The 72,089-nt window shown below is 28.4% G+C and overlaps 2 protein-coding genes across 3 annotated transcripts in view; one reads left to right on the forward strand and one right to left on the reverse strand.

The window, feature by feature from the left end:
- Positions 1 to 1,901: 1,901 nt before the first annotated feature.
- LOC142321810 (putative cytochrome P450 6a13) lies at positions 1,902 to 36,357 on the forward strand. Of its 2 annotated transcripts, none has more exons than XM_075360216.1 (4): positions 1,902 to 2,943; positions 29,414 to 29,635; positions 31,987 to 32,235; positions 36,099 to 36,357. In XM_075360216.1, exons 1-4 carry the CDS (start codon positions 1,929 to 1,931, stop codon positions 36,278 to 36,280), a joined length of 1,668 nt encoding a protein of 555 aa, XP_075216331.1. In that variant the 5' UTR covers positions 1,902 to 1,928; the 3' UTR covers positions 36,281 to 36,357. The 2 variants fall into 2 exon arrangements, with proteins under 2 accessions (XP_075216331.1, XP_075216332.1); XM_075360217.1 differs by lacking the exon at positions 1,902 to 2,943 and adding an exon at positions 25,835 to 25,988.
- A 21,745-nt stretch (positions 36,358 to 58,102) lies between these two features.
- The window catches only part of LOC142321811 (uncharacterized), a 15,553-nt gene continuing 1,566 nt past the window's right edge, over positions 58,103 to 72,089 (reverse strand). Inside the window, exon 2 of the mRNA XM_075360218.1 lies at positions 58,103 to 58,732. Within this exon, the coding sequence (XP_075216333.1) occupies positions 58,382 to 58,732 (351 nt within the window). The 3' untranslated portion in view covers positions 58,103 to 58,381. The remainder of the gene's footprint in view (positions 58,733 to 72,089) is intronic.

The raw sequence follows: 72,089 nt of genomic DNA on the forward strand, positions 1-72,089 counted from the left end.
CGGATGTGGACAGACGGAACACTTTTTTCGGCCAAAAACTCGCGAATGAGAAGCGAGGTGTGACACGGCGCGTTGTCGTGGTGAAGAATGAAGCCATTGGTCCATTTTTCTGGTCGCTTTCTTCTTACGTCGTTTCGCAAACGTTGCAGTACACCCTTATAAAATTCAGAGTTTACAGTTGTTCCCCTTGGAACGAACTCTGATCGCACTTTGCCCTCACTATCGAAAAAAACAACGAGCATGACCTTGATGTTGGATTTTGACTGACGTGCCTTTTTAGGGCGAGGAGATGAACTGGTTTTCCATTGGGAACTCTGCATTTTGGTCTCAGGGTCATAGCCATAGACCCAACTTTCATCTCCAGTTACAATTTTGACCATGAAGTCCGGATCTGCATGAAGATGACCCTTCAACTCCGTTCAAATTGACACACGATTTTGCTTCTGTTCATCACTCAAAAGTCTGGGAACAAATTTTGCACTCACTCGTCTCATTTGCAATTCATTAGTTAAAATGCTTTGAACGGATCCGTACGAGATGTTAAGGTCTTCCGATAGCTCTCGAATAGTCATTCGCCTGTTTCAACGAACCATTGTTTCCACATTTTCAACTGTTTTTGAGGTTACTGGACGTCCCGCACGCTGCTCGTCTTCAACAGACTCATTTCCGTTTTTAAATCGGTTATACCATTTGTACACAGTCTTTAAAGTTACCACATTATCGCCGTACACCGATTCTAACATTTCGTGAGCTTCTTTGGCACTCTTTTGCAACTTAAAACAAAATTTAATGTTAATGCGTTGTTCAAAATCCATGTTGCGTGACAGACACGATAAACACAACTTCACTCTAGCGGCTCTGGCAGCTGACTGGCAAGCTCGAACGTGTTAAACTTGTCCCTGCCTGTCTCAGTTGATCACGCTATTGGACAAATTACAGCATATGGATGTAGCGTCAGCAGTTGCCGCTATAAAAATTCATTTACCGTATTTTTTGATCACACCTCGTATATAAATACAAAAAAAAATATTTTCAAAACATCAACCCCTACCTCTTTATATGAATATTTTTAGATCTTTTCTTAAAATTTATTCCCCACCTCTAAAACCTATATATTCAGTTTTTTGTTTTTTCTCAAACGCTTAATTTTTATTATTACTAGCTGGGAAAGTCATACGATACTTTCCTAGGGTTTTAAATTTATTTTCAGTTTTACCTGTACATTTACTTCTATTATTTTTTATCTTTATATTTCAACTTTATTTTTATCTGATTACAACTTTAGTACTACGAAAGGAATTGATTTATTTTATACATTTTTTATATTTTATATGTAATAATTTTACATACATTAATTAATAAAAATTCTTAATTAATTGTTTAAATATTTTATTCTTATATAATTTGGTATGAGTGGTTGTCTGATATGAAATATTGTTTCATATTAGAAGAAAACTAAAAATGTACATGATAAATGTTCTAAATTAGTAATCTGATTTTCACATTTATCGAGGTAATTTTTTTATGATAAAAAAAATCTCTTGTAATATAATGAGATTAAACTTTTTTTTTTTTACATGCCTCTAAATTAAAATATCGCAATAAATAAAATAAATCAACTCTTTATGTGATGATTTCAATGCCCAGCATTGAGCCATATTGTAAGCTTAACTTGGCTGAATATGTATATATCAGGATAGTAAGTTTAAATGAAATGAAATGTTACGTATTCTAATTATTATTATGGTCACTGGTTATGATAGCTGCTTCACTGTATTTAAGAGATAAGTATAGTGGTGGTAATGGTGACGTATGCGTTCTTGCGACAAGTGACCTGATCGTCAGTCTTTTACTTCATCAGAAATAATTCTTGCAGTTACACTACTTGTTTATCGGTTAGTGAACGTAGTACAATAATCATTGATATAATGAATTTTTCGTTTTATACAACTTTTTTTAATCGACTTTTATTAAGTAACGATTTATTGATACCTTTTGTCATATTATTATTAGTATTATTTTGGTATTCGGGAACAAAAAATTATAATTATTGGCAAAAATGTGGTGTGTATTGTAATAAACCTTACATACCGTTTTTCGGTAACGTAAAATTAAATTATTTATTTAAATCAAATTTAGAAGTAATCGATAGACTTTATAAAGATTTATCCGGAAAACCGTACGGTGGTATTTATTTATTTACATCGCCAGCGATTATAGTTCGCGATCCTGAATCGATTAAAAAAATATTAGTAACAGATTTCAGTCATTTTATAAGCCGCGGTTTTCATACTAATGAAAATTCGGATCCTTTATCAAAAAATTTAATACATATAAACGGTCAAAATTGGAAATCCGTGAGACCAAAATTACAAACCGCTTTCGGTATAAATAAATTGAAAAGTATGGTACCGGAAATGGATAATTTAGCTAAAAAAATGTTAAATAAAATCGAAAATGATAACGAAGTTAAAATTAAAGGGAAGGAAGACAGAACATTTGATGCGATTAACATTAGCGAAAGGTATATGATCGACGTGGTTTGTTCATGCGCTTTCGGTATTAAATCTAATGCCATCGATTACGATGAAAAATCAGAATTCTTCAAAGTCGCCAGAAAGGTATTCAGCGGTTATCATTTTCTTGTACACGTTTTTGTGGGTTTTCTTTATCCCGAGTTCCATAAATTATTCAATTTGACCGTGGCCCGTAGAATTGTAACAGATTTTTTCGCTACCGTTTCCAAACAATTGATTTTTATGAAGAAGACAATGAAAGAAGATCGGAAGAATTTTCTTGATACGTTAATTTTTATGACTTCAGAGAAGGAAGAGAGTGAGTTTAAAGGAAAAAACATAAGCAAGTCCCTTGACACACATCCGACACTGGGTGACCGTGGTCAGAAACAAAACGAGGACTTACCTTCCTCTTCATCGTCGATAAGTGAGTAGTGATTCTTATTTAATTTTTCTGTTACAAGTATGTTATTGACGTTATTGCCTTGATAAACACACACAAATGGTTATTTATAAAATATTATATTTTTCAAAAATAATAAGATTAAAGAGTGTTGTCCTTCAGAATAAAGAAACCTTATATTTACGTAAATAGTAATTTATGAATATTTACGTAAGATTACAATATACTAATAGTAAAATTCAATGATACTGTTTTTATTTTGAAAATTACCTAACGATCTATAATAATTTACAGATTTATTTAAATTAATGATATATTTTTCGAAACAATATTACTTTCTGCTAAATTAGTATTAATATTTAGATAACATCGAATTATCTCTATACTCAATTAAAACGTTCTTAAATATACTCAAATATTTATCAATTAACATTTTCAAAATTACTTTATTCTAAATCAATTTTATTTATTTTTGTTTACATCTTTGCATCAGTATTGTTTCCTATAATAATTATTTTTATGTATTAATTTGAACTATAAATATTTCTCTTTCTTCCATTAATTTTGTACTTAGTAAGTTTTTACTATGGTTTTGTGGGTTCTTTCAAGGGAAATAGGAATAGCGAAGTAGGTTTTTATCGATATTTTTTTTGCTTTTTTCGGTGTTAATTGTGTTGTATTCTATTACGGGAAAGTTTGAACGGTGTTAAAAATTTAGAAAAATAATTTCTTAGTTGTTTAAAAACTATATTACTTAAATTTTTGTTTCTTTAAATATTTTATTAAAATCTTATTTTGAACTCGTAAAAATTTTTTCTTACGGTAGAAGCAATGGACCAAGTTTATTAAAAAATTACTGCTAAGTTGTAATTTGATTATTTTATCGGATATTATTGTTTTTATATATAATATTCATCCTGAGTTAGATATGCTACAACATTATTTAGCAGGATTTCAGAAACATTGTTTCCGAACTTGGCTAGCATTAAATAATAATAATTTGAAAATTATTATCATTTGTGTTTTACTTATTTTTTCATTTACCCATTAACAAATTTTCTTATCTAAAAAAAACAGCAAAAACATTACAGTACGATTCATTAAATAAGTAAACAATTATAAAAAATTACACCCTCACCATTGCAGATCAAAAAGATGATTGTCCTCCACCCAGCTACTTGAAATTTAAGTCTTAAGACTTGAATATCAACAGCTTAAAACACTGCAAACAGCTTAAAATTTATATTATTATTTTTTTTTTTGCTTAAGAGGGAAGTTAAGAAAAGCTAAAATTCTTTTTACAATTCTTCAAATAACTAAAATTTTTCCATTAAACTTTTCCCTGGATCGTACCTCGGCCAAGTCAGTAGATGCGTGTCTGAAAAGTGACACACACTTTTTTGTTTTATTCTCTAGTTGATTTTGAGATTAGGGAATATTATTTCTTATAAAATTCATATTAATGTGAAAGTATTTTAGTGAATAAATATAAAAGAAATATTAAGAATTGAAGACAATTTAACTTAATTCAATTAGTACAACCCAAAAAGTATCTACAGTGTAAAAAAAGGAAATTGGTAGAAGTTGATAAAACTTGTCTTTTTTGAAACAAATATAAAAATAATATTAATCTGTCAGAAGTGTACTTGGATAAAAAATAGTAATATCGTAGCAATATGCCAGTATTAATTGAAAACATAAACTATTGAATATTAAATTAATGCTAATTATCACCAATTATTATGTTTTAATTCTCCTTTCAGTTAAAAAGTGCATTTGAAGGTTATATTTATAAATAAATGCAATCTGATGAAAAGTTTACGTCAGTATCTGCTAATTTAAAGTACCTTGTGGTCTTGGGTTATTAAAAATGAATTAATAAAAAATTAAAAATAATAAAAGAGGTATAATTCATTATAATATTTAATCTAAGAATTAATAACCTATTAACAAAGTTAATTATTTCTTTAAAACGTTTATAAAAAAGTATGCAACCAATTTGTGTAAATCGATTTTACATCATAGTGGTTTGTGACAAGATTATATTTTCACATATTATATACAAAAAATAGAATCAAAATTAACTTAACATACTTCGTCAGTATAAGTTGTTTATCTTCAATTTTTCTTGGCTTTGTATTGCGCCTCCATATATTAGTGCTCTGAAAAAATTTGGAAAAATAAAGCATCACTACATTCCAATGCATGTGACTGATTGAAGGGTAAGAGGTTATATATGTAATTAATATTTTATTAATTTAGCTAAATATTTATAAACAAGTTTTTTAAACTTGTAAAATAGGATGAACCATGTTGAACTTATTATGATGACACATTTATGTAATTGCAGTTTAACTGAAGTATATCTAATGATAGACAAAATTTTGTCTAAATTTGTATAAATTTTCCAATTTATACAACATTTTTTATTGATTTTTTTTTGTTATTTTTTATTGATTTAAATGCTAACAGAACTAGTAATATAAAAAGGAAATACAAAATTCCTTTTATATTGTTTCACCCTTTTATTTTATTTTCTAATTAGTACATGGCAATCTGTAATAAGCAATTCCTCTCCCAGATTAATGAGATGAGGATATGTATGACATGTAAATGAGGTGTAGTCTTGTACAGACTCAGGGCGACATTTCTGAGACATGTGGTTAATTGAACCCCAATCAGTACAGTATCCACTGTACAGTGTTCAAATCCATATAAAATCAATTAACTTTTATAAGGATTTAAACCTCAGTACCTTTGACTTTGAAAATTATCTGTTAAACAACTGATTTGCGACAAGTTACCAGCAATGTGGTAGACTAACTCAGTCATCCTTTTGAAGTCTTATGAACAAAGGGAATTTCTGAAATTCCCTGAAAAGTTTAACCTGATCTAATATTTAGTATTTTATTTAATAACATGTGTTATTAGATGAAATTCTAAGTATTAAATTAAATACTAACAGTTGGATAGCTTTTATTCAACATGTTAGAAATATCCATGAAAAATAGAGGATTTGTATTCTTATCATGATCCACCATTCTAGGGATGCTTAAAACGAAAGCTCCAACTTTATTTTTAGATGATTGGGATTCATTTCAAAGTAGAATTTGTACTTTTATTAATTTTGCATTTATTGATCGAAAAATAAAGAGGGCTATTGTAATAAGGGGAAGATAAGGCTTGAAAGATTTCTGCTCTAAAACTGGTTACATCTTCGATAATCTGGGATAACTACAAGGGTTGAAACATCAGTACTAATCTATAATGGAGCTCAGAAGCTTTGATATATTAGTTTGGTATACTAATATATTAGCTTTGATAGAATAAAATGCTAGTGATCCTATAATACCTTGAATTTTGAACCCTGCATTCTTATAATTGAAATATAGTACTCTAGTAATAGAGGGGGTTTTGTTTTGTTACCTATAAAAGTAAGTAGATTTATTAAAGATGCTCACTTTTAAACGATGAGCAATCTTTTAAAAGATACTCTTTTTAAATGGTACTTGAATTTTTATTATTACTGGATGCAAGGGTTAGTTCTTTTGTTGTTGAGTATCAGGGACATTCCAATGAAAAAGATGAAGTCAAAATTAAAAAGCAATATAAATTTTAACTTATATTTAAAGTAAAAAAACTTATATTTTAACTAAAAAACGTAAGAATAACTTGATTTTTAACTAATTAATTTTTTAAATATTTAAAAAAAGTTAATTTTGACCAAAGAAAACTTAAGTTTTTTTACCTTATTATAATATAAATATTATAATAATTGTGGACTGGTACGAAAGATAAACTTTATATATAAAATAAATAAATAATAAAAGACTTTACATTATTGTCATCTCTGATTTAATAAAATAAAGTTTAACATTTATTTATTTATAAATAAAAATAAATTTTTATTATTATATTTTTCTTTTAATTTATATTGTTATAATTTTGCTTTTGTGTGCTATGAATTTTATATATCCTTCAACAATTCACTTATTATTTAACCATTTATAAAAATAATTATACTTACTTTTTTTAGACTACTCATAATAATAAATAAAAAAGTTCAAACAGAAATCTATGAATTCATCCACCTACACAAAAAATTTCACTTGATCAACATAAAGAGATTCCTTCAAGAAAGTTGAGATATGCAGTCATCCCGGGAGGTGCTGGCCAAAATTTAAGGGATTGATTTAGGACATCAAAATAAACTAAACAATTCTATGTGAACATATGTCCTGCCTTGCTTTATCTTCCATCTGTTTGCTATTTTGTGTTTTTTCAATAAAAAAAAAAAAAAAACTACTGTCTACTTAACAGGAAAATTGAGGTGGAATACATGCAACATTTTATTTGGCTATAACTCTGGAACCAATGAAAATAAGTACCACTTACAATATATCGTTGAAAAGCTCTCAGTGAGGGCTTATTACTGCAGTTAAGAGAAAATCCAAAATCCAAATTTGTTTGGATTTTAGGCGTTTTTTAGACACTTTTGGTCCAGTCGATTGCAATCAAAACGGGAGGTGCACGACTAGATGTTGTAACAGACCTAAATCCAAAATTTCAACATCCTACGACTAATCGTTTTTCAGTTATGCGAGATACGTACAGACGTCACGTAACTAGTCAAAATGGATTCAGGGATGGTCAAAAATGGATATTTCTGTTGAAATCTGAAAACCCAAATTTTTCGAGATTACAATACTTCCTTTACTTTGTACAAGGAAGTAAAAAGGATGGATTTAAAAAAAAATTAGGTCAATTTTTCCTAACGAATTGATTTGTTCATTTTTAATAATCCTAGGATCTGGCCGAGGCACTTTTCAGCAACAAAAAAGGACTAAAGTTAGGAAGCCAGAAAAAAAATCACATAAAGAAGATGCTGTTTTACTTCTTTCTCCCAAATTACCATTCTGTAAAAAAAAAGTACAGGAGTGAAAGGAAAAGCTAGTGAGAAAGAAAACGAGTGATTGAACAAATTATTGAAAATTGAAAGGAGTAGAGGTAGAAGAAGACGGGGGTTGAAAACCAATGAATTCAAGGTAACTTGAATTTTTAAAAATCTAAAAAAAAATACACTGGCTGATGAAAATTAAAGGTTAAAGAAAAGGTTGAGAAACAAGCAAGATAGAAAGTGGTTTCTTAGAAAAAAACTGCGACGAAAGAGATAATCAAATTACAAAAAAAAAAATTAAGGAAAAGATTAAACGCATGAAATCACTGATTATGACAAAGGAAAAAGCCATAGGAAGAAAGCTTAAAGAGATATTTATTCCTGGTTCAAATAAAGATGTATTTAGGAAATAAAAAAACAAATAGATGGAAAAATGAAGATATTATAGCAGCACTAGTTTTATGATCGCTGCCTCGCAGATCGTTCAAATTTTTAGAAGAAACGTAAAATTCCTAGAAATTTTAAGGTCATGTAAATGAACTATTAATTTTAACTTTTTGCCTGGATTCCAATAAAATTCGTTATCAGCAATGATAACAGAAGGAGAATCAATGATATTTTCAGACAAAAATAAAGATTCTTTTTTTCGATGAGGTAAGTTTGGATAGTCGAAGGTCATACGATCAAAAGTATGAAGTACTTAATTTATATTCTAATACACAAGTTTAATGTCATTAAAACTGAACTGAAAGTAGCCTGCGTAGTATGATTTCGATCAGAAAATGACAAAAGGTATTCTTTTTGAAATTATTTATAAATTATCTAAATCTGGATTCTGTTGTTGCAGTCTTCAGCGATGGCTGGTAGAAATCAGAGAGCTTATAGGTGTCTAGACATTTCAACGACGAAAACATCAGTATTTTCGGGGAGCCCATTAAAAGATTTGGGTATTCGTTGAAATGTCACATATGATTAAAGTTTTATGAAACCACTTATTAAATGATACTCTCATTTTTACCACAAGATATTTTCGTGTGGAAATACATAAATGTGAAGTTATAGAAGAAGAACTGAAGTTAGCATCAAACTTGCAAAAGAGGCCCCGCAAAAAATATATTAAAGGGAGCTTACAGAAAAGTGCTCATTTGTTTTAACTTCTTGGGTATCAAAGGAAGTAAAAATATTGATTCATCAACAAATTTTTTCAAGGTGAATGGCTTTGTTTGGACTGGTGTAATTATTATTATTATTATCTGAAATACTAGAAAACATTATTAATTTTCTCTACTGCATAATGAGATAATGAATAATATGTGGTAAATGGGAATGATATAACGGAAGTTAAATACTTTATATTTTTGCTTCAGTCCAAATCCGTTTTACCTTATGATAATTCTCTACGTAGTATTAGATTTATTGTTTGAATTAGATATTAAATTATCAAAATATAATCTTTTAGCATTACGAACAACTTTTGGAAAATTAGATTTGTAATTTTTCAAATAATTATATTTAGATATTTCTAGGAGATATTTTAGCGTAGAGCTAATATTATTAATAATCATTTATTACTAAAGGAGTTCTTCTTTTTATATTAATTTTTTTTTTTTTTAATAAAAGACAAGTTTGTAAGAAGACCTGAAAAAGTTACGAAAATTGTTAAATTTTTCATCAAAGCTAATTTTATTTCTCAGAATAAGGTTCTCAAATTACTGAGTTTCTTTTTGATTATCTTTTTATAAGAAAAAAGTTTTAAATATCTTTCATTCATAAATAACCGTACCGAAATTTGACAACTGTGATCTGAAACACCGTAATCTGTGTAGAAGAATCGAACATTTTCTTTAAATTTATAAAAATTGTCACTACAGCTGGCCGAGGTATTTCTAATTCTAGATGGTTGAGAGATAGAAATACTCAGTCCTGCTAACGCAAAATAAGTTAATAAAATTAGTAAATTGTGTATTCGTCACATAGAGTAATTGTTCAAAGAGTAACATTAAAACATAGTATGGACTGAATTTATTAGAAATTTTTAAAAAGCTTCCAATAGTATTTTATGTAGAAAGGTTTCAGAGGAACAAAAGGAGATATATAAATTACCATCAATACTTACATTTTAACTGACTTGTTGCGAAGAATTCAAAATTAATTTCTTTCACGAATATATGTTAATTTTCAGCTTTTAATCAAATCATTCATCATTTTTATAAGATTAAACTGATAAACATAATTTTTGTTTCCTAACATGCAATACATGATTTTAATCTAGTTTTTGATGCTGAAAACGAATATAAACTCAGAATATTTCTATCACTCACCATTTTTGAAAAAAAAATTAAATTTTAATTTAAGAAATTTTTCATTTTTCAACGTATAGTTAGCATTTTAAGCTCCTATATTGTATTTTGTTAGCCCATTTTTTATTGTTTAACTTTGTTAACATAAATTGTAAGCTATAAATAAACAATACTAGACAAAGAATTAAATCACATCATAGTAAAAAATTATGACATCATATCTAATATTGAAGAGTGAGCCTTCATGGACAAGATTAATCGTGTCTGCACAGGTCAAAACATGTAGCTAAACACACATCTGTGTTGTTTGTATTAAGCACTGGACTTAGGAATGAATTAATTTTGTTCATTCTTACTGCCGTCTTAAGTTTGTTCACAGTGCAGTGTCATAATACACATACATAACAAAAGGCGGTGGATGCCTTTTGTTATGTATGTGGTGAGTTTACCGTAAAATCAGATAGAAAAAAATTAACCCACCGGGTTGGTCTAGTGGTGAACGCGTCTTCCCAAATCAACTGATTTGAAGTCGAGAGTTCCAGCGCTCACGTCCTAGTAAAGTCAGTTATTTTTACACGGATTTGAATACTAGATCGTGGATACCGGTGTTCTTTGGTGGTTGGGTTTGAATTAACCACACATCTCAGGAATGGTCGCATTAAGACTGTACAAGACTACACTTCATTTGCACTCATACGTATCATCCTCATCCATCCTCTGAAGTATTGTCTGAACGATAATTACAGGAGGCTAAAAACAGGAAAAAGAAAGAAGATAGAAAAAGCATTACACCTTTAATTAAAAAAAGCATATCATTTGTACTTTCAGTGTAAAATTGGTGATAAGGATAAGAAATGGGCTCCTCATATAGTATGCATTAATTGTTCTGTATATTTAAGAGGATGGCTGAAAGGTACACGGAAGGCTTTGCCATTTGGTGTACCAATGATTTGGCGTGAACCAAAGGATCATGTAACAGATTGTTACTTTTGTTTAACAAGTGTATCTGGAATTTCTAAAAAAATCTAAACATATAAAATATCTTTCATTGCAATCTGAAATCAGATCTGTATTTCACAGTGAAATTATTCCATTTCCTAGCCACCTGTGAATGTATGTTTCGAAAGCAACGATGAAGAATCAGGCAGTACTGAAGAAGACAACAATGATTTTGATTTATCTTCCAATAAGTCACATCTTGTATCACAAGGTGAATTTAATGACTTAATTAAGGATTTAAATCTATCAAAAAATCAGGCTGAACTTTTAGGATCGAATTTACTTAAAATAAAAAATACAAAATTTTCGGACTTTTGAAGCCGACAAAAAGAACTTTCTCAGTACTTTATTGATGAAAATAATTTGCTTTATTGCAAAAATATTGATGAGCTTATGTTGCACTTAGGAAAGTTCATAAACCTGAGGACTAGCGCCTTTTCATAGATTCGTCCAAGTATAGTTTAAAAGTGGTTTTACTACTCAAGGGTAACAAATATCCTTCGACACCAATCGCTTATGATATTAATTTGAAATAGACAAATGGTGTGATGAAAAACGTCCTTGAAAAAAAAATTATAAAGAGCATAGCTGGAACATTTGTGGTGATCTGAAATTCATAGCTAGCTATTTTATTAGACATGCAGTTAGGCTACACTAAGTGTATGTGTTTTCTTTGCGAATGGGACAGCCGAGCTACGGATAAACATTATGTTACCAAAGAATGAAAGAAACGAGACAACTTAACTCCAAATGGGACAAATATTATTCACGAGCCCTTAGTTGAACCCAAAAAAATATTTTTACCCCGTCACTATATCAAACTAGGACTAATGAAACATTTTGTAAAAGCAATGACGAAGGATATTCCCGGATTTTTATACATCAAGCAGAAATTTCCGAATGTAAGTGAAGGAAAAATTAAAGGAATATTTGTTGGTTCTCAAATAAGAGAGTTGGTCAAAGATGATGTATTTAACTCGATATTAAATAATGTAGAAATTGCAGCTTGGGCTTCATTTAAAGACGTTTGCAAAACTTTTCTCGGCAAACAAAAATCCGACAATTACCACGATATCGTTAAGCAACTTCGTACTTCAACAGAGCTATGGGATGTAGTATGTCTTTGAAAATACATTTCCTCCACTCACATCTGGATTTTTCCCGGACAACCTCGGAGACGTAAGCGATGAACACGGTGAACGTTTCCACCAAGACATTTCGGTGATGGAAAGTCGCTGTAAAGAGAAATGGAATACTGACAATGCTAGCCGATTACTGTTGGACATTAATTCGAGATGTGCCTGAGGCTATTTATAAAAGAAACGCATCAGCGAAATCATTCTAACACAGGTATGGCCATGCAAAATTAAAATTTTACAAGTTTAAACTTTATTTTCCCTTAATTTTTTTGAATCATAATTTAAAACTAAGGGTGGTAGAAAAATTGTATTTACAGATCTGTAATGTATGCAAAAAAGCAATTCAAGAAATGGTATCACACTTAGAGAAGCATAAAAAACCTCTTTGTTTATCGGTGTCATTAAAGTGTTTTTAAAATAGCTTTGTTCTAGATTTGTTTAAATTAATAATTAATTAATCAGTCATTATCATTTATTTAAAATTAACAATAAAAAGTAATTATATTGTGTGTTATAAAGTATCTTATCAAAACTGCGCAATATTTTTATGTTATAAGTTTAGTAAGTAATTAATTATTTAATTTTTAAAAAAATATTTTTTTCACTGGCAATTTTCCAAAGTACAATATTAAATAACATATCGATGCTCCGAAAAATGAGGATTTGTATACTTTTTTCCTCACTCATACGTTTCTATTGTATAATTGTAGAAAATTATTAATGACGTAACTAATAATAAAATTTCAAACCACATAGTTTGAACAATCACGTAAAGTGTACTCATTTTTCCTCTTTATGAGATAAGCCAATATTTACAACATTCCAGCATAAATTAAATAAAGGATAAATAATTTATATTTTCTTATTTTTAAATGTTTATGATAATTGTATGTAAAAATAAAATATTCTTATACTTACTTCCTGTATAGGATAGCTTAATAAATATATATAGCAGGCGTACCGTGAATATCATTCACTAAATATATGATAATACCTTATTATCATCATTAATCTAAGGGTTCAAATTCTTGTAAGTTTGGCTTTTTTTCATTCACTATAAAAATTCATTCTCGCCGCCATTAGTAACTATAATTGAATCAAGTAACTATTTTTATTTAAAAAAAAGTGAAATGTTATTACTTTAACGATAAATAAATAAAATAATTATTACTTTTAATTATTACTTTTTGTAATTGTCGAAAAGTAAATGCTGTAATATTTATGAATTTAATGGAAAGAAACAGGTGAAATTATTATAGAATTCATTTGATGTATAATTTTCATCCGTATAGAGGTTGCTAGTAAGTATCTTTAACAACCGATTAACGTCAAGATCTGACATGGGTCTGACATGACGTCCATCTGACATAGGTCAACCCATCAGAAATCAGGAATGTTTTATAAATTTATGTTTTAGATAATATTAGTACCCGTTTTTCTGTTTTTATGTGAGGCAAAAATAGAAAAAAGACAAAAAATCATAACAGCCGTTTAATATTTCATCTATATTGATTTTGGATTTGGTATCGAAAATATCATTCTTATTTAAGAATTTCGTATTTAATTTCACAAAAAATGTAAGTAAATTCATAACTCATTCTGTAAAAATGAAAAAATTACACTGATTTTATGTAATTAAGTGAAACAGTAAAATAAAAAATAATTTATAAAACTAAAAAAAAACAGTGTAGATATAATAAAGATTATACAGCGTAGTAAAATGTTATATTTAAAATTATATATGTGCTGGTGGAGCATGCGATTTAAAAATTTTATCAATAAACTAAATGTAATACCAGCCTTTTATTCAGTGTCTTAAAGGTATGGTAGAAGATAAACAGTTGAACGGAAAAAATTCAATATTTTTAGTATTTACCGCATGATAATATAAGTTATGAAAGGATTTTCTAAGTAAAACTAGTGTTTATGAACGCAAGTGTGAGAAAATAAAACACAAAATAACAACCGATTAAAGATAAACGTAAAATAATGGCAACATCTACCTCATTGTATAAATATTGAACAACTAGGAAGATGTCCATCTCAAATTAATAGAAAAAAATAGTCAAACTGAAATTCCAAGGTTCTGTTATAAATATTTCTCAAGTATAGTAGATAGATTGGGAAATGAGCAAGTTCGGGCAGATCTTGAAGTACTCTGAAGTACGTTTCACAACGACGTACGTTTTTCCTTCACTTAGATTCGAAAATTTTTGCTTGATTTACAAAAATCCGGGACCATCCTTCGTCATTGCTTTTACAAAATGTTTCATTAGTCCTAGCTTGATATGAGGAGGGGGTAAAAATTTTTTTTGGGTTCAACTAAGGGCTCATATCAAGGATATTAGCTTGCAATCTTCTAGGTAACACCAAAGATGAAATGGTGGAAAAAGTTCTAGGACCTTATTTTGGATGTAGGTACTAATTAATATACGGAGACTAGAGGAAATATGAAAAAAAAATTAATCCTTCTGATAGCAATCGGTGGGTGTTGTATACAGTACATATATTTTCTGTTTTTCATGATTTAAAAAAGTGATTATTATTATATATATTTATTATTTTGTTAGTTTGTTAATAGTTTAAAAACCATGATAATTAAGCATTGTTACACTTATAAATTGATATTTAACTGAATTTTTTAGTACGTAGTAGAAAATTTACCAGTCCTGGAATATTTAAAATTTTTAATTTACCGTTATAATTCGCTATGCATTATACCAAGATTTATAAGCCTAGTTTTAGTAAATAAGGTAAGCTGTATTGACGATTCGTTAGACTGATTCATACAATTCATAATAATTTTTATACCGGTCTACATTCCTTGATGTTTGCTATTTTCCTAAAAACCGGTTTCTACTGAAGTAAGGATATATAACAAACATACTTTCATTCAAAACGTAGAATTAACTCATCGTGGTGCATTTAAATATACGATGTATAACAAAAAAACAAAATAGATCTAAACGAATTATATATTTATTTCTTGTTACTATAAAACTTGGCGTCTATATATACTATGTTGATGCGCATAATTTTTCCTACACACAATGAAATTTTCAACATGTAATTTAATTGCTCTTAAAAAACTTAGATTAAACATTTTCATTTTTAAATTATATTTCATTACCATTATATAATAAAATATAGCTTTATTTATAAAGAGGGATTTATTTACAAAAAGTACTCTAATCTTATTTCGAACAGTACAGTAGCGTTATAAATTAGCAGGTAATTTAAAGATTGTTTAATTAAGGAACTAACGAATTTAGTAATTTACATTTACTTTAATACATAACTAAATTAAGCATCTTTAAAATTTTCTGAATCGTCTCGTTCTTCATCTGAATTGTTCTCTGCGAGACAAATTAATGTGAGAGTTGGTCAATTAAGTCGTCCAATATTCATTGATTTTTGAAGTTTTTTTCTATAAACTTTTCCGTATGACTTCTATAGCAATTTTATTTAGAACTTCATAATTTATTTTTCCCGCCTCAACAATTTTAAATGTGTTATTTGCCAGCCTCCTTCACTTGCGCAGATATAATTTCTATTGGGTTATAATGTAAATAACAGGATATAAACAAATAACTTCATGTCCCATTTCAAACGCCAATTGATCTAATTTGATTTAACTCATGGTGCATTTTTAATTTCATCCTGTAAAATAACTCTGCTCTTGTTTCTGTAGTACAAAATCGTAACCTTTTTGTTAGAATCTGTTATCTGCTTACAAAATTTAAAGTTTTTCCTATTGTTGATGCTTATAAAACTACAAAATAAGAAAAAAATTATGAAAACTATGAAGTAGTGGAAAATAAAAACAAATTTAATGAATACAATGTGAAAGTATATAAAATTACTACAGCTCACATTACTGACGAGGCCAAAAGCAAGTAATATCTTCTACTGCTTTTTTGAAAGGATTGTCCCCCTGAAGTTGTTTCCGTCACATAAATTCACACAGGTGGTTGTCCAATATTGTCAAAACGACGCCTAAAAGATGATTTCGTTCCCCCCCCCCAGGTCCACTACTGTATTTCTATGAGCACCTGTGATCGGATCAATGAAATTGCGACTATGGTTAACGGTATTGTAACTGTAGCTTAGCACCTTATGCTGTTTTATGCACCCATTAATGAGAAATTATAAGAAATCCTGGAAAAATATTAACAACAATGACAGGCAATATGTAGCAATTGATCCTTCTTCAACGACGAATAAAAAGCATTATCTAGTCTCGCGACAAACGTCACTAAATCACCCACTGCTTTTTAGGTACACGGTCAACATTGTACTTTCGTTTAGTGAACATGGAGTCATCGATTTCAAGCCCTCCTATAACTTGAGAAGAAACTAAGAATTTTTCTGCAAAAACTCTCGTAAATAGTTTTCTCATTCAACACACGGTACAGTAGTGATTAATCACCAAATCTTGTTTGCAAAATTCTCCTAAAGTTAACTTAAAACTCCTTTACTAAATTAAAACACCCAATTAAAACAGTGGGTTTTATAACAATTCAAATTGTTATAAAACCCAATTTGAATTGACCAACAACCTATATTAACAAGCAACTGAAAAGTTTTTGTAACATTTTTAGAGCAACGCCTCCTTTCTCTAGTGTCCATAATATTAAAACCATGTCGTGGTCATTTTTACACCTTTTCTCTTTCGGCACTTTGTTGTAACTTAATGCTTCTTTAGATTTACACAATTCATAACCTCGAAACTATTATTAGGAGGTTCTATAACAGACTAAACACATACAATTGCTGAACACTGACATGCACAAACTACATTTGTGTGGCCAGTCAGAACTTGCTTTGTCGCTTTTAGGTAATGGGCAATGTACACGAGATAAGATCTCGCGGCAAAGCAGCTTATTATTACTTTAAAAACATGTTCCAGTGTATTTAAATATGTTGTTAAAACTGTACACTGCTATACAGAAAGGTTTAAGTTTTACGGGCGGGTGACAGATTCTGACCCTTTTTTGTCATATCAAGAGCTGAATGTCGGCCTTTATCTAGTAGGAACGAGGTACACGTTTTGCTCTAACAGAACTGTGGCTGGCATTATCCATAACAGAAAACGATCGTTTTTTTAACAAGCATAAAATATTTTTAAACAACTCTGTAAACAATTGAACATTAATTTCCGAATAATAGCAAGCATTCACAGATTTAATTTTGAACTAAATACTATAAATAGTTTTACTTTTTTAGAAATCTAGTTTTTGTTGAACCAACATGCAGTAATGTTTACCTACCGCCATTTCAGGACGTATTTATTTCTCTGTTTTTAAATTCACGGTCTGGAATGATTATTGTTTAACCACGTGTTGTTTAAATAAATAGATCTTCCTATATGAAAATTCTCTGTTGCATTTTCTCAGAAATCTTTTTTGTACAGATATATGTCTGGCTGTTCAGTTAAGAATTTCCTTTCAATTCACTTTCTATATTAAAACCTATTTTCTTTAAGAATATGCTAAACCGATAGTTTAGAGCTGTTAAAATTTAGTTTTTTTTTCACATTTGCTCAAGTTTTTAAGCAGTTATATATTCACCGCGGTCGTTTTAAAAGCTTAAAACTATACCTCATTAGGAACATTCATCAAAATAGTTTAGTTCCGTAACTTTATTTTCTTTTATTAGAGTTTTGTTGGACTATCAAAAGATGGGATATTTGTATTTGATATTCATTTTTTTTTTACTTTGCACTTACATCACGAACTTCAGCAATCGGTTTTTGCAATTGTGAGAAGTTTGTTATATCAGTCAAATTTTGAAAAACTTATATCCATCAGCATTGTGGTTTTTTTAGTTTGTTTTCTAAGGTCTTTATTTTTATAAGAAGCTTTTAATTTGAGTCGGTGTATATGGCTATTCATCAGAATAATCACACCCATCCATTTTAAACAATTAAAATAATACTCAATGAAATTTTAAAACAAATTAAACAATAATCCAATTATCTTTAATCATAATTTTAAAATAATTTCCTAAACAAAACTAAAAAGAATCACCAAAGTACACTTTTAAAAATTAATCACTCTGTTTTCAAGTAGAAAATGTTTTGACAAATATCCATAATCGGTTTGCTTAAGGGCTACAATTAAACAAAAATCACAAGTAGGAACTGATAATGTTGTGAGGCAAGACAGGTGGAAGGTAAATGTAATGGTTCGACTGTTGAAGCCGATATTATACTTGTATAACTTAACACTATAGATTCTTTACAATTTTTTTCATAAATTCAGTAAAAATAGTTTTAGCTTATCTTCCTTTGTTTCATACAAGTTAAGCTTTTGTTATGAAATCTTTTGTATCTTACAAAAACAATATTTTTATAACCAATAAAAACAATAATCAGTTTTGTATCTCATCAAAACTTTAATATATTATTGAAATTTTCACTTTTCGTACCGATTAAATAAAGCCTTACAAACAGTACAAAAATTTCTCTTTTTATCTAATTTTTAATATACCTACCTCTATTTCCTTTAGTTCAACTCCCTGTTTTTCTTTGGGTTCTACAATCGTTACGTCTCAAAATCTCATTTTGAAACTTTAATCGTCGCTTTCATAAAAATTTGAATTTGAAACTAGAGCACTCCTTTGTTTAAAGTCACTATCACAGCCTAATTTGAATGTTCACTTAATTCAACTCACTACTAAAATACGATTTTCTTCATTAGGATGTAATTACTTAAAAAATTCATGCAGATCTATAAAACTATGTAAAACAATAAAAATGTAATAAAAAAATATGCGTAACAAATTTATTAAAAACAAACATCAGTTAAATTAAGAGAAAATGAATATTTTGATAAATACTTAAGCATTCAGATCTAATAGGGGATACGAGTAGTAGAATATTTCCAAGTTGTATTAAGATACTGTTTATTCCATTTTTAAGAAAAGAAATTTCTAGATGGCTGATACAGAATTAATGGACATAAAAAAGTTCAGTGAGAAGGAAGTAAAAATATGGAAGCTTATATGCCAGCATCCATGTAATATCAAAATAAATGTACGTTGTTTAGTCTAGTTTCTGAGCATGCCTGTTTAAAGGTCAATTTAAAAAAAAAAAAAAAAAAAAATATATATATATATATAATGAAACTAGAGAAGTATAATTTTTATATAGATTTTCTTTTTAATAGTATTATTTGTGTCTTAAAAATGTAAGCTAAGATTGTACAATTAATGTTCTTCTGAAGAATCATCCTCCTATTAGCACTTAACAAATCTAAATATTTACATTTCTTAATATATATTTTGAATTATTGAAGATTATTTTTATTCATTAGTCAAGAAAATTTATGGCAATGAAACCCTTCAAATTTCAAAATCTGGAAGTAAAATTTATGTAATAACAAAACTCAAAGTTAATAAAGATATTAAAGTGTATTTAAGCACTTTTAATTATGCTTCCCTGATCAAGGATAACAAAATAATCAATAACAAATATGGATTTCATTATTTCTGGGTTGTAGTAAGAACAAAGATGTACTTCATAAAAAAAGTCGACTTCATAAAAAAAAGAATACTTCATAAAAAAAGTCGACAACGTAACTATGTTGTCGTCTTTTTTTATGAAGTTATGGCATTAGTTTTTATGTTATGGCATTAGTTATTTATTCTTACATAGTGGATAAATAATGATACATGAAAAAAGCTTAAAAAATTATTATTTTTTCTTTTTCTGCTCCCTCACCACCAAAAAAGTATTTTCATTTGTCTAAGTTTGTTATGTTAAATGGAAGAATCTAAAAAAAAATCCCCCTGAAAATGTACACAAATTGAAAGTTATGTAAGATTTCTTTTTTATGGTTGGGGGTGAATTATGATGAAATTTCATTGTAATATTTTTATTAAAGGTTTAAATAAACAAAAAAGTTTAAAATATTCCAAAAATTGATATTTTTTAACTTTGATTGGCTCCCTTACTCGCAATATTGATTCTAATTTTTAGGGCCACTACTACTATGATTAAGAAAACATAAAAAGATATGCAATAAGTAAAAAGATAGCTTTTTCGATTTTGGGGAAAGGAAGATAATTTTGGGGAATTTTTTTTATAAAAATTGTAAGATAAGCATGTACGCATATACTGAGCTTAAAGTGGGGTTGTCTTCGCAAAATTTTGTGAAAATTGACTTCCAAAGAAACTATCTACTCTATCCGCTGGAGATACAGACCCAAATTTTTACCAACAAATTGCCCCATATACACAAGTTTTTGTGCCAAATTTCATCAAAATTGGTTTATCAAGTTAAAAGTTATTAAGCTTCAAACCCGCCAACACACGCTTACAACTCCATTTGTTTTACATGCTTTTCTTTAACTCTCCTTCGTGCCTCGGTTCACGCTTCCAAGGTTTCAGTTTTGCATATGTTTAGTTATATTTTAATATATTAATTATATTTACTTTTTTTTCATAGACTATATTAGTCATTTATATTCACTATAAATAAATTCAATGACAGGTAGACTAAATTATATTAAAAACATTGTGATTATATAATATGTAAAATTTAAATAGAATTAATTAAATAAAAAAATAAAATAAAATTTTAAAAGCATATGTTTTTTAAAAAAACCAACACCAGTGACAATTGCAGTTTTATGTCACCATAATGTATTTATGTTTGTACAATATCTATATATTTTACGTTTATTCATTTACAAGATCACTGACAATTTTAGAGTGCAGTTTTTAGTGCAATGTGATTAATTAGTTGGTATTTAAATATGTAATAGAAATTTACTGTAAAACATGGTTTTCTATATTTAACATCATACTAAAAAGTTAAAAATAATATTTTCAAAAGTAAAGGACTGTTGAAAAACTAAGTTTAGTGTACAAAATAATACAATTCAAGGAAAAAAATGATCCTAACAATGGATTACCCAGTAAACATAAATAGAAGATAATCTTGTTTTCAACAAAATAATTTGTATAAAGTTGTCTTATTTTCACAAGACCAAAATGAAAAGCATGAGGTGTGCTTTCATATTCAATATCTACATAAAGTTTTTAAATATGACAAAGGTTTTTAAAAGTGGCTTATTTCACTACCACCTGGTGGTATGATAAGAAAATAGAGTAAACTGTTTCTTATTATTGAGACTACATAATAACATTATATTTGTATTTTCTTTTTGCAATTTTATTGGATAAAAAGAATAATTTTTAGTAGTAGCTGATGTTCTTACACACAGCAGATTTTTTCTTAGAACATGCTTTCCATGACTGTATAGAATTAAGTAAAAAATATACTGCTTTCATAAAAATGTTTGCTTATTATTTTTAATTACAAATTATTAATATAAATTTTTTTTATTCTTAATTATCTATGAAATTACATAAGTTGTTCATTAAAATTATTTTTGTAAATGTTGTGTGCACTGTGTATATATATATATATATATATATATATATATATATATGTGTGTGTATACATATCAGGTTCAAGATAATTTCAAATATCCTTTATTTTTATAGATATGTAGTAAATAAGTTAGTTGTTTTCATGTTTTATCCATTAATTATATTTTTTGCGGTTAATTATAATGTATTAAAAAGATTGATAATGTGATAACCTAACAATGATTAATTAATTTATATTTTAGTTTTCTCTTGAACCAGAAAAATCAATTTTTTTAAATTTATACAAGTTTTGAAAGAAAAAATGTAGGTTAGACTGGAGTTTATCAAAGATGTGTGATATTCTAATAACTATTGAAAATAAGTTTTTTAACCAATTAAGCTTTTATTTATGAAATTATTCAAAAAAATATTTTTAGAAATAATCCCCTATTTAATTTTTTTTACATATAGTTTATAACAAAATTAAAATGTTGCTACTGATAAAAAGTAATGTTCCTGAATGGTTGTACTGTTTCATGTTCCAAAGACTCATAAATACAAAATTAGAGAAATATCAGTTACAAAATTCACTGTTTGGATGTATGTGTGTGTTTTTGCCTTCTTAAGAACTATCTGCAGTCATAAATTTTGCTGTGATACTTGTTAGTATACCAAAGTATTTTGTGATATAGATTAATAATTCTGATGGTATTATTATTCCATTAGAAGAAATAGCATTGAAATCTTTTGAAACCATAAACACCAAAAAAAATCTGCACTCCTAAAAATTGGAGTATATTATTATTTTTATTACTTTTGATTATTTTCAGCATGATTTTTTTTTTCTAAATGAGATATCACAATGAACTCTAAATGAGGTGTGAACAAAATTGCCCATATGCCAGTTTTAATAACACTGATCTATAAAAAAAAATATAAAATAAAATCTTTACTAGCACATTTAAACAGATAATTGATTGACTGATACGGTAAAAATATAAAATGTTAATACGAATAACTGAATATAAAATTTGATCAACAGCCTAGGATACTGAGAAAAATCTGCTCTACCTTTGAAAAATAAGATTCTAGACAAGATGTGAAACCAAACTGTATTAATGATGTTCAGTGTTCATTGTTATTCAACTATAAGGGATGTTAAGCAAAGCTAATCTTTCCTTCCTTTTAAAGCGGTTTTGAAACAAAGATTTGTCTATGTTCTATGTTTGTAAATTACGGTATAAATATATCATAATGTTCAAAAAATTACGGAGTTTGCTTATATTTAAAATAGTAGTGATTACTGAAGAAATTAATTATTAAATATGATGTCAACAGCTTCTACAATATGAAAGGATTAAAATTTATTTTTCTAAACTACAGCAATGACAAGTTTAAAGAGGTTACATTACAAAACTAATGAGTTTTGTCAAAATTTAAAAAATCAAACTTATTTTAGAGTAGGTTTTTTCAATCAAAAAACCTTATTGTTATTTTAGAATAGGTTATTTTAACTCAGTATTACTGAAGTAATACTAGCATCTTGAAGAGTCATAGAAAAAAAACCAATGATTTTTAATCACTGGCATTAATCTTGGCAGTGGGAGCTTATTGTTCTTCACTGTAGGTTCTGAGTTCAAAATTTAGTAAACACTTGACATTTTTAACATTTAAACAATTCCATATGTCATATTTTTCCACACACAACTTCTTCATCCCATTTTTTAGTTATTTTTTTTTTTAATTTGTATATATTGTACATAAATATATACCATTGTCTATTTAAAAACATTTTTTATTATATTACATTTATAAGTTAACACTAACTTTGTTAGCAATATAAATATCACTTTTTTCAGAAGTCAGTCAGTGTAAGTCAGTAAATTAAGAATCTTAACTATTTTATTCCAAACTCTTCCATTTCTTTGTACTATTTTTTCAGAAGCATAAACCATCAAGTTAAAAATTGCATTAATTTCTTGCAGGATAGCATCTCTTTATTTTTTTGTTGATATAATTTTACAATAATTTCAGTAGCCATTGCATGTGAGTCAGTTGATCAGTGATTAACAACATTATAGGGTCTTTAAAAAAAATGCATGATAATCGTATTACAAACCTGCTAACTGACAATGGATGTGAGTATTTACCAATGTAGGTGATGAGATGATAACAATTCAAGTTCAGGTAAGATAATATTTATTAAACTTTATTTATTCAGTTGTATTATTCACCAAACAAGACTGTTTTCAGAAAAAGTTTGTTTGTTTTAATTACATAATAAAATTCATAACAATCTCACAATAAAAATGAAGGTATGCAATTGATTTGCGCTAACTTTTTGGTCAATTTTAATTAGCATCATTCATTTCATTTGAAAATTACTATAAAATCAAAACCAATTGACATAAAATTTTTCTATTTTTGGAGGTAGGTTAAACGATTGTTCTCAATAATTAAAATAAAAATTTACTCCAAAACTACTACTATTTAAGCGTGCAGAGCGTTTTTTACAATACAATGTTATCTTTAGTTTCAATGAATATTTTATGGGAAAAAACACATTGTTGTAATCTGTGAAATAATTTGGATAAGATGACGATATTTTGAAAATAGAAGTATTTAATATTAAGCTCTTGATTGTGGTGGGAAAGGAATAAAACATTCAAAATTACATTCACAGCTATTATTTGAGCTTGTATCCTGTACCTTGCTGTAGAGACCAGCAACACAAGGTCATGGTTTAATACTGCTTTTCAACAGTTTTATCAAATGACTTTATATTTTGTTAATATTACAAATTATAATCTAATTTATATAAATCCTATTACAAATTTAAATAATTTTTTTTTTGAGGTTTTAAAGGCATAGACTATTTTGATCATAGCTCCTTTTCCCATTAAAAAAACGAAAAATAAAGAGAATATTTATCTCTCCCTGAAAAAAAAACTACTGACATAGTCAGTAGACTAGTCTTGTCAATACAGATTATCTAATAAACAGACTCGTCATAGGATTAAAACCCCAGAAGAAACACAATATGGCAAGGGTGTAAGGGGTCCTTGCCACTTAAAACTTACACACTAAAACACTTAAAACATATAAACCATTTCCAATGAAACATTGATGGATTTCAAATGCTACAACAATATTACACGAATATAAAAAATCATATTTTTCTATCAAAGACTCAATTTATAAAACAATAACAAATTACAAAAACAATATTTATAAAACTGAAATTTAAAAAATATGTTACTAATTACTCATCATTTAAAATTTTATTCCAGTAGTGAAAACTCTTTCATAGCCCGAATAAATAAAGTTAGGAGCCTCAGTTTAAATAAAATCATATAAATATTTGTAAAAATTGTTTGTAATGGTTACTTACAGTACTCAATCTGAAAGTCGTTTCGCCATGCCTTCATCCTCCCTTCTTCGTTGTTGTCTGAAGTATCAAAATCATTTTCGTCAGAGTCTGATTCCTGATATGTTTGTGATGATTTTTTCTAATACATCATCTCGCTTATCTTCATTGCAGAAATCCTCTTCGATATTTTTTTCTGTATGCAAAACCCATTTTTCCAGTCCTCTGCCGTAACGTTTTCTAATTCCTCATTAATTAATTTCTCAAAGGCTGTCAACTTGAAAGTTTGATTTCGATCAGCAACTTTCTTTTTCACTTGCGCCCATATAAACTCTATCGCATTATATTGACAATGATATGGCGGTAGGCGAATAACAGAATGTGCTTTCTCGTTAGCTGTAACATCAATTTCATACAGTTTATGTTCATTCTTATACAGAAGTATTTTTTGCAACAGCTCTTGTTTAGTTTCACTGTCATTGCAAGCAACCACTTTTTCTTGAAGTCACTGTTGGATTTCAGCTTTCCTCCAGCAGTTGGTGGAAATTTATTCATCGCAATAGAGTGATAACTTGCATTATCCATTATATTATTATTATTATCCCTTCGTGAAAGTAATTCCAAAATTAAAACCAATCTTTTAAACTGTCACTGTTCATTTCTTAATGATAATCTGAACCGGCTTCTGATTTACTGCAGAAAACACATTTACTTTCTTTAATGAATCCTGTTTTAGGTGAACCTGCTTGACAACGAGGGCGATTAATGAATGAGTAAAGTATCGCTGTCGGCGGGTGACTGCACTGTGACTGCACTGCCGAGGGCATGGATTCCACAGGAAGTCGTGTGGTGTAGCACCATCTCGACGATGGTAGTTTATGTGATAAAGTAAATGTCACGCGGGACTCTACGATGGAGCTAAGTGGGAGTAAGAGATCTGTCCTCTTCTCCTTGGTAGACCAGACCGGAGACCGTAGTTATAATTTAAGTAAGGATTTAAACTCAAGTTGAGAGTCTCACTAAGGGAAGTAGCTATAAAGTTTGTTGTTGCGAACAACATTTTCTTGTGGTATGTTAATTTTATTGTGTAATTATTGAATTTGCCTCAAATTAAGAGATATTTACTCACTAATAGCTTACTTAAAATTAAGAACTAGGAGCGGGGTCGTGCTTCCGCAAATTCTGTTAGCTAGTTCAGAGGGCAACGAAGTAGGACAGTCAACATGTCCGAAAGAAACCTACAGCGAAGGCGAAGGCTGAGTCAAAAATTCACTGATGTAAATGTCTATCGAGGCATTTACATCGATGGTATCCCAACTGAGGCCTGGCTAATTACTGTGAGTTGTAATCAGTTAGAGGGCCAAAAGACAATCTCCGGTAAAGCCCATCAGGGCTAGGAACGGGAGGGCGGGTGGTGTAGCGACCGGAATCTTCACAAGGCGGGTGTCTTGCGCCCTACAAGGATTGGGGTGAACCTGCATGACATACTATTAAATGACTGCCTTTCCCGATGGGTATTAATCCCTCTATTTTTCTTAAAATCTTGCCATATGTGTTTATGGCAAGACTCATATCATTTCTGTGTATTTCTTTCAGGTGGTGGAAAACAATCAGTTGAAGGAGCGTTATTCTCTTCATTATCATTATTTTCTTTATTTCAGTTTCCAGACCGATATCAAGAATAGGAAAACCATTTAACTGAGAAATTATTGTATTAGTTGTATTTTCAGGAATGATGATGACAAGCTGATCTTCTAGTAACGCTTTGGAAATTTTCTCATCTGGTTGTCAAATTTGGACATTTCCATCTAATTGTGAATACTTTTGTGTACTTGTAAAATCATACAATATATATATATATATTGGTTGGAATATGGGGAGATGATGCTTGCTTAGTATGAAGACTGGTCTGATATTTTCGGTAATATCCTGTGGTTAAATGAAGCCATGTTTCATGTTGGGTGGTTTGTTAACCAGCACAGTTGTTATTATTGGGCAACAGAAGATCCAAGGGTGGTTGTTGAAAACAATTTATATATAACCAACATTGTTCAAAACTTACAGTGTGGTGCAGCATGACATCCACAAAAGTTGTTGGTCCATATCTCATTCAGGACACACAATAAATGCAGAATGATACCTTGATATGCTTGAAGATTATGTTCACAGTATTGCAGCCACATGGGACAATTACAATGACCTAACCTTTATGCAAGATGGGGCTCTGCCTCACTTCGCAATCCTGTCTGTGCGTGGCTTGACACCCATTTTCCAGGACACTGGTTGGGACATTGTGGCATTAATACAAAGTTAAACAAATACTGTTTTGTATTATTTTTACATATTAAAATGGAATCTTTTTTCTGATTTTGTCCATGGCAGTTGAAAAACTTGAAGAATGAAATATTTTGAATTTTTGTATCAAAAATATATTTTACCTAAAACATAGTGCAACTGTTTTGAACCTTAACATGCCTTCTATAACCATATGCTTTGTATGATAATACTATATATGAACACTGAAAGTATGAACATTCATGGCAGATTTTTATTCAAACTACTATATTTACCTTTATTAATTTTAGTCAAGTAGAAAATATAAAAATATTACTATTTTGTGTGTTTTTAGATGTAAATAGAGGTACAACATTCAATCAAGATGAAAAAGGTTCAATCAAACAGACAGCTACCACTGAATGACAACCAAGATGTTCATAAAACATGAGGAAAAAAGAGGAATGTAGAAAACTAGAAAATGGTAAAAAACAAACAATGAAGTTATTATGGATAAGCTTACATCAATAGAAGTGGAAAAGAAAAACCAGGAAAAGATATTTAATAATATTCTGGGTAACTGTAAATGGAAATGTATATCTTCATTTCTCTTAATGAAAAGAGAATACAATTTGGCTTCAAAATAAGAAGTGAAACATTTACATTTACTGTCTCACTGAGAATGGTGAAGTCAAACAGCGATGTTTCAGGGATTTATCTGAGAAATGTAAATCCTTGAAATACTTTTTGCCTGCTTGGAATAAAACTACACAAAACATTTTTCTTAGACACATTTTATGAAAAATGATAGGTCTATTATATAAATGCATACAAAAATAAAAAGCTGGGGCTGTTATTGATGGAAATTGCAAACTACCTTCAAGTAATAAAATTGATACTTCTGAAGTTAAAAGGTGTATCAAGTATTTCCAGTTCATAAAATTCATTGTACTCTATCAACTATTTTTTTTTTTTATCTCCAGGATCACTATTAGGCATTGCTTCAGAGGATGAGATGAATGATAATTTTGTATTGTGTGAAAATGCCATGCCTGAACAGGATTCAAACATGGGACTTCAAGTTGAAAGGCCGAGACGCTACCACTTGTGCCACAGAGGCCAGCTCTATCAACTATCCTAACAGATTTTATATTAATCTGGACCTCAGTATACACAAAATATGCCAGATCTATCAAGGGAATGCTCCATAATTAATAAGCTGGTCAATCAAAGAAAAGATATATTACTACTTTTTCTTTTACTAAATTTAACCTTCGATTTCAAACATCAATTAAAAGACATATCTCAGTTGTATAATGTAGAAGTAAAGCAGATACTATAAAAAAATCATTATTATTTGGTATACAAACTCAGACAGGAAAACAAACAATGATTTCATATAAAATATTATGGTTAGAAATAAAAAAGTACCTACATGCATTACTGGGAATTATTCTTTTTTTTTTTTTTGTAAAAAAGAAGCCTTCAAATCATTTCATTAAATTTCATAATGTATTATGTTTATATCATGCCATCCATCTACTTCTATTTTGTTTATGTATTGTGTAAGTTGTATGCAAATGTTTAACCGCTTAATCTTCAGTGAAGAAAACATGTGTCAGAATTTTTTAACACACTGCAAAAAATGACTTGTCAAAGTTTTTTTTATGTAACATTATTTGTAATAATAATCTAAACATTTATAAAGTAAATTAATAAATAAAATATTACTAATCTAATTAATACATTCTTTATAGCACTGTTAGTAAAATCCTACATACTCATAAACATATGATCACTGATGTTCATTGACTGACTTCTGAACACCTCCTTTATACAGGCCTAATTTAAATTTTGTTGTTTTTTTTATTTCTTATTGGTAATTGCTACTGGTAATCATTGTGAAATAATTTATTTAAAGCTGTAGTTTTTTCAAACCTACAAAAACAAGTAATAGAAATTTATAATAAAAAAAAATGTTATCTGTAAAATTTACTTTTACTCTAAAAAATGTTTTTGTTTATATTATATATACTAAATTGTTTTAGTCTGGAATCAATAAATTTTTAAGGTGCTATAACTTGTAATTATATAAATAATTTTGTTTAAATTTTTAACTATATATTTTTTCTTTTTCAGTCTGTGATGAAGATTTTGTGGCTGCAAACATTTTCATGTTCTTTAGTGCTGGATATGATTCATCAGCAAAGGTATGCACATTCTGTCTGTTTGAACTAGCTGCAAATGAAACAATACAGAATAAGGCAAGAGAAGAAGTTATTGATGTTCTTAAAATGTATGATGGTAACTTAACATTAGATGCCATACAAAAAATGACTTATTTAGAACAAGTTGTAGCTGGTAAGAAAAATGTTTACTAAGTGATAAATAAAATTCAGTAATTATTATATTCTTAATATATCTTTCTATTACTATTACTATTTCTATTATACTATTATTAAGAAAAAGTACCCATTAGTAGAACTTGATACCACATTATTAGAACTATAGATAGGAATTTTTCACATTTATATTTTTACAGTATTCTAAAAAAATAATTTAGAAGTCACTGCACAAGCTGTCAAACAACTAGACACAGTATGAATGAAATAATTTTTAAGCTGCATACTTTTCCTTGTCTTTTCTGAGTGAGCTTGAGCATTCAAAGAGTTGTTATATCCTGTGCCATTATTGATGTTTTTCATTGAAGTCATCATCTTACAAAACATAGTGGTTTGTTAATTTTCTGCTATTAAATTTAGAAAAATTATAATTTTACTTTTAATATTAATATTATTTTCTTTTGAATTTAATATTATTTTCCATTGTGATAAAATTTATGTCTAGATATAAAAAATTGATCAATGTGCAGAAAAGATTTAAAATAATCAAAACTTACTATCAGCTACATATCTTGTAATAAAACATCATGCAATCAACTAAGTAGATATTATCACAGATTAAGAAGAGAGTAGATGTTAAGAATTAACATGTTAGGTTAAGAATTAATGTTATACTTTTTGGGTGTTAGGAAGAAATACTGCTAATTTTAGATGACCATTGTTGCTAGCTCTTTTTTGTTATTGAACACTTATGGATTATGTGTTATAGATGATTAATTACGAGGCTGGCCAACTGCAAACCTGCATTTATAGTGGTCCATATGTTATTTGTGCTTAACAAAAAGCAAGATCTTTTGTAATGTTATAATCTATATGTTAATATAGATTATCATTACAATTTTTCATGTTTTAAGATGTATATTAGTAGACTGTGTTGCATGAATATTGTACTGGCTAATAGCACCTTCCAGGAGTCACACAACACAAGAAGACAGCATCGTTCCTGTTTAATTAGAACCAAAGAGCTAAATAAATAAGACTTAGTATTCTTACTTTATCGACCAGACAAAATATATGGTATATTGTAAGAAAATTCCTGAATTTCAGAAAAAAATAGTATACTTACCATCTCTATGCTTACAAGAAAATTAGGTAAAATAGTTTGATTCCTGTTGTGACAGTTGGCTTAAATCAACTGATTACAAAAATAATATCCAAAATTAAAAGGAAAAATAAAATATATCAATATTTAAGAATTATTTAATATTTAATGTACTATTTAATATTTAATTTACTACACCTACTTATAAAGCATTTAAAAACATGGGTAATATGTAGCTAAATATTAATGTAGAATAATTGCTCTAATAATTTTTAAAATGAAAATCATTTGACAGAATAATTTTCAAAAGTGAAAATTGTTTAATAGAACAAAATTTAACTATTTTACTTAATTTGAGGCTTTTTTCATAATACAGTAACTAATTAAAATAAAAATATTTAGTAAAATAAATATCTGCTTCAAAAACTTATCTCCACTTATGTATAATATAATTTTGTAGAAAATTGAAAAGTAAATTTAAAAAAGATTAAATAATTATAATAATTTATTTTTGAACAGAAATCTGTAGGAAAAAATTTTATACTGTTATAATGTATAACTAAGTATAATTGTAAATATCTAAGTCATATTGACTTAGCAAAAAAAAAGTCTTAGACTTAGTTATATCTAAGTCATACAATCTTGCTCTATTTATCTAATCTGAAATTTTGTTTAGCAATACAAATAATAAAATAAAAAGAAAGTTGAAGAAATTATAAATAATTAAATTTTATGAATTTGAAGCTACTTTTTAAAATTCATTTTATCTAGGATTAAATTAAATATTATATAGATTTTAACAACAAATTTGATTTACTAATAAATTACTGAATCAAACCCCTTCTTAAAATATCTATTTTTAAAAACTCTGATTCCAGTAGCAACTAATGAAAAAAAAAATTAAAGACAATCAAATAATGGCCAACACAATTTTTTGTAATGTTTATCCTTGTTGCCAGATTGAACTTACCTTGACACTGATTGAAATATGACTCGGATATTTATTAACTTAAATACCCCTAAACTATTTTTTCATAAATTGAGTGAAGATAATAAATAATAATTTGATATAGAAGTATTATTGCAGATAAAAGTTGCATGTCCTTCAACTGCAGTCAAGGCTATAATTTTCATAATAAATTGCAAATGGAATAATAAGCATTTTCAGTGATGTCCAGTAAAAATTCTATATCATTAAGAGAATCATTCATTTTAAATAACTTTTTTTTAATATCATTAACTATTTTGTGTTATTAATTGTTTTTCAGAGACCAACAGGAAATATCCAATATTAAGTGTTATATTTCGTAAATGTGATAAACGTTACCAGATGCCAGATGGTGGGATCATAGAATCTGGTGTACCTATAATAATTCCATCTTCTGCAATACATTTTGATCCAAATTATTATCCAAATCCTGATAAATTTGATCCTGAAAGATTTAATGAAGAGAATAAACAAAACATTCATCCATCAACATATCTTCCTTTTGGTATGGGTCCTAGGATTTGTGTAGGTACGTGATTCAATATTTATAGTCATTTTTTAACATTATAAAAATTTCCCCTGCTGAGTTAAGCAGCATTGCTTCACAGTAGAAAGAAGTAAATTAATCTGCTGCTTACACTATCTGTTAGATTTTTTTTACAGTGGTGATGCATATAAAGCACAATTGAGATACAAGAGTTATCATTTAGAGTTGGTGTTTTGATATGATGTCAACTAAACAGTTAGTTCCTGTGGTGAAAGAGCAATGGTATCATTTGTAGGGCTGAATACCATCTGCATTTTGGCTGGCTTTGTCAGTTGTATGCAACAAAATATTTTGTCTAATAAAGAAGGCAAGAGAAATCACTTTACCATTTTACTTTCCTCAATAAGCTTAGAATAATTGTTATTCTTGAGAATGACTGTAATTTTCAGGAATGATGTTAACTGTCAGGTCATCTATGACCAATTATGGTCTTGGCATTTAACATTCACATATAAAAATATTGACTTAAAAATTTAATTTGCTAATTTCTGCCTTTCACATTTTATATTTGTTTGAAACTCCTTTTTGGTTTAGCAGTGTAAAGGCTTGTTAACAAACTATAATTTTATGACTTCTTCTTTATTACTTTTATGACTTTTTCTATCGCATTGACAAGTGGGGTATTCTGGCTATCCCAGGTTGATTTCTTCCCTATAATAATTTTATCTGAAGAGGTACATACTTGTGATTTCATGACTTTGTCCTAAAATGATTGAAATTGTATTCACATTCATAACTGACCCAGTTTTTTGTTTTTATAGTTATTATTGACGTGATATATTGCTGGGTTGTGAGACTACTCACATACCAACATTTTATACCACTTGGTATGAAATGACATCTTCTTATTTGTCAATAATGAAGGTTTTACAAAATATTTCTCTCATTAATCTTTATTATTTAATTTTTCCACTGGTTGGTACCCTGCATTTCAAAAAAAGAAATTCCAAAGGAATTTTTACCCAACAGAAAGAAGTTCATTCTTCAATGTTTGGTTTCACAAATACCTTGACTGTAGTTTCCTATGTTCCAAAAAGGAGCAAGTTGGTAATCTTATTCTCTACTCAATACCATGAGAGGCAAGTGACTGGTAAAAAAATGAATACAAACCTGAAATAATACTCCATTACAACAAAACTAAAGGTGCCATAGATAATGGAGACAAAATGACAATACAGCTGTGTTAGAGGAACCAGGTGGTGGCCACTAAGACTTTTCATGGAGATGGGTAGATGTTGCAGCACTGAATGCATTTATTCTGTACACACAAAGATTTACTGAATGGCAGGAGAATAATCGGAGCTGATGGAAACTCTTCATGACTAAGCTGGCATTTGGACTCAGCAAAGGCAACATGTAGGAAAGAGCTAGAAATATCAACGGTCTTATAAGGATGTAAAATGTGCACTGAAAACATGTGATATTCAAATTCCGACAGCAATGATCCAACCCCAGAGTTCTAAGTTACCAACACCACAGCGATGTCAGGCTTGCAAGAGGAACGAAGCAAAAAACCTTTTTGCAATAAACACAGAAAAGAAACTGTTATTGTGAAGTGCATGTTGTGCAAAAATGTACCTGAATGAACACTTCAAAAATGATATTTGTTATTTTGAGGCCAAGTACTAGTTTACTGCAATGACAGCCAAAATGTAAACATTATTAATTTTACAGGTGTTCAATATTGAATTTTTCTTGTAAACTATATAAAATTTATTGTACTTTGCATCTATGTTCAGTTTAAATACTTTTATAATTTGAAAAAACTGTATTTCAATACTAAGTAAAGCTATTTATTGAAAATAATAGAATCCAAAAACAAATATTACGCTAAATCACAAAATTGTATTGGGGTAGTCAAAATACCCCGCTTGGTAAAATAAAGGTTTTTGAAAAGCTTGGCAACGGGAGGGTTATTTATTTTAGTCTTGTAATATAGAATTATTTTCTTATCAAGTTCATTAAAATATAAAAATTTACGCACAACACTAAATATACAGATTCACATTTTTCTTATAACTTGGAAATGGATCATATATTAAATAAGGAAACTAGGAAAGTGATGAGGAAAGTATGGGTTTATCTATCATATCGATGAAATGATAGACCTACCTGATAACAAAAGATAGTACTTTTATGTTTAGTATAACTATAATTTTGTAAAACCTGAAACAATATTTTTTTAAAAAAAGAACATACTATATGATTTTTATAAAATTTTAATCATTTATTTTTATGTAGAATGAACATCTTTGTCCGTAATTTTTAGTATTTCAGTAACTCTTCCGCAGGCAATTTTTACAAATTGTTGAATGAATTATCAATTTTTTCAATTTACAGTAGTTCAAATTACTGCCAATAATATGAAATGTATGTAATATGGTATTGTAACAGTGGAGGAGCATCTTGTTGATTTGTTGTTGAGTTCATAGAACAACTATCAATTAAACAAATTTGAAGATAGTTTGATATGTAAGGAAAATGAAAATTAAATCAACAATTATTTAAATTGAGTTATAGTAAATTTCAATATAACATTCTTACAGAGCAATTAGTCCAATGATAATGTTCAAGGATCAATATATCATTTTTATGGAATGATTTATCCAACTCTTCAAAGTAATCAGTTTTCATCAGAAAATTTCTTTCCTGTGAGCTATTTCTTTAATTTTAGAAGTTGATGTAAATCACAGGGAGCCAGCCCTAGCACATTTAAACTTAACAATCCACGTGTAAATGGTTTTAAATGACTGTACAGACATGCCAAGAACTGTATCTAACTTGACTTTTATTTGGGTATCAAAAAATAAAATAGTATGGCTATATGAACTTTCTTTTTCCCATTTTACCAGAATCATTGATAGCATCTTCTTAGGCAAACTATCAAAACAAAATAAGTAACAAACTCAATCAATATTAAAATTTGAACATTACAACAATGGAGTGTTGTTAAATAGTACTATTATCAGTCAGTCATTTACCTTATTTATCAAACTGGATTTGCATTAAATAAAATTTATGTGATAGAATTACTGTAACAATTGTACTGATTTTTATTACCATTTCTTCATCTGATTTTCAGTCACTTGAAACAATTTTTTTTTCTTATAACTTGATAATTTTCACAGAAATTATTTGAACAGTAATCAAAAGGTTTCAAGTACTCCTTATGGTTGTACCAAATAGCATTAATGTAGGATAATTAAATTCCCATTCTGGGATATTAAAAATATTTTTCTATTTTAACTATAAAAATAAGTTTCTAGAACTTTATTCAGTTGTAGAAACAACTTTTTTTTATAATTACGATTGTAACATTTAAAGCCTGGATTTATGCACCAAAGAAATTATTATGGTTTTGTTAAAATGTTTAAGTAGGAAATTTATTTCTGAACATGTTTTTATGAACTACAAACAATTGTTATAAAGTTACTAATTTTTTATATTTATAATAAAAATACAAAATTTCAAAAGTGAATCAAAATTTTTTTTATAGCGCAGTTAATAAAATATTAATTAATTTATTATTGTATGGAATAATAAATCTTTTATATTACATTCTTAATATAAATATATATATATATATATATATATATATATATATATATTTAATATAATACCTAGTTATTTCTTTTAAAAATTAGTCTTTATTGAAATAAAAAATCAAAAATCACCGATTTACCATATCAAATATTTAAAAAATATAGTAAGAAAGCAGTTTTCTTAATTAAACTTTCTCAATAAATGCTTATAATACAAATTGATTAACTTATTTAATAAAATTTAATTTGTAGAAATTACTTCGGCAAGCTTTTTACAAATACATTTATCTTTTTTTGTTTCAGCATGGCAGTTTGCAGTTATTGAAATAAAGGTTATTGTTGCAAGAATATTGTCACAGTACAAAATAAGTTTACATCAATCTAATAACGAATATCCATTAAAACTGCAACCTAAAGCATTTTTATTAACTTCACAGAATGACATCCATATAAATGCTAAAAAGAATGAAGAAACTGTGGAATAGATTTTAATTAAATAATCTATTAATTATTACTATCATTTTAATCTCTCACTTTTATTTATTAAATCACTTTTAACTAATTTGTTTATTGCTATTTCTTAAATCATTCATTTGGTCGATAAGCATTTGTTGTTATTTAGTCAAAGGGTGCACTAATTTTGTTTTTTGTAATTTTGCCAAGCTGATTTTTATCAGCCTTTTCTAACAGTATGTCTAGAATGTAGAAGAATATACAGAGTGTTTAAAAAATGGTGGGCTGGCTATACTTTTTCGGATTCTGCTTGTAAAATTAAACAAAAAATTTCCTTAGAAAAAATTGAGATTTCTCCTTCGTTCGCTATTTTGTTATTTTTATATACAAATTTATATCTCAAGTTCGGATAGACGAATCACATTAATGTGGTAAGCGTCTTGGTAATAAAGTTTTAAAATTAGAAAAAAATCAGGAATTAAATACCTTCGCAAATTACAAAATGGAGGCCATGTTTATTTTTCAATCCGTAAAGTGATACATAAGTTGTATTTCGAACGTAAAGTGGTGAACGTGAAAACAAACACAAAATTACATCAATTTTCTGCCATAACTCGTCTATTTGTTAACCAAATAAAAGGTTTAATATTTTAGCAAATAAAATAAATTTTGATAAAACTAATATTTCTGGAGATATAACGGATTGAAAAATAAATATGGCCGCCATTTTGTAATTTACGAAGGTATTAAGCCCTGACTTTTAGCTAATTTTAAAACTTTATCGCAGAGACGCTTACCAAATATTAATGTGATTCTTGCATCTAAACTTGAGATATAAATTTTTGTATAAAAATAACAAAATGGCGGACAGTGGTAGAACGAAGGAGAAATCGCCATTTTTCCTAAGGATATTTTTTGTTTAGTTTTACAGTTACAATCCGAAAAAGTATAGCCAGTCCACCATTTTAGAAACACTCTGTATATCTTACATATGCACACGTACTCCATTGCCTTATATTTAGTAGATGTTACAATATTTATTTATTTCCTTTCATTACTATAAGTATTGCTCGATTATGGCTGCTTATAAAATATGAATGCTATAGAATGCATTGCAATGACTGATAGTTACATTATTGATGTTCAAACTAGCATTCTGTCGAATATAAATATTTTTAATTTGAAAGTAATTTTATAGTCCAGCTTAAGGAAGAAAATCACAAAATGTAGTTTTGCAATGTTGAATACAACTTTATTTTAAATGTTTAAAGATGTTATTAAAAAGGAGTTTCAAGCCCTTATTGATTTTCATTTTTGATCATTGAAATCTGTTTACAAAGAATGTCCATATTGTAAAAAGAAAATAACTACTTCTATAAGGGGAGAGTTTCAAAAAATTCCTGAAATTTTCATTGGCTTTTATTTTTATTTTTTAGTAAGTTATCTAATGAGATAACTAAGATGATGATCTGTGGACTAACATAAATCATCCTGTGAATTTTGTTGATATTCATCCAGATGTTTTTGGATTATGTGAACTCAAGCAAACACAAATTATGCTAACAATTTCTCTGCCTGGAATAATCTTTGTTCTTTCAAGATTGTAAAATTTCAATTGATGCAAGTATATTTTTATTAAATATACTATATAATTTTGAATGTTGGCTACTATACTCACCTACATTATTTATTCATGAATGGTTTTTGCACCAAAACCATCTGCTACATTCCATTAATGATCTATAAATGTTAACTGTATTCCAATAACAATAACTGAATTTGATGTTTATTTCACTAATAAGTGCATGTAATTTACATCCAGAGGTGGAAACATAAGAGTTTCATTACAATTAACAGAAAGAAATGTTAGTATTAATTTCATGTGGCTCTGATGATCATATTATGGATGAAATTGAGCTACATCTAAGTTAATAAACAAATTTATTTTATGACAGGTTTTGTTATCAGTGATGTTATAAAAATTTTTTCTCCTTATTCTCGCATATTTTATTTATTAATTAATTTTGTTTTAGTTTCTATCATTTACTGTATCAATGTTTTTCTTGTTTAGATAAATCAACCAAACACACTAAAATTTTTATTATTTATTTTTAATAACATTATTTCAAACGTTTAGTCCAGCGGTATTTATCATGAAAATTTCTAGTTCATTCTTTTATTTCTCATTTCATAAATCATTTAAAATATTTATTTCATAAATATTATTATATAATAGTAATTTATAAAGACAATAATATTTATTTATTAGTTGAGTTTTCATGCAATCAACTTTTATTTTTTTTCAAAAACAGTGGGTGATACTGGGCATTCTTATTAAATATTTGATCTAAATCAAGGGGAAAGTAACACATCGGATAAAAAGACATTTTTTTAACAAGATAAGTTTCATAACTTTATTTTCCTTAGTTACTTAACAGAAAATTCTGGAAAGTTATCCAGTATTTCACAGAATGTTTAGATTTTTTTTCTATTATCAAAGTGCTAATTTTTGTTTTTTAGTAATTTCAAATTAAGTTTTTTAAACACTGTGATGATATTACTTGCTAAAATCTTGTATAACTCCTACGTCAAGAAGTTAACATAGCATGCGACTTAACTTTAAATCATGCTTGTTAAGGAAATAAGAACTGATCACACTAAATATCTACATTGATATCTCTGTTGCTAAGTTCTAGGCTAAAACAGTTCACTACAATGTTTGTACTGCATACATGAGTAACATAGATATATAATACTCTTTAATAATTTTTGTTATATATGACATTTCTGTTTCTTCTTGGCTTGTCCTTTGATTCCAGATTCATTTAATTTAAGTGAACCCAGAATAAATGACCCCTATGAAAATTTCAGTTTTAGCAATAAAACTAAAATTTAAAAAAAATCATATTTTATTACTTAATCCTAATATTTTTTATCTTACGAACCACACACAGACTTCAGTCAGTGTTATATACTGTTTGTGTACAAAATATAGCAAAAGATAAGTGTAATAAAAACCAAAATACTTCCGCAAATAGTCAAAAACGTAAACCAAGATGGGCGTCAAAAATCTATCACTGAGAAAAATAGACTAGCAAAATAATAAAAAAAAAAAAATAAATAAAAACAAGAAAACATTTAATACATAAAGTAATTTGTTTATTAAAGTATATGTAAAACATTCACTAACACGTAGGCGACTATAAGGAAACAATAAGTGTCACATGTGATCGGGTCAGGTTAAAAAGTGTGGAACTGATTAGTACCACGCGCACATTCAACTAAAAACTACTGTGACACTCATTAGTACCCTGTTTCTGTATTAAACTTAAAATGATTCGACAGAGAAGAGTACATAGAACATTTCTGCATGCGTGGGTCTTAAATAATTTATCAGATCATTTAGTACTGATCTATTACGAACACTGACAAGTTGGGTGTCATAACCTATAATTGAAGCTATTCTTGCTAACTTTGTAGTTAGTCTGATGGTGTTTTTTTGTTTTGATTTTTTTCAAAAAAGTTATATACTGAAATAGTTGTTTTTTAAATCAGTAAAGAACAAATCCTTCGTAGGCTAAACGACATTTGTGTTAGTGAAGATGGTATTTTTAGTGAAGAAATTCCATCTAACGTGATTGAAGAACAACAAAATAGGTTAGATAAAATGCAGCTCAGCAATTCTAACGGTAGCAGTACAGCTAGCATCTCTGACTATGCTTCCAGCTTGTCCAGTGAATTCAGGTATGAAAGTGTTTATGATTCAGATAGGGATCCACCATTTTACCGAGATTCATATTGTAAGTCTTCTAATACTACCCCTTTTTCTGATGAGGATGAATTACCAATTGATAGGCCTAATCAAAATAATCTACCAGATGACCTCATTGAAGCTAATACATGATCAACCTTGATTTAGGTGATCCACAGAATGAAGTAAATGTCCGTAATGGCCATCAATCTGTAGCCCAAAACAATCAGTCTGCAGATAATGATGACATGGTAACATAAAGGAACATGTTTACATAAAGGAAGTAAAGACTTTTATTTACTTATGTGAACCATTGAGCAATAAAATATTTAGAATAATTAACCAAAACCGACATATTGAACCAAGGCAGCATATTATTCGACACTGCTAATAATGAAAATATTCAGGAGACAAGTTACACTAAATACAAGATCTTGTAGACTTACTAGTGAAAAACTTTCGGAAATGGTACATTCCTATGTGTATTGATAGATCTATGGTAACATTTTTTGGTCATCCTATAATGTAATGATATAAAAAAAAATAAAATACCGATATGGTATAAAGATTTTCAAGTTGTAAGCAAAGGTTTCTTACACTGTTCAGTATAAAATATATGCAGGCAAATAAAAAACAATAATGTAGCAAGAAAGGTAGTTTTACAACTGATGGTACCATATTTAGATATTTAGATTTCGGTCTTTGTCTGTGTGTAGATAATCGGTATACTAGTGTAAAATTAGAACAAAAATTGCTGTTACATGTTACAAATGTAGTTGTTATCCTTTGTGCTAACAGAGACCCAAAAAAGGTCATATCAAAAAACTGAAAAAAGGGAACTGCAAAACAAAACGAGTCATCCTCAAATGAAAAGATAAGCGTGATCTCATGATCACAAAACACGATGCTAGTACATCAGTTGTTGAACAGCACGGAGGTAAAGTTGTGAAACTGAACATGGCCATTGATTACTGTGGCAGTTCTTTCATGACCAAAGCAATCAAATGTCTTCATATTCATATGCCATTAGGTGAATTGGTATTGCAAGATTGCCTTTGATCTCATTTTATCAGTTGCTATTACAAATGCTTTTTCAGTATTTCAAACAGTCACTGGTAATAAAATCTCCATTACTGATTTTAAGGAAAGTGTAATGAAGTTTTTGGTGTATAAGCCAGCTACTGTTCCTGCTATGGTCGAGAACAATCATGCTCTTATTCAAATAAAAAGGGTAGATGTTTTACTTGCTACTGAATTCAGTGGTTGAGATTGGATCCAAGTGACAGTAGTTAAATGCCTGAAGCCTGCCCGAAAATGTTCAGTTTAATAAACAGTGTTGCCTGTCATGTTTTTTCAAAATGCATATTTTAAAATTATGTGCACAGTTTTCATGGAGATTATTTTTCAGTAGTTTTGTAATAAGTTTTTCATTTTGTAGTTTTAAAATATTGGATTTGTAATTATATCAGGAACTGGTTTACCTTTCCTTCTTTGTAAGATTATTCTTTAAATATATAGGCATGATTTTGTAAGTAAATATAACTGAATACTGTTACATTTGCAAAAATAATTAGATATATTGACTTGGTTTATTAATTAATTAATTTTAAGTACAATAAACTGATAATCAGATATTTTTTTGTTCTTCTGTTATATTTCTTACATTTTTGACTGCAGGTACTATAATTATAATCTGTACATAATGTATAGATTTTTAGAATCTGCCAAGAAACATTGGACTGATAAGTTCCGCAAGAGCACTGAACACATGAATTTGATTTACTTACTCTTGTGGGACTAATTTATCTCACGATTTAAAACAGCCCAAACTAGTGTTTTCATGAATAAATGTGCTATAGTAATTGATATAGGCCTAAAAAATGTAAAATTATTCAGTTACCTAACCTGTGCTCTTTTAAGCATAGTTAACAAAATTGTGATAGACACTCTTGGATGTCAACATCTTAAGGTAAAAGTAAATGTAGAAAAAAATAATCAGAGAAAAGAATTTAAAAGAAATAACGGAAAAAATAAATTATAAAAAGTGAAATTCCCTGGCTCTCTGTTGACTAAGCTGTTAAAATCTTGGATTTTTTCCAAGGAAGAATTAGTAGGAGCTTCCTGGACAATAGTTAATATATCTACCAGCAACATAAAGTATTTAGTAACTAACTTGAATCATGTAAGTTCTTCTATCACCATTCTTGTTATTACACTCTTGATGTAAACTATCTTTAAATATAATATTATTTATGAACATGATCAGTCGATGTTTGAGATCATTAACTTACAAATTTGTGTTGTGCTACTAAAAGTGCTGAAAGTACTGAAGATAATGGAAGTAGTGGGTAGATAATTGGTATACTAGTATAAAATAAGAACAAAAATTGTTGATACATGATACAAATATAATTTTTATCCTTTATGCTATGATACAAATATAATTTTTATCCTTTATGCTAACAGAACCCAAAAAAGGTCATATCAAAAAAATTGAAAAAAGGGAAATTTATGCAAAACAAAATGAGTCATCCTCAAATGAAAAGATAAGCATGATCTCATGATCACAAAACATGCAGGTATTGACAGTGCAGGACTGCAAAAGTAAACATCACTGTTTGTTCATGTACCATTAAACAGAACGATGTAGGGCTTTAACCTTTAAGTAACCAATGCAGCATTTCAGGTAGGACTTTTTTTTTTCGACTTAAAAAGAAGTATTATTAGGAACATTAAAAAAAAAATAGCAAAAAATCACAGGAAAATTTCAAATCTTGTAGCAGTATTCTACCAAAATACTCGGACACCCTCAGTGAATGTTGAGCTTTAGAACCCCTTTCATGTTTTTCCTTTGTTTGATAAGACCATTTCCTTTCCACAAAATGGGTGATTAAAATTTTCTTTACTTCATAGATAGATAGCAAAATGTTCAGTTGATTTTGTATTTTCCTAAAGTCAAAATTTTATTTCATGATGTTCCGTCATTATTGTAACAATTGTCATTGTTATAATTTTTTATGTATGTGGAATTTTCATTCATACATGTATGGATTTGATATATAATTACAAAAACTTGTACATATATATATTTTTTTCCTGTACTATTTAATATTTCTATACTATTATTTTATTCTTTTTCTGTACTATTTTAATATAGGTGAATCAACATGAATTTATGACAAATATTAAAAATGCTCCAAAGATTTTAAAAATCAAATATGGAAAAAGTAATAAAGTAAATTTAAATATCATGGGGAAATAATTAAAATTAATGCTGTATATCAGAGATAAGCAAACTTTTTCTAACAATGGGCCAACTACAAATTAAAAAATTTTGTACGGGCTGCATATAAGAAACGTATTAAAATATGAATACCAGATGATAAACACAAATTTTCTCTTTATTAACAAAGTAAATAAAATAACCATGCATGTGAGGCTAATTGTGGAAATCTGTGGAAAAATCATGTAATTTTGATAAAAGTTTTGTTATTTTTTATTTTTTTTATTGCTGACCGCCATGGACAAAAAAATTTGTTTAAATAAAAATTATATTCTTTCTACAGGTCACTGACGTAATATAAATCAACTAAAAATGGTAAAGGTTGGTTAATTTTTCTGTTACCTATATTTTTCAATGGGAAATTTTTGTTTGGTTGTTTGAGTTTAATTAATTTCAGGACTGTGAAAAATTATGCAATTGTAATTACTGAGTTATAGGGTTTATGCCTTCTGTGAGCCTTTCTTATATGAAAACGCATGTGAACACATGTATACACAGAAAGAGAGAGAGAGAGAGAGAGAGAAAGAGGGAGTGAGATGAAAATTTAAGTACAAGCTGAAATATTTTTCTCAGATGTATAGTTTTTAGTTAAAAATGCATAAGGATTGATTTTTGTTGCAATGGTCAAGAAATTGATAGTTGTAATAAGTCACAACTGTATACATTCATTTGAGTAAGGCAAATGAAATGGGTATTAAATTGTAAATATTAATGAATCAAATTTACCCAAATAAAAAGCTGATTGAATTGATGTTGGCCTTGAACTACTATAATGGGTTTCTGTAATCTTTTTTCTTTAAATTTGTTAATTGAGAGTTTTATTATAATATAGTTGGAATTAAGCTATTTAACAAAAAAGAATGTTAGGTATAAATATTTATCATTTTACTTTCTTTAGTACAGCATTCTGACGTGGCCATTTTACATTTTCTGTGATGAAGATGAATATTTTTAGCATAGGAAGAAAGCTAAATCTTATTGGAACTCCAGAACATTCTGAATGACTGACACAGGAGCTCTTTGTAGACAAAAGAATTGAATTAACTCAATATCAATGTGACCAGTTATTGTTCTCTAGAATGTCACATTATCTAAATAGCCCTCGATTATAATTCAATTTTGATACTGTATTTCATAACTCTTCTTTGTTAGTATTACCAAAGTCTAACTAATATTTTTTTTTGATAGTTAGCTGAAATTTTAGCCAGGGTTGATGTACAAAATGTGGTTCAAATGATATTTACTGAAAGAGTAAATATATACTCTTTCAGTAAATTACTGAAAGAGAAGATAGAAGATAAAGATGACTGATTATTTTAATCTTTTTTCATATTTTTTAGTCTATAAGAGACATATGATACTAATTACTTTAGTCTTTAGGTGAAGTTAGAACTTGCTTGCAGTTAAATGGAGATTAATCCATTCCAATATTGTTTGATTTTATCTCTTAAATAAAAATTTGGAATAAATGCATATTAAAATGATTATAATAAATTGTTTATAAATTATGGTGTACGGTAAAGTCAAAATCTATTTTTCTAAAAGATCAAAGAGATAAAGAATGAGAACTGGGAAGAAAAGATTGCTTTATTCTTCATGCTATGATGAAGATTCAAATGTCAAGGTTATTGTAAGAACTTGCTGGTTTTTTCATAAATCACGCATTGCATAATTTAATGAAATCATCTAATCATATTTATAATACCTGTTCTGCATTTGATTCTGCTTACTACACCCTAAAGCATGCTTCATCGTATAATTACTTTACTGTACTTGAGTATTATTTCTTATCTGTTTAAATTATATTGATGATGATGTAGTGAAACGTGACATGTTATGATCATTTTTATTCTCGACAAGAAGTTCATAACCAGAGAGAATACTGCTATGTATAAATATTTAAAAAATATATAATATTAAATTAAAATTTATAATCTGATGCTAATGCTGCTACTTTACGTAAATAATAAATAATTAAATAATATTTTGCTTTAAATCAAAGATACTGCCTATTTGTCAGGATGCAATTACAAGCATAAAAACTTTGTGTTATTAGTATATAATGTTTCTAGACAAATTGGAATTTATCTAGTATTTTAAATAACTTCCTTAACAGATAAGTTAGCATTCTTGCAGTGTTATTATTATTATACAATTAGACTAAAGCATTATGCTTGTGAGCCTTAGACTAGCAAACAGAAAAAAAGAATACAATACAGATCAAACAAAGAAAAACAAGGAGAAAGAAAAAAAAATAAGCCAATATGCCAATGAGAATTCTAACATCAATAAATAAACATTAAAATCACACCACATTTTATCAGCGAGATTGAATACTGGGAAAGTATTTCCAGTTAAATTTGCTACATTTTAGCATAAAAATTGAATAATATTTTTCTTGTTCAAAGTTTAAGATTATGTGAAGGAGAATAGTTCTAATTGAACTTTTTGGCCAGTTTTGTTTTTTAAAAATATTTATTTAGCTATAGCCATTAATCACGTCAGTCATTAGTTTAGCTTTGTTTTTTAGCAAATCTTAATTGGGAAGTAGTGTCTTTATACTCTGTGAAGTCTCACAATCTGGGCTGCCATTCACAGGTCCTAACAAAAAAGTTGCACTGCTAGCTAATAGAAAGTATGTTGCTACAGATAAGAGTTCTGGTGGCTGACAATTCACAAAGAATATATTGAAGAATAAAGATATTGTTATTGTTTTGGATTTAAGTGTATTTGCCTTCTTTTCATGCAGAAGATATTTATCTGCTAGAGTGGAAAAAGTTAAAAAAGGGAAATTATTTATTTTGTAAACAATAAGTTATATTTACTCTTTCAGTAAGTAGCAAAAATAAAGCATAAAAATATCAATAAATGTGTAAGGTCAAGCATATGCTTATGCTACTGTGAGTTTATGTTACACATAGAAACACAACTTTTTAACCTAAAAAGTTATAATAATAATAATAATAATAATATTATTAGTAGGAATTATTATTATTATTCCTATGAGTAATAATAATAATAATAATAATAAATAATACTTGAAATTTTTTATTTATTTGTTTTACACTAAAAGTTGCCTTAGTGTAATTCATTTAGTAAAAACTGTTACTACTAGAATATATGTGTGTGTGTGTGTGTGTGTGTGTGTGTGTGTGTGTGTGTGTGTGTGTGTGTATATATATATATATATATATATATATATAGAGAGAGAGAGAGAGAGAGAGAGAGAGAGAGAGTTAGAGAGAAAGAGAGAGAGAGAGAACCACTGCTCTCACTTCATTAATATCATTTACTAATAATTACATAGTCCATATTCTAATAAACATATACAGTAGAAATCTCAAATAGTGATTTTAAGTTGTAATTATTATTGAAAAACAAAAACGAAACAGGAAACAAGAACATCTGGCAACCAGATTTTTTAGATAATGTGAATTGGTGACCAGGGAAGCACAGAGTTCATCCTGTTTAGTCCGAAGACCACGAATGTTTTAATAGATTGAGAAGTCCATAAGGGGTTATTGAAGGGGAACTTCCTCCTCGATAAAGGAAAATTCACTTCACACTTGAAAAATCCATAGAAGGTAGCAATGAGGACACCACATGACCATATGTCTGTCTTATTAATCTTGTTAAACTCAAAATAATAGACTTCAACATGAAATGAATTGTAAGATGAGTATTTTGTTTTTAATTTAAAACTTTAAATCTGTAACTCTGAGCAAATGTTCAATGTCGGACTCTGTAACTGATGTATTAAATCTAGTCATGAACAAAACACGTTTTCCATGTCTGTTAGGAAAAACTAGTTCAGGATTTGAAAGCAGTTAAAGAGATCTATTATTTAAAAATCTTCATGGGACAAAAAATTGGACTTTTAATTTAGAGCTAGCTACAAGTCTTGCTGCATTTCCCCTTAACAACAGTACCCCATGTGTGACCAACAAAATCAGCAACATGAATGTCGTTCAGGTAATTTTATGCAGAAAGAGGTAACATAATCCAGATGAAAAAACAAACATTCTTTGAAAAAACTATCTACGTCAGAAAGATAAGCCCTGCCAATGTCATTATCTTGGTCAGAATTGGTATTAAAATTAATTATATCTTTAAAGATAACATGTTTGGAATTAGTACAATCCTCAACCCCATTACTAGAATTAATTTTGGACACAGAATGATTCTTTTTGTGTTTTATCTTAGAGCCTTTGTTATTTGAAGTAGGTTTGAAAATAGAACAACTAGTGGAAAGGTTAGATTAATTAGAAAGAATCAATGAAACAGCAGGGAATGAAGTGCTGGGAGATGCTTCCACAGGAAGGCAGATAAGCTCAGTTGAAAGGTTTTTGAAATTGGTGTTCAGAAACCTAACAGCTGCTAATTCGTTCTTAACGAGACTCATATTACTGAGCTCTTTAAAATGACCACCAAATTCCACAAACATACTCACCTCTTAATTCAGTATTCTCCGATTAAAATGAAGAAAGTTTTTTCATCTGAAGCTTAGAATTGCAGGGCTCCAGAATCATGAAGAATAGAGATTTTTTTCCAAGTAAACTTGGAAAATAATATAAGTAAACTTAAATTATTTTGAAATGCAGACAACATTTCTTGCAACATGAACAGATGACTGAATGAAGGATATGACAGAAGAGAACTCAGGTTTACTAAATTAATTTGCTGATTCATGTCCATGGATGGCAACGAGACATCTGGCCTGCAAATCTGAAAATGAGCAGACTTGCTAGATTGAAGAAAAGAACATTTATCAGATGAAACCAAGTGCTGAAACGGCCGCCTCATCCAAAGGCTTAATGGCCTCATTTGATGGTATAGAAAAACATCAATGTTAAAATTTGGCAAAATAGATGTTCTACCAATTGATGTATTTTCATTACTTAGTTACCTTTTCTGTACACATCTGTCACATTTGTTGGTATTCATCATTAAATAAGTTATGTATTCATTCTTAGTCAATTTGATACCTACTAAGGGACAATAACAAATGGCACAAGTTCTGCAGGTAATCATTTTTTGTTTGCCATAAAATGGTTTATGGCAAATGGGGCAAGTATCAGAGCTGCTTGGTATATTGGGGCATGTAGAGACAAAGTAACAGGTAAAATTAATAAGTTGCATCTTAATGATTGAAGAATGAAGAACAAACAACTCAGAGACCAGCTGAAAGTGAAAGACCAATCAAATAAACAAAGCTCATCTGTTTTGTTTTGATTGTAAATACTAGCATTCCTAAAATAATTTAATTTTGAGCTGCTTCTTCTACAGTCCTTCACCATTTTCAACAATAACTGCATAGAATTAAGCCAACACTCACCACTTGAAACTAACACGAAAAAAGTACCAAAATCACACAAATACATAAAAAATGACAAAAACAAGGAAGCAAAATTCAATATATTTAACACAATTAATACCATTTCTTTTTAATAATAATAAAATAGAAGTATAACAAACTACTTTAATTACGTTGAAAGGAATAAAATGAAAATGCACCAGATTAAATAAATTTCTCTTGTGCTTGGGGATCTAAAAGTAGCGTGGCATAGAATTGCTTTCAACTACAAAAAGGAAATCAAACAGTTATGTGGTTTCAAAATATGTGGTTTTATAGTGTAACTAACTATTGAAGAAGATAGAAAAGGATATATACTGTAAGGTATCCATCCAGTGGACTCCAGGATAATTCTACTTCCAGATTGATTGAATTGGTATATTCATAAATCAAACTTGATTGACAAACTAAAAATGTTATATACATGTTTTATTTTTTTATAGAACATTAATAAAACACAAAACTGTTGCATTATGCTTCTAACATTGCAAATTGTGTGGGTAGAATTCTCATTAATGATAACAATAATACTTTGTTCAAAAATAAAATTTCTGGTGTTTTATTAATAGACGAATTCTCGTGAGATGATCAAATACATTTTGTCAGCAACAGAATCAGACTGCAACGTTTTTCTTTGAAACATTTTAATAAAATAATAAGCTTGTCATATCATTGAATATTTGTTAGGTTTATGTAAATTCCTGTCCGAAGTACAATATCACCTCTTTTGGGCTCCCCCAAAAGGTCAAGAATAAAAATGGATTATCAGATAGTGCTCATAAGTATAAATCATGTAATATTTAGAAAAATAAAAATGATAGTTTATTTATGTGCTTATAATTATGAATATGCAATCTTTGGTTAAATGAATTGTTTATTATTCTTTAAAAAAAAGCTACATCCACCTATGAGAAACCCAACACAAGAACTTTACTGTTTTCATGTAATCAGCGTAATACTTTAGTTTCTAGAAAGGGCTTTATCTTTCAATTTCCATTTTTTTTTCTCTAATAAATTACCAAACCATTAAAAAAATCTTCTCAATAATTTATTTAAAATTAAATTAAACAACTTTCTTTTACAGAGACAATATTAATATATCAATGAGTTTTTAAATAATACTGATTAAAAAATAAAATAAAACCCTCAATTTTCTGCATTTCAGTTCAATGTATATAAATATGTAGTCAAAATATCTTCATTAATAACTTTTGAATTGTGATTTATTTTTTTTAGTTATTTTTTATATTTAGGTCACAGGTGACGTAAAATATCAAGAAATGCAAAAAGAGGGGTAAATTCCATTTGATTGTGTATACGTGTATGTGCATGCTTGTGTTTTGGTTGGTGTCTATTTGGGTTAATAACTTAGGATTGGCTAAACCAAAAAAATATTCTAATTTGCCAAGGTCATTACAATATATGTATATATATATATATATATATGTAGAAGTGATGAAGAAGGTAAAAGGAACTACCAACAATTAAGAAATACTATAAATAGGAAGTGCAATTTAGTAAACGAAGAGTGGATTAAAAAAAGTGTTCAGAAGTGAAAGAGAAATGATCATTGGTATAATAGATGGAGCATACAGGAAAGTTACGAGAATTTTGTGGTACGTAAATTAAAATCTAATAATGTTTTAAAATAAAGATGGTACACTGTTTTATAATATATGAAAGAAAAGGTTGATAGGTGGGTGAAATATACTGAAGAGTTATACGGAGGGAATGAATTAGAGACTTGTGTTAAAGAGGAAGAAGAGGAAGTCGAAGGGGATGAAAAGGGAAATACACTACTGAGATCTGAATTTAATAGAGCATTAAAAGATTTGAATGGCAGGAAGGCTCCTCAGATAGACGAGGTACCTGCAGAATTACTGCTCATTGCAAGTAAGGAAGCAGTCGATAGATTATACAAACTGGTGTGTAATATTTACGAAAAAAGGGAAGTTCTGTCACACTTCAAAAAAAGTGTTATTGTCATGGTACCAAAGAAAGCAGGAGCAGATAAATGAAAAATACAGAACAATTAGCTTAACTACTCATGCATCGAAAATCTTAATTAGAATTCTGTACAGAAGAATTGAGAGAGAATGGAAGAAGTGTTAGAAGATCAATTTGGTTTCAGGAAAATTATAGGGACAAGGGAAGCAATTTTAGCACTCTGATTGATTGTAGAAAGAAGATTAAAGAAAAACAAAACAAGATATAAAGCATTTATAGACTTAGAAAAGGCATTTTATAACATAGACTGGAATAAAATGTTCAGCATCTTAAAAACTTTAGGGTTCAAGTTTGGAGACAGAAGAACAATTGCTAACATTTTCAGGAACCAAACTGTAACAGTAATAATTGAAGAACATAAGAAAGAAGCTGCAATAAAAAAGGGAGTCTGACAAGGATGTTCCCTAACCCTGTTACTTTTTAATCTTTGCTTAGAACTAGCAGTAAATGGTGTTGAAGAACAATTTAGATCTGAAGTAACTGTGCAAGGTGAAAAATAAAGATGCTACAATTTATTGATGATGTAGTAATTCTAGCTGAGGGTCAAGATGAGAAACTATGAATGGCATGGGTGAAGTCCTATGCAAAAACTACTGCATGAAAATAAACAAGAACAAAACGAAAGTAATGAAATGTAGTAGAAATAATGTAGATGGACCACTGAATATAAAAATAAGAAGAGAAAAGATTATGGAGGTAGAAAAATTCTGTTATTTAGGAAGTAGAATTAGAAAAGATGGATGAAGTAGGTGCGATATAAAATGCAGAATAGCACAAGTGAAACGAGCTTTGTCAGAAATATAATTTGTTTACATCAAAAATTAACTTAAATGTCAGGAAAACATGTTTGAAAGTATATGTTTGGAGCATAGCTTTATATAAAAGTGAAACTTGGACAATCGAAGTACCTGAGAAGAAAAGATTAGAAGCTTTTCAGATGTTGTGCTATAGGGGAATGATAAAAATCAGTTGGGTGGATAAAGTGACAAATGAAGAGGTGTTGCGGAAAATTGATGAAGAAAGAAGCATTTGGGAAAATATAGTTAAAAGAAGAGACAGACATATAGACCCCGTATTAAGGCATCCTGGAATAATCGCATTGATATTGGAGGGATAGGTAGATGGGAAAAATTGTGCAAGCAAGCAATGGTTGGCATAATTAAGACAAATTGCTTGGGATGTAGGTTGTAGGGGGGTATACCGAAATGAAACGACTGGCACTAGATAGGGAATCTTGAAGAGCTGCATCAATTCAGTCATTTGACTGAAGATAAAAAAAAATATTTATTGAACATTGATGCTAATTAGGTTTGGAGTTCGGATCTCAAACGGTGTTGGTGAAGGGTCAGAAATTATGTCTTGTCTAGGGCTGAACATTTTAATAATTCTTTAGATTTGTATTTGCTGAACCAAACATTTTTATCAATGTGTAAAATGATTGAAAATATTTTAGATAAATGAAAAAGCATTTGCTAAGAAGTTTACCCAAACTCTAGCTGATTTTTATGTGAATAAGAATTATAGTACCTCTCAGCTTATTCATTGGGCATTTATTTTTTCCTTGATCCAGTTCTTATCATCTGATTTAAGACATTTCTGCTTGTCTTGCTGTCTTTATAATCTTAATACTTAGTTATTTGCTTATAAATACATATTTTTTTCTTTTAAAAAATCTTTAGCATCTTGGATGTTGCATATAGAATATTAAACAAAATATTTACTATCCATTAATACAGCCCAATGCCAGGCATTGGGCAGTATTTCTGGATACAGAAAAAGCTTATAATTTATGTTGTTATTGATTTATTTATCATTGTTATTGTATTTCAAGTAACTAATAACATTTAAAATTGTTAACCTACTGGCTTAATTGCTTAATGACCATAGAAGACTTAGTACTGCTATTTAGAAATACCAACAAAGGTAACAATTCTACTTAACAACACCAACTGTTAGATGCAATAAAACTGAACCCAACGTACTTGGCTTTGAAGATCAATGGAAACCAATTTGTTTAATAAATGTGGCTGCAACCTCCGACAGTTTATCCATATTTCAGATTCAGAGATTTTCTGAAGTTTTCCAGATGTTGTAAAACCATCAGGCTATAAGATATATAATATATATATATATATATATAGTTTACCTGTCTTATCCAGGAACTGGTCCAGTTATTGTTATTGAATTTATTGATTTGTTAATTGTTGTTGCAATTCCAAATAATTGGGTTAAAATGTAATGAAATATAATATTTACTTTTAAGTGAATTTGAATGACAGTTTCGTTTTACTGATGTACTAATGATTTGGATTTAGTTGACCTTAATTCTGAAATGGTTTTTTTGCCAAACTGTAATATTTAGGAAATATTAAGATAATCGTTATGACTGTTTAATTTTGAAGTGAGAGTGAACTATGTGAATGTATGAAAATGAAATACATATCATTATGTACAGAATAAAATTATTCAATATATAAGAATATGAATGAAGCTATTCATTTTTAGATGCAACGAAACTGTTCTTTTAACTTTTCATGATTTTACCATGATCTAAAATAGGTTACTGAGATGTATTGATTATTTGTTTAATATCCACTTATATTCTTATATGTATTCTTGTACTTTTAGGTTCAATGAAAAAGGAAGCTTGCTCAAGCCCCAGGTATGTAACTTGTTGAAGAGATTGGATTGGACTAGTATTGAATTATTGCTCAGTAAAGGTGAGTTAATAAAAAAAGAAGAAAGAAAATAAAAAAAGAAGAATTTATAATCTACTAAAAAAAGTAAGTTAAAAGCTAATTGTGACTACCTGAATCTTGTCAAATTATTTTTATACAGGCTCAATATTTACTCGTTTTTTATACAACCCTTTATTCCTTATAATTTAAACATTTTATTCATTTCCACATTATTAAATCCCTTCTGAAAATCTACAAATGCCATATAGGTAGATTTATTTTTCTTCATTTAGTCTATTTAATCTGAGATTTAGCCTCATCTCTTTTGTATCCATGTTCTTTCAGAATTGAAATTGGTCTTCAAGTAATGTACTGCTTCCTGCCTTAAATTCTGTTTGTCATATGTTATCTGAGTGTTATGGATGTGTGAAATCTCAAATGATTGTGTGGTAGTTCTTATATTTTTCTTCTTTTTCTGTGAAATTGAAATTATAATAATTATATTTCAATCTAAGGGCATTTATCCATTTTCATATATTTTGTTTACTATTCAATCTTATTTTACTTAAAAGCATAATAATTTTTATGTGTATCATTAAATTAATGAATAATTATAAATAGAGAATACATTTTTTGGTAAGAATGTAGTGTGTAATGTGGTGAGAATGGTTTTCTCACAATATTATAACTTATAAATTTTACATTTTTAAGGTAAGTCTTATCACCTTATAAAAGGGATGTATTGTGAAACATAAAAGCAAATTTCTCTAAAGTAATATGTCATATTACTATAAGAGTATTATGAATTGTATAGAGATATTTATTAATATTGGTATAGTCTGTTTTTGTTTACTCATTAATGAATTATGAGTAATCTTTTGGAAAATAGTATAGTTATCATTCAAAAATGAATTTAATGAGTTTTTTAATGGATAAAATTCAGAAAATTATACAAAGAAAATTTTAAGTGGTTACAAATTTTTACCTTCTAATCTATTTATACACCCAGCTTTGTATATCTTTGTATCATAAGCATGTATCATCCATCTTTCACATTTATTTTTGAAAGCATACCATATTACTTCAATTCAAAATTTTAAAGAAATTTTCCTGAAACACTTAAAAAAAAATCATAAAAAATCTCACCACTGTTAATGTACCTTGTATAAAATTGTTATTATTCATTTAAATAATTCTTTGAAAAAAAGAATATGGGAATGAATGCCATATTAAACATGATTGGACATTAATTAAAACTTTTCCCTGAATATGCCTCTTGGGTGGGGGGGGTCAGATGGCCATTAACATTATATTACAAATCACTGTAAGCAATATTTGCTGTTATGGTTGTACCAACACTTGTTTCTTTCATTTAATTTACTATAAATCATAAAATATTTTGTCACCTATTGTTGAAAATCACAGTTTTTAGTGTTATATGACATTAAACAAATAAAATAAGTAACATTGTCTAATGCACTTATGAATTATTTTCCCCAATCAGTAATTTAGAATACACAATTAATAACACTGTGGAACAAATTTAAACTTTTTTTTCCTTTCTGAATAAAAATTGGTGTTTCTTGTAGATTTCCAAATTTGTTTTCAAAAATATTCTCTCACATAAGGTTTCAGAGAAATTGTGATTTTACTTTTTACTGAATTTAGCAGTATTTTTTAAAGTTAAAGGCTAATAATTTTGGGAGTTTACAATATTAAAACAATACAGTACAGTTTTTTTTTGTTGATATATGAATTAAAAAGTATGAAGTTTGTGTAAAAATAAAAGTAAAGTGGATTATTCTCTTTTTACATTATATTTTAATGTACAGAAATTGAAAAATTTACGTCTATAAACTGAACTGAAATTTTTAATTCTACATGCCTAGCTGAATCTTTTTGCGTATGTCTTGCTCTTGTATGTGTATTCAGTATCTCTTTTCAGCTGTTTACAGTAATCTGAAAGTATTGCCGGTGTCCATTTCCTTGGTAATGATGATTCATGTGTGAGATTTCCCGGTGAAATCTCTCACTATGTTCATCGCTAACATCTGCAAGGTTTCTTAGAAAAATGTCTATATGGCTATGCAGAAAATGCATCTTTAAAGACATATTATATTCCATATTTCTATATGCTTCAATCATATTGTCAATATATCTTTGTAATTAGGTGTTTTTGTTTTCCAAGAAAATTATTGACAACCAATTTGAATGTTTTCCAAGCTTCCCATTCTGTTCCCCGAAGCAACACATCAAAATCTACACCTTTCATTAGATCTCTTATCTGGGGTCCAATGAAGAAGATACTTTCCTTGATTTTGGCATCACTAATTTTAAGAAATTTCTCCCGTAGGTCTTGGAATCTCCTTTGCTTTTGATTCATAGCCTTCACATAGTTTTTCATCAAACCAAGTTTGATATGTACTGGAGGCAAGAATACTTTATGTGGATCTACAAGTGGTTCATGTAGAACAGAATAGCACATTTCTTATTTGAAGTAGAACTCTTTTCAAACTTGCCTTGGAAGCATCTATAAACAGTCACCATTGTTCTGGTTTATGTTCACATCCCAGATATTTCATACTTCCATCAATATCTGTAGAAAACACCATATTATCCTTTGAAGAAAAGAATGGTAGTAAATGCTTTTCACAATTATGATAAACAGATGTTTTGATATTTTCCTGCAGTAGGGGTAGATGCCATTCCTGTAGTCTGGAAACTAGAAACTCTGCCTTCTTTTTAGGTAAGTCAAGATCACGAATAAGATCATTCAGTTCTATCAGAGAAACTAGGTGTGGACCTGATACTGGTGGCAAATAGTCTTTACCATTTTCAGTAACTTGGTCGATTTCTAAATTCTCTGATCCTTCAATCCGGAGATCATCTTCCATTGACCTTTTTGAAATAGGTAAGGTTTCATCATGTGATACAGGTCTCAAAGTTGATGGAATATTGGGATTTGTGATCAAATGTTTTGTTTTGGATGTATGACCAGCAACCTGTGTAAGACAAAAGTAACAATCTGAAATGTGATCATGGGATTCCCTATTGATCATAGTAACAGCAAAAGGCATTGAGCTTTTTTTCTAGTAAAGCCATGCTCTAAGGTCAGTTGCACAAGTTGAACAACTCATATATGGGACCCATGGTTTGTCTTGGTCTTCAAATGGGCCACCAAAATAAAAAGTTTATAAACTTTCTTAAGTAATGAAGTCATTGTTTTCTCCTTTGAGATTTCAACATTAATTGTCCAAAAATGTAACAAAAAGCATTGATGTTATTCACACACTTTCAATATTTCATGTTGAAACACTGACATTCAGTGATAATAACATAATAATCACATACAGTGGTAATAATCACAGCTGATGAAGTTTTTATTTTTATCTATTACTCCAGAAGATTCTTTATAGTATTACCAATATTGCTTTTTGTTATTTATTTTTAACATTTGGTGAAGCATCATTATGCTTCTCAGGTATGAATTATAAAAAAAAAAAAAAACTATAAAAATGTATTTTTTGAAAACTGAGGATGATGGGAATAACATTTAAGGTTTTTTGGCATTTAGCAGTTATGTTTTGATTAGTTCAGTTGTAGTTTTTCAAGAAGAAAAATCATTGTTCCACAGGGTAATCAATATGCAATAGTATGCAACCCATGATGAACACTATTTTTAACTATTAATATAAAAAATATATATGTATTTTGTTATATTTTGTTGCATATATATATATATATATATATATATATATATATACACATGTGTGTGTGTATGTTTAGAAAAACTTACACATGAATTTGTAAATGTAATATGCATGTGTGCCATAACTCATTACCTAATTCACCAGTTGCTCCCAAAAATTGCATCATTATCAAGAATAATTAGCAACCCTTGCCATGTTTATTAAGAAAAATTGGGAATAAAATGGTTTCATGTTGGTTCATTACTGAGCTGAATACATAGTTGTATCTACAGTTGTATGCATGCCAAAACCAGTGGTCAAAAACAGAGAATTTCAACTCTAAAAGATATTTTCACTCCATTCATTACAAAAATTGAATGTATAGTGAACATTATTTATTTTAGAGAAAACAACTTGGACTAATCCCACTTATACCGCAGATGTTTATGTTACTGCAGTAAGAAAGACTGGGATGAACTATGTGAAGTAACAAATCAATCCATCTGAGAAATAATATATTGCTTATATTGCCTTCAGTTGTAGTTGAATATTTTAGGAAAATTAGCTAATAGTTATTTAAATATTGTCAGTTACAAATTCTACTGATCTCATTCATAGTACTGATTACTGAAATAACGTTTATTAATGCTTTTAATACTAATATCTTAATGTAATGTAAGATATTAACTTCAAATATTTTGTTGTTTTTATGATCACCAGTTTCTTGATGGAATATGTATTATATTTTACAGATATTTTGATTTCTTTTATTGAAAGATATAAAAAAATAATGATTTAAATATACTTGATTATGTATTACTTCTTTAACTGAGGAGTATGAAATAACACACCAGAGTATGTTTCAGTCTAAATGAAAGTTTGACTAACATTATCCTGAAATTGATGTACAGAATCTAAATTTCTATACTGGTAATTTTTCTTTATATTGAATATTCAGAGTAGTTAACATATAATTTTATTATTAAATTCTGTTGTTAGCGTTTAGTCTATGTGTAGTAATTTTCAATGAATTAATTTCCCATTTATCAGTAAACCATTAAAGATGTAAATGTTAAAATAAAAACACCATATATTAGTTTATTAAATAATTTATTTTTATGAAAATATTGTAATATAAAAGATGGGTATATTTGAAAGTTCAAAATTACAAATTTTATCAGTTTATTTAAAACTTTTGAGTTTTCAAAGACTAATAAAATATATATATATTTTTAATTTATTGATTTCTATTATTAGTAGTATAACACTAACAATTCAGTTTGTTTTACTTAATTTTCAGAAATATATTCTAAATTAAAAATGCTGCAACAGCTTTTATATAAATCATTTATCCATTGTTTTCCATTGTTTTTCACCAACCCCAGCCTCTGTGTCCCCAACCTCCACGGTTACCCCAGCCTCTGCTTCCCCAGCCGCCACCATATCCTCCATGACCATAACCTCCATAACCTCCGTAACCCTTATTGCCACCATATCCTCCATAGCCTCCATATCCTCCATAGCCACCATATCCTCCATAACTGCCGTAACCGCCATAACCCCCATAACTTCCATAACCTCCTCTCCAACCAGTTTCAGCTCCTTCTAGATCGCTTTTTGCACTCGCTTCTTGTGCTACTACTTGTTGAGATTCAACTAAACTAGATCGTTCTTCACTTTCACCATGTGAGAAGGCAATAGTTAAACATAGGAACAAAGATATCTGAAAATAAAAGAAAATGTTATTATAATAACAGTTGCAAATGATTTCAGATTAAATAAAGTATGTTCAGGCTTTCCTATAGAAAACTCTGACTGAGCTAAAAACTAATCTCAAAACTATCAACTAATTAAATTTTAAACTATTTATTAAACATTAAATTAGTTTTTTGGTATGTAAATATATTTTATATATATAAAACAACTATTTCAATTAATTTAGGAGGTGAGGGTAATGAACATAATGTTTTGTTCAAGTATCTTGTGTAGCTCTAACTGTGACCTACTCTGAGTTTTTCTAAGTTATGCTTTCTTCTCTATATACTCATTTTATGGTAGAAAGTTGAAATTAATTTTTTTTAGGATATTATGAATTGATCACCAGTAAGTATACTGGTATATCATTTAATCACATCACATTATTATTTTTTAAGCACCTAGTGGATAAGTATAACATTTAAACACTTGAAATTTTTGTTTCTTTACCAGAAATTAAATAAATATTTTGGCAGTAATTGTTAGTTATTTCAATAGATATTATATAGAAATACCTATTATTAACTTATTTAATTTATTAACCTTTTAATAAATTATAGTAATAAGAAAATAAATATTATATCATGTACAATATTTTCCATATTATTATATATATATATATAATATGGATATATATATACGTGTGTATGTAGCTTTATTTACTATTGTTGATGTTTATAATTATTAACTTTTAAGTTTATTATTCTTCAAATTTGTGTGTGCACACGCACACGGGTGTGCAACAGTAACTTTTACATTATTAAGTATTAAACAAATTTCTTTCATAACACTGATTATTTTTTCTGTTGGACCCTGTGGTGTTCACATTCTTTGTCTGAGTTTTACCAAAAATAATTTGAAAAAAAATCATGTAATATGCAATAATTCTAATGTGTTATTATACGACGTCTTATTCAACAAATAACTTAAAATTGTAAAAATTTCAATGAAATTGTTCAGGGTGGATGCATGGTAAATCCTTTTTGTTGAACTAGATTATAAATTAGAATTTGATTTATGTTTGAGAGGTTTGGTCATGAAAAATTATTTGATTATAATGAGATTTTTTTATTTTATAAAATGTTTATGAATAAAATTGATGCATTACCATGTCACATTACTGAAGAAAATAAAAATGAAGTTCAAGTTGTGTTTCATTCACCCTCTTGAGATAAATTCCAAGTTTATATCTTAGATTATCATTCTCTAATCATACTTGAAAAGTAACTTTACCAATATGTATCCATGAAATTTTGCAACTCTGCACTTGGGGTTTAGCAATATGAGACCTCCAAAAGATCCAAGTCTTTGCTATATTGTGGTGTGAAAAATTATTTATCAAATTTTACAGTTTTATATAAAAATATAAGGTAATTAAATTACTGGTTGTTTAATGTATTTCTGTATGACTGTAGTTACAACATGATTGGTTCAGCCGGTTCAATGGTTAGCAAGCTGGTTTCTAGATTAGTTGTCTTTTGTTAAATTCTTAATAAGGATGAGGCATTTTCTCAAATATCTTCCATTCATCTCATCTCTCTCGTTATAATGTTTGTTGAGCATGTCCAAGGTCATAATAATAAAGTATTGTCCTATCTTAGTCCTAAAAATCATAATTTATAATAATTGATTTGGAGTATTTAATTTAAATCAGTCGTACTTTAATTTGATGTGTTTATTTACTTCCTCTGATGGTGTATGATACTCTTTGAAAATATTACAGTATTACACAAAACTGTACTAAATAGCTGATTATAAATGATATGGCAATTATGTTATGGTTAAAAAAAATAGCACAGAACAGAAAGGAGTGAAAAATAATACCAAACTAATAACTAAATTATTAATGGTTAAAATTAAAAGAAAAAAAAAGAAAAAAATTGATATTTTGTCAATACATTATTGAATACATTTGTACACTTATCGTCTATTATACACTTCTTTAATATATATATTCATACTGGTTACTAAAAACGTAGAATTATTCCAGTGTCTTAGTTGTTTATTGCTGACTATCTATTTATTTTTCTGTTTTTTGCATAACATGAAAAATCATCAAAACTGATTTTAATTAACCTTATGGATGAATTTATCTTAATCATTAAGAAAATTCAGGCTATTTTAAATCGATTGTTGACAACTACTAACTAATGATGATTTCTTTTTTAAAAGGAATTATTTTTAAAAGTTTATATTTGTACTATTTCTTTCTTTTAGATAAAAAAAATTTTTTAATTAATTTATCTCTTTTAAATAATTTATTTAAAAAAAAAAATGAATATTAATTTTAGAACTTTTGAGTAAAATTTATTTTATAAATGTCAAAATATGGAACAAATTTTTTTTTAAGGGATCTACTTTTTTCAATATGCATATCCATTTTAGAAACAAGAGTTATTTAATAAAAAAAATTGATTAAAAAGTTATCTGTCTAAAAATTAATTTTAAGCATATGGTAATTTTAATGGAGGTACTGGGCGGTCCATCAGTAATACCCTGTAGGCTGTACACAGAGAGAATGATATATGCTATGTAATTAGAATTAATAAAATTGTTTTTGACATAGGCCAAAGTTAAAATAAGATTTTAAGATAAATATTAAATTCAATTAACAGAATGATGTGATGTGGTGATGCTTAAATATTGTTAAATATCATTACTATTGATATGAATACTGTTGGATGTAATTACTGTTAATGTATTACTCGCTTTCAAAATATTAAAATTTTTCTTTTTTGAGTTACTAGTAGCATCATTTATAACTCCAGTGAAGAAGGTGCTGCTAATTAGCTTCAAAAGGCTACTTAAAAGAAAAACTATATTTTGAAAGTGAGTTGTTTTATATTTAATAATTTTAAATTAATTATTAAGTTGTGAAAAGTCTTTTAATAAATACATATTCGAATAGATATACATCCCCTCTTTTATAGGGCCATCTATGTCATAAACAGTAGAATGCGGCCATAATCTGTACAGTTAATTAATGCAATAGTTTAGTATAAATAACCTACTAATGTTATATAGGTACATTATTAAGAAAAATATTTATGTATTTTAGCTTATAAAATTGAATAAATTTTTCAAACATGATTTTTCACTGTGTATTATCACTGAAAACTGATTTATCATGGCAAATATTATCCAAAGACTTGTCAGTGTAAGAGAGGCATAAAAATAACTATGCAAGCTCCAGCATTATTACTAATTATTAATTATTAATAATAATTAGTAATCATAAATAAATTAATTAATGAATTGGTAATTCATTATTACGAATGATAATCACTTGAATTAATTTGATAATAAATCTGTAAATAATTATAAAATTCATAAGATTCCCTTACATTACTTATAATATAATATCTGAGGATTACTAGTGGTGATGTTTAGAAGAATATACAGTTATCAGTAGTAGAATGTGAATGTTAACAGTATTGTATGTGACTGTATTCAATAAAAAGTGATGTGGAAGTAAATAAGGTATGATGTAACTTTGTTTGGTCATTGTAGAAAGCAGTAAGAAATAAGAGGTGGCTTTTTCAAGGACAGATTCTTTCAACAATAAAATGTGTTTACTATGCATAGCCTGCATTATTCAGTCCAGTTCAAATATTTTAGTCTTCTCAAATAATAATGTCATTGAACTTGATGCACGTATATATTTTTTTATTACTGAACTAGTCATTTTATGTAAGGCAATAGCAGCTCTTTTGTAGCAACATTTTCATTAAAATAATAATATATTTATGTAAATATCATAATTATTTACAACAATTATTTTTAATAATATCATACATATTTATTTAATTTAAGTTATTGCTTTAACAAAAGAATCCTGTACTTTATAAATTAAAATAGAGTTACCATAAAAGTAAAAATATTTAAACCATGTAAGCATTTTTACATGGAATTCCATTTTAATAAATTCATTGTGGCAGTTTTTTTTAAGTCTTACTTTTCACCAAGAAACTTATGTGGATGAACTTAAGAATATGAAATGAAATTATCTGTATAAAAAAAAAATTGCAGCGTCTGACAGGAATTTGAACCTGGGACCTTCCAGGTGAAAGGTGAGACACTACCACTGCGCCATAGAGGACAACAAGTTACTATGATAGTCCTGTTGAAAGATTTCCCAGGTAACTTAATAGTAATCTGACAGTGCAAGGCAGGACTATGGTGGATTCATGATAACTTTCCAGCCAAGCTCTCTCAATTTTTTATGGTCACCAAAGATGTGTGGGGAGCTGGTGTTGTTGTGAAAGATGTCTGCATGTTTTCTATTGCTTGAAGTTGTTTACAGTAACATTTAGAATCAATTGTTTGACCGGCTCTCAGCAGCTCACAGTGAACAATCCTAACACACACATAGTATCACAATGTTTTCAGAGCTTTTACTTGGTTTGATCATGATAGATTATTGTGATATGTGATCCATCTTTCATTGCATCATTCAGCGGTTTCAAAAATGCTTTCATTTCGTTCCGTTTAGTAACAATCTCCAGATGGAAATTCGATTCATTAAATTTTTCATTGTTAAATCATGTGATACTCGCATATCAGTTTGTTTTGTGTCCAAATGGTTTGAAACTACTTTTTGGTCGATGTTTTGTATGTTACTGATATCGACTGCTAATATGTTGGTTGTGCTAAGTTTTTCTATGATTTCATAAACTTTCAATCATGGGGTAATCAGAGAAAGGTTCATCATTGACATCAAAGTTTCCAGGTTGAAAACGCCTGAAACAGTTTTACGCTACTGGTATTTATACTACATCATGTCCATAAATATCAAAAACCTTTTAGCAGCCTGAATAATATTTCTCTTTTTTTGTAATAAAATTTTAAACACATAGAATTTCTTCTTTATTTTCACTCATTTTCAAGAGCAATAAATTTTTAAGTAAATAAAATATATAATCTTTTTAAAATTCCTCAGTAAATATCACCATTTAAAAGCACACACATTTTGACAGATTTTATCAATATTGCCAGGACGGGATCGTAAAGCCATTTACCAGAGAAAAAGAAGAAACTTTTTCCTCAGTCCCAATATTATATAAATTTAACTTTAGCATTATAATTGTATAATGTAGACCATACAGTGGTTATTTATGATTAAGTGGTCTTCAATACTTCACTGAATAAGTTTAGAAAAAAGAACTATACACATTCATAACTATATGAGATGGAATAGAATCTGCGTGTAAAATTAATTTCTGTATGCTTGTTAGATTAGTTGTATTTTAATTTCATTAATGATAAAATGCCTGCTATTCCGAATGTAAATTATTATTGAAAACAACCAGTTATTGTTCTTAAATTAAAAATATATTCTCAAACATTTATTACAGGATATACAATGATTAAAATATTTTTAATTACAAATAATTGAATTAATACATAATTTAATACAGTGGTATTTTTATGAGGCGTACAAAGTTTCAAAACAATAGCATATTTTTGTTGTTACTTGTTATCTATACTGTTATTATTTTTTAAATCCGAAATATAAATTATAATAACAGCGTTTTAAATTTTACTGCAAAAAATATTTAAGAATATTAATTGTAATTTTTACTGCAAAAAAAACTAAATTTTTATGTAACATTAATTGTAAAAGGATATAATTATCTTTTCTTTTTTTTTCTTTTTAATTAACTTTTTATACAAACGATATCGAGAAGTCATTGAAGTAACCTTTGATGCTAATCTCCCAACATTTAGGATTATTAGGTCATCACGCTCTTTCAAAGATTGAAAGAGTTATTGAAAAATAATTTAAAGTATGATTTTATTATACAGCACGTATTCTATGCCCACTCCAAGACTGTCTCATGTTTCCACATCTGCAGAATATACAGTTATCCAGATTTTATGAAACTTAAAATACATCATATTAGAACTTTTTAATCTCATTTCTTTCTAATTTCATATGATCCGAGTTAGAATCATTGAAGTTACCTTGAAAACAAAACTAAAAAAATCTTTTGCGGTCTGTCTGTCAATTTTAAGCATTATTTTTATTTGGTCTAATGCTATATTAGTATTGATATTAATACTAATACTAATTAGTATTAGTTTAATGGTTTTATTGCTGATGTAATTCGATCATTAAATAACAGCTCTGAATTAGGAATTGTTGAGCAACAACTTCAGAGTGGATAGAACTGACTGCCAAATTATATTCGTGGTAGTGAGCTGAGCTAGGTAACCATTTATCCAACCTGTTGGTCAGAGAATATTTGTATTGCATTAAATATAGATTATTATATTTTTCTTCAGGGTTATAAGCATCAACTATTTTGGTCTCTTTTTTTATCTCTTTCCCAAACAGAAAAAAAGAAAAAACAACCCAACTATTTAAATGTTGATATTAAAAACTAATGGCTGTTAAATTATTCCTGATATTAAAAATTATTACAAACTTTGAAAATCTTAATTCATAAATATATCACATTTGTTTATCGCCTAAGCTTTCCCTTTGGCCAACCTTTCTTACATCTTTTCTCCATCCTCCTGATGGCCTCCATCTCTGATGATAGGGTGTCTGAGGCCTCGGACATGGTATCTTCTTTCTTCTCGGATACCAGGGATGTTCTGTGGCTGGCATCAGGTGATACCGATCTAGATGGAGTGGTTAGCTTGGTTTTCAGTGAGTCCAAACTAGATGCACCTTCCAGTGACATTCTTGGGGTGGCTGAAGTACTACCTATCCTTTCCATAGGTGCCCTCAGAACTTTTGGATGTTCCATAGCTGCATGTAATTCAGTATCTGTATCCAAGGTCTTCTCTATTGATACTTACACCTGTATCCCACCATGCTCAGACTTCTACTTCCTTGCCATACCCTCCTTCACCGTATGACTATTCGAAGGACTGATGTTTTTAGCTTTTTCAGATGTCTTCTTATTCTTATGCACAATTTCCATTGGTGGCTGCAGCTTTGCGGGTTTTACTGGTTTGTTTCGCTGAGTAGATTTCGTTCTAGTATCTATGATTTTTTCAATCATAGCAGGAAAACATGGTGCAAGAACAAAAACAACTGCTCGACGTTAACTTTGGATGAATAAGGGGCAACAGCTGCTTTTGCAGTTGATTTGTAGTGCCTTTTGGAATTGATACAAAGTGGAGGATGTTTGCAGGAGTTATCTTCATGAGTTTCTGCTCCACATACGCAGATTTCTTGTCTTTCACATCTGACTGCAGTGTGTCCGAAACACTGCACTGAAACATCGCATAGGCTGCGGTAATCTTCAGTTAATGCATAAGGAATTGCAATAATATGAAATGTGAAAGTTGAATATTATAGCTCAATTTTTTATTGTAAATTCTGATTATGAAAGACTTAATACAGTTTTCAGAGATGTATAGAATCTAAATATGAGGTGAGTTTTATAAAACTAAAAATGGGGCGTTTTTTAAAACTATAAAACCAGATATGGGTGAGTTTTATTTTAAGAATAATTTTTTTTTTACACTTGATTTGATTTGTTTATTATTAGGTTGGTATGGGTTGTGATTAGTTTCTTATTGTTTAGTTATTTATTATCAGGTTGTTCTTTGGGTTAACTGATTTTTGGGTTTGTTACTCAATCCATTTTTAACGGTTCAAGATAAAAAAACATATACGCCAGGTTAAAGTGGCAAAACTGATAGTACAGTCGATTAGTACAGTGCGCTGAATGCCATGACATAGACTGAACAAATAGCTAAAACATTATTGAGAATGATGACGAAGGCGAAGAATTGGCGAACGAAAAAGTAGGTGAAAAACAAGAAAAAGAAGTCAGTAGAAGCGACAGAAGAAATACAGGAAAATCCAAGGAAAAAACAGCGTATTACCTTCGGCCACATGGTAGTTGGGAGGGGGTATGAAAATTAATTTTCTTTAGGTTTTGAGTTATGAGGAGTGCGAAAATACCTTAAAACTGGGAACTGAATACTTAAAATACACTTAAACTGGAATTTCCTAGGCTTATATATATATATATATATATATATTTATATGAGTCTATATACTCGTGTGTGTATATGTGTGTGTGTATATATATATATATATATATATATATATATATATATATATATATATATATATATACATACATACATACACAGATACGAGTATGTAGGCCTATGCATAATATTATGTGGCTGGGAAATCTCCAAAACTACTGGATCAATTTCATTGAAATTTAGATATGGTGTAGTAGTTTATTTGGAGTTGTCAGTGTGAAAATTTCAAGTCGTTCTTGAGTTACACTCAATTTAAATTTAAGGTCAAAAAAAGGTTTTGGCTTAAATTCTCCAGAACTCCTAAATCAATTTCATTGAAATTTAGATTTGTTGTAGTATCTGAAGTTGTGCATGTGGAAATTTTTTGAAGATTGGTTGAGTCGTTCTTGAGTTACGCTCAATTTAATGTCGGAAAATTTCAGCGGGGCAAGTTAGGGGAGGGGTTCGTTATGTTGCTGCAAGTTGGAATGTTGACCTTTCTTTATCTGCGTTATCTACTGTTAGCAATATTGAACCAAATCAAAAAAAAAAAAAAAAAAATATTAAAACCAAATTAAATGAACTAAAGGTCGGTATTCTTGAGCAGAACTGCATAAGATTTTTTTTCCTCTAAATACAGTTCACTTTAGTTACAATTATTTAATGAAAAAAAGCTTTGTGTTATGGAGATTCGAACCAAACATTTTCAAGTGAAAGATAAATACGCTACCATTCTACCACGAAAGTCAAAGGTCCTTCAGGTAAATTTATATTTATTTATTCCTTTAATACTAAAAAAAAAAAGAATGACCATAAGCTATAGATTAATGAAATAATTTTAAGTATGTATTTTTAATTATACATTATACTATGATACGAAAAATATACTAAATTACGGAAATTACGTATCTCACTTTGCAAGCCTGTGGTGAGGTAACAATAGTAATGATAAATAAATAATCCACCAAGGATATAGATATCTACGGTGTTAAATTAATATTTAGTTCACATGTTTAAATTGTTCTATTCTTTAAAATTTTTCTTAGCTGTACCAATTATAGAAAATATATTATTATTATAATACAAGTTTCAATTACTGTATTTATCTAACAGTTAAAGATCTAATATTGTGTTATTTGTTTATTAGTATACAAACAATTTCATCCGTTTTAAGAATACAAATTAAGTGGATAAAAATAAAAATAAATATGTTGGGAAAATAAATAATTATATAATTGGTTGAACTTTATTATATATTTAACTATTTTATAAATTAAAATGTAAAAAAAAATGTATCACTTAAATATAAATGTAAACTATTTAAAAATAGTGTACGATAAATTAGAAAGACTCGATAAGCAGGAACTAGAAAAACAAACCCTATAAATACTAAGTAAGCTTGCTAAAGGATGGACAGAGCAGCCATACCAGACAATTAAATTATGCGGAATTATTTAGTTTGATGTAATAATACATAGAACTAGCTGACCCGACAACGCTTCGCCATTGTTAGATTTGAGTATATATAGTAGATTAAATGAACACAAATGAAAATTTGATAAAACATTAAAAAACTGAACATTACGGAACTTCACAAAATTTAACCTTTCCCTTTTTTCCCATCTTCCCTTTTCTTCTTTTACCCCCTTCTTCTCTTCTTCCCTTTTTTCCATTTTTCGCAAAAATATTTCTTTTTACGTAATTAATATTTATTCTGAATCTGAGCCAAATCGGACCATAAATGCAATTTTTCCAAATATCTAGACCCCAGCGTCACCTAGCGGGTCCATTTTTTGCAAAAAAATATTTTTTTTCACGTAACTAATACATATTCTGAATATGAGCCAAATCGGACCATAAGTACAATTGTTCGAAATATGTCGACCTCAGCGCCACCCAGCGGGTCCAAACTAATTCAGAAACCTTTGCGGGCGTGCGCACAATAACTCGTTAAAGTTTCATCGCAATCGGATGAAAAGGTATAGCAACGCATACAGGACAACAACCTTCATTTTTATGTATATACATACGATTAAAGTCTCTGTTAAAAAATGCATTCATTCAAAGCTGTTTTATTTCTGTTGTGTATTAATAGTTCAATATATTGTGTAATTATTATAAAATAATATTTACGTTATGTATATGTAGTTTACATTATTTAACTGAAGATATAATTTCATAGGTGTTGTAGTGTGCCATTAGCTATGTTTTTTTGTGATTTCGAGGTCGAGAGTTCTAAGGTAGAAATCCTAGTAAAGGCAGTTACTTTTATACGGATTTGAATACTAGATCATGGATACCGGTGTTCTTTGGTGGTTGGGTTTAATTAACTACATATGTCAGTAATGGTCGACCTGAAACTGTACAAGACTACACTTCTTTTACGTTTACACATATCATCCTCACTCATTCTCTGAAGTAATACCTTACGGTGGCTCCGGAGGGTAAACTGAAAGAGAGAGAGAGAGAGAGAGCTATGTTTATTGTAACAGAATTTCCTTTCTATTAGTTAAAGGCATATTTATCAAACATTTAATACTACAGCATGCTAGTTTTACCAAACATAGTGTTATAAATTTGTGACATTACATCTCATCCCGATAATAATCAGCACAAAACATCGCTAATCAGAATTTTTAAACAGTTTTCTTTCTTCCATTTATCGGAGTTGAACTGTAATTATATTTACTTTTTTATTTTACGAGTACAATGATAAAATATTTGTAGGAATATTTGTTGGTTTTCATTAACTTTTTAGAACGAAATTCGTAATTTTAAAGTTAAAGTAAAACGGGTAGAAAGGATTTGATTTATTCAAATTTTTGTGAAACTTTTTTAAATTTAGGTACTCTTGATCATAACGAAAAAAATTCCTTAGTGCCCGAGTCCCGCCTAAAGTATTACCAGGGAACCGGTTTATTTAAGTCTATGTAAACTAATCGTAAAATCTGTTCTGGGCCAACACTTGAAACTAACATCGTTGTGAGATATACAACAAAACCATTAAATAAACAAAGTGATCATGCACGCATGTTACTTATAAAAAAAAGTGTATGGTGGTATGTGTGACCTTTTCAAGGGCGCACTCCTTACATTTTAACGAGCGGATAATACTCTTACACTGTCTTATGTACTGAGCAGTAGCGCATAAACCGACTCGTAATTTTTACGTAATCTCAATTTAAAATATTTCTTTTCTGTTTCAACTATATTAAAAATTCACTTTCTATTAATTGATGTTTTTATTCTGTAATATGCTGTAAGATTAAGAAAATGACCGGTTGGAAAAGTGCAGTTGAGGCAAACTTAGAATGGTGCCTTCTCGAACCTCCCTTAAATAGTTTAACAATTCATCTACTGTTGCACTGTCTTATTATTATTATTATTTTTAAGTATCGATCAGAATAAAACGTTTATTTATTTCATACGTAAATTTGTCTGTCGGAATGTTTGTAGAAAAGTTTCATTTACAGTTAATTTTTCAAGTTATTATTGTAACTGAATTACCAAGATGTTAACAATTTTTTTCTTTGTGTTTTATCTTGTAGTATTTTAATTAAAATGGTTTGAGCAGAATTCAATTACATACGTATCAGTATGTAATTTCTCCACATTGGGGTGGAGTTCATCTCGTTGTAACATTTAAAAATACGTTTTTAGAAATTAATAAAAGATCTTTGTTTTTAAAATTTGTTGCCTATAAATTGTTGCAAATTTCATGAGTTTCAGAACTCTGAGTTTTGAATTTTTTTAATATTTTATGAATCAATAATTCCTAAATTTATTTTGCCAATCCTGAAATGGGGTGATTAAATATTATAAAATACGATCAGATTTCAGTTAGGGTTAGGTTAAATAAATGTTAAAGTTTTATTAAAAAATATTTTCTGGGGTTAATGTAGAGTAATTATCAACAGTTGATAATCTATTTCAAATCTTTGTAATGCAAATTTATTCTATATAATATATCGATACAATTTGAGTTTTATAAAAACAAAACTTTTTATGTATGTTAGCTTTTCGAAAAAAAACTATTCAAAACGTTAATTAATTTTTATCCTATTTTATTTTTTGTAAATGCATCCTGTGGGATTAAATGCTGAAAACGTTTTCTTTTTCTCAAAGAACATCTACCCATTATGAAAATTTTATGTTAAGACATAACTTAGAATTCAGTTTAGATTTTAGAGAGAAAAAATATCTTTAGAGTAAAATCAATTACGCCTTTTTGCAGCTTATATGAGTAAAACAGATGAATTTGTATATATCTCCTCACAGAGCCGAATATACTGTTGCTTATCAGCGTGGTAAAATAGTGCAATATAAAAAAATTGATTATAATGAGGCCTGCAGATGGCACATCTTTGTTTACCTCAGCCGACCATATTGTGTATTGCTTTGAAACAATCGATTATATACAATTCTCGGTAAGGGAAAAAACCTATATTCATAATTAAATTTCTTTTCTATGTAACGAATTATTTGTGGTTTCCAACTCATAAAGGGCAAGGTTCCTTTGTTGCAAAATGCATTGTACAAGTAAAAAAAGTATTGATCAGTCTGCGTGCCAAATTTAAAATTAATAAAAAATTTCCACCAAAGATTTAATGTTTAACATTACTTGTATAGAAAAAAGAGTAATGAGAAGCAGATTCCAACTTTTGGTATTCACGCGTACGTGTTAGAACGTTTGAGTGAAATGAAAATAATTGAATATTGACTGAAGAAACCCATAAATTGAATACAACAAGGAAAGAACTAATACAAGCTGGAATTATTGGAGTCAATTCAACTTTTGATAAGGGTGGAATGGGTATTCTCCACCGCTTTAACAATATAGTATTTATTATGCTATAAAGAATTAAAAATTCTTGCGCAGTTCTGCGCAAGAAGAAACTTTTCGTTATCTTGTTTTGTTTCCATTGTAAATAGTCAACTACTTACAATAATTAATAGGAAATATTACTAAGAATAAATAATTTAATACAGTTAAATTACATTTTTAAAGTATTTAATTGCAGTAAATATATATATAAAAAATAATAATAATAATAATAAAAATAAACTAGGAATTGTAAAAAATATGACTAAATAAAAATTTGTGTAATTTTTTTTTAACTTTATTGGTTAAAATTATATTAGAATAGCTCAAACACGTTCACCTGTTTTAGAATTCGGTTTAGAAAATAAAAATTAAAAGGTTAAACATGAAAAAAACTTTAAAAATAAAGCAGTGATTTAAAAATGCAACTAAATAAAATAACTTTTTTCAGTTCTACAGTTTTTTGAAATTAGCTTCAAATTAAGAGTTAATAGATTAATAGCAGTTA

The sequence above is a fragment of the Lycorma delicatula genome, chromosome 3 (assembly GCF_047948215.1).
Source record: "Lycorma delicatula isolate Av1 chromosome 3, ASM4794821v1, whole genome shotgun sequence".
Classification (NCBI taxonomy): Eukaryota; Metazoa; Arthropoda; class Insecta; order Hemiptera; family Fulgoridae; genus Lycorma; species Lycorma delicatula.

What these genes read in the sequence shown, in the direction of transcription:
- LOC142321810 (XM_075360216.1), top strand. Translation starts at nt 1,929, where the DNA reads ATGAATTTTTCGTTTTATACAACTTTTTTTAATCGACTTTTATTAAGT. An exon ending in TTTAGAACAAGTTGTAGCTG is followed by an intron (nt 29,636 to 31,986) that starts GTAAGAAAAATG and finishes ATTGTTTTTCAG; the next exon opens with AGACCAACAGGAAATATCCA. An exon ending in GGGTCCTAGGATTTGTGTAG is followed by an intron (nt 32,236 to 36,098) that starts GTACGTGATTCA and finishes TTTTTGTTTCAG; the next exon opens with CATGGCAGTTTGCAGTTATT.